The sequence below is a fragment of the Paramacrobiotus metropolitanus genome, unplaced genomic scaffold (genome assembly GCF_019649055.1).
Source record: "Paramacrobiotus metropolitanus isolate TYO unplaced genomic scaffold, Prichtersi_v1.0 Parri_scaffold0000001, whole genome shotgun sequence".
NCBI classification, from domain to species: domain Eukaryota; kingdom Metazoa; phylum Tardigrada; class Eutardigrada; order Parachela; family Macrobiotidae; genus Paramacrobiotus; species Paramacrobiotus metropolitanus.
The window spans coordinates 759,186-828,333 of NW_026570221.1; the positions used below are offsets into that span (position 1 = coordinate 759,186).

The following is a 69,148-nucleotide window of genomic DNA, read 5'->3' on the forward strand; positions in this document are numbered from 1 at the left end:
AACAATTGCTAATCAGATACTAAGTCGATACTTGCTAATCAGATAAACGATACTAAGTCTTAATACATTTTTGTAAATCCAGTGTTAAATTCTAATTAAAATTGAAAGTTAAGAATAATCTTCATTGGGATAAGTCCAATGTACCACAGACGACAGAATGCAGCTATAATACAAAGGACGCTCCAAAAGTAAGTTTCGCTATTTTGCCTCCCTGCCATCTGAAGTAATGTACAACAGATATATTTTTTGTTAAATAAGCAATTATGTGAACTAACCAGGAAAATAAGAATCAAATGGTCTGATGAAAAACGGGAGAAAGGAGAAATAAAATGGCTCGTGCCGCTTTTTCAGTTTGTCCACGGACTTTTTAAAACCCGATTCATTCTTGCATCACTTCCGCCCGAGTCAAGTTTTCGACAATGAATTAAAAGTGTTAATAGCAAATTGTATGCCTAATATTTCTCTAGTCGCAGATCATCTTGGAAAGTTCAAGAGCCTGAGTAAAAATTTTTTTACTTGGGACACCACATTTTGTCTTGTTCAGCCTTCTCGCTCCTATGAATTCAAGAGTCTTTGCTTCAATGAAAAGAACATTTTATGCGCATCTAAGATACCAATTGACTTTAAGTTACAGCGAGGACAATAATTTTTTCCCATTAAATTTAGATTTTTTCAGCGTCTGGAAGTAGGGCAGCTTTGTGGGTTTTGCTCCTAGTCATCGATAGTTTCTATTTTCCCAGAAAAACATTATGGGTAGGTTCTTTTGTTTATTAATTGAGATTAGAAGAGAGAAGAATACTCAACTTGTGGACGCTTAGTGCGTTACAAAAAGTTAAGAGGATGTTTGAGAAAAATTGCAAAAACTGTCTTGCCATCCAACAAGCCCAAGATCAAAGCAGAGATGCGGATGGTCGCGGGCAAGGTTGCTGACGGTGTAGTAAGACCATTAACCGGAAAATTGGTCACCGGTCTTACTACCCCGTCAATATCCTTTCCAGCATCTGGAAGCCATCAAACAGTATCATCAGTTTTGGAACTATCGGTAAATTATTATTATTACTTTTTTCATGATGCAAAAGTGTCCATTATTATACAATCTAAATACAGTGATTTAAGAAAATTAAATAGCAGTCTCTGAATGATAGATTGTTTCTTTGTAGCTGTGTATGCATTTAAAACAGGTATGAATCTAAAAAAGTAATGATGTTTCCGATCATGTCGGGTCAAACTGTATGCTGACAGCCGCCTGTATATCTTTCTGTAAGTACATATTATAGCTTCTCCCTGTAAGTACATACAAAGGACGCTCCAAAAGTAAGTTTCCCTATTTTGTATCTCCCAGCACAAAGGCCTTTAGCTGTTATTATCCATACAGATATAAATGCCCTTCACTAAGGAACCGAAGAAAAATATAACTTAGTTTAAGTACAATCAAATGGAAAGAATTGCCAAAAAAACCATCGACCACTTTTCGCACTTGTGCCACGGATTTTACGCACTCCCGGGCCAAATGTCCAAACTTCCCGCACTTATAACAACTGCGTTGACCTCTTGGGGTTTGGCTTCCCTGTAAGACCACTCCCTCCAGGTTTAGCCGTAGCCGGTCGACTCGCCGACTCTCCATCCTCACCGCTGAACGGATTCCGTCCAAACGTGCGGTCCAGCACAATCGTAGTGGCAGAGCTGCCCCACGCCTAACGACCGGTGCGGAGCGCTCCGCGGTCATTCCACTTTAGTTGTCAGCTGTCGACATTTCTTCGCCGAACGACCACTCCAACATCAATCTCTCCCTTAATCCGGGACGAGCAACAGCTGAAATACACCGTTACCGTCTAATACCGGTCCACGGTTTCGGCACCAATTATTGTAAGGTCACTAAACTTAGTCAACCCGTAAACCAGCGTGTTCTTCTGTCATCCCTTAATGTTCAACAGTCCGCAACACACTGGCCTTTATCGTAAAACATAAATCTCTTATATAGCTTTTTTACAACAGTTATCATCCACAGGATCTGTGGGAATATGTTAGCGCCCATCAGATGTCGGGCCAAGCACAGTGAACGCGCATGACACAACATGCCGATATAAATGTACTGTACTTTAATTTCAAGCATAGCTTGGACGTCAACTATCGGACATAGTATACACAAACATAAAGACTTAGTATCCATGCGTGACGTGACAACAAGTTTTTCAAGCCGGTCTAAAATCCTTTGACCCCACAATGTTATAAAACACAACAAAAAGGTTTTGGTAGTGCGTGAAAGCGAAAGTTCTCGTGTGTGTATACGAATTTGGTGCCTTGTACGGCTGTACCCACCATTCGCGTAATTAAGGACTTTGTTCTAGCGTACTATGTAATGCTAACAGCCTAACACCATTAATTTGGTTTTATTTCAATGTTTGCACTAACTTTTGGATTTCGATACGTATACGCTCTGCTAAAAGGTTCTTGGCATGGCATTTTGCCATAATCATTACTTAAAATACAATTATTCGTTTTTCAAGTCTAACGCTAATAAATTTTTATACAGCGGTGCAATTTTCTCTACAGTATACATAATTGCGTGCATTTTAAGGATGTTGTTCTGTAATTTGTTCGGTAAAATATCATGTGGACAGAAGGCTGTTACAGGATTTTATACATTAACCTTCACATTAGGGTGCAATGAACATACCCGACTGTCCAAACTCATAACGCTACTGGCATCACACGGAATTTTAAAATAAATCCAAGTTTAAAACACACAGCATCCAGTACGAGTACGAGTACGCGCATATATTTGTTTATTTCCAGTATCTTGTTGTTTTAGGTTTGTTGTAGTGATGTTTGTTTTTCTTTTTTACGAATTTTTCTGATTTGCTACGTGTACTAAATCCAACTGTCCACAAATATCAGCTATGGATCTAGTCGCCAGAGCTTGTTATAATGCTGCTAGGGACGCAGCAGTCAAGTCATGTCAGGAGGGAATTTCTGTTCTGGAATTTCTGTTCTGTGACTTAAAATTGTGAAGCACTATGATCTTTTAAAATGTGGTTGAAGATACGCTAGTTTTTTGTGGACCGTAATTTGTCGAAACAGACGTTGAAAATACTTGGATATAACATTTTTGTCAAAATAAAATTTTCTGTAAAGTTAGTTCCCAGGTGTTCATCGCACCCAAATGTCCTCGTAGTAAGGATTCGTTAGTAAACTGGGCCTGATAATTACGCGATAATTATATTAAATAACAGGTAATTGTATAATTAATAATAACATGTAACTGTATAATTAATACAATAATTGTCAAATTGACAGGTGTAATTGGTAATTATTACCAGTACATCGCCATTTACCAGTATCTTTTTAACTATCACCGGGGTTTGCGGTCGTCGTTAATGTCGTTTCCCAGACCGCCGTAAAGCAAAACAACTCTTTCCACCCTACACCCATCGCTAATTGAAAAACCGCTGACCTTTACCGCGCACTGTTAGGTCGTGCCAGGAACTGCACCGACCAGTGCTGATGCTCGGTTCGACCACAGGCGTACATAATGTCACCTCGGAGGTCCGCTATACCGTCCTCGGGGTCATCTCTGCAATGACGACGGGCGGGGCCTGTGTCTCGACCGGAGTCCGCTTCGTAAAGAATTCGCGCACAACGGACTGTGCCCAGGTTGACACTGCGAGGAGAAAATGAAGCGTTGACCTTTACAGTGAACGGTTTACTGGAGCTTCGCTGTGCACTCACCGTGGATGACGCCCAATTCGGCGTTAGGCTTGCAGTGCGTCCCCTCGGAGGTCGAACGGGGGCACCGCGGTGGTATAGCCGGCGGGCGGGGGCAGCCAGGTGTTCGTTCTCCTGAGGTTTTGGACAGGATGAAGAAGACAACACCAGTCTGTTTTCTGCACTGCGGCGGCTTGGAGATCCGCTGACCGTTGCAGCGCGACGGCAAATCACCGAAAGGCTACACAAGCCAGTGGTGGGGTTGTGTTGGCTGCTATCCGTGCAGCATATCGCCTTGGAGGCAGGGCCCCCTCCGGCGGGGACTGCAAACCGGTAAAATCATGTGAATGCGAAAAGTGTAAGTACTGGGGATCCGTCCGACGATGCCGTGTCGACGACGCCAGTACCGAACACCACTTGTCCTTCACCCGCCCTGCCCACGGAGCTGACCTCGACGAAAGTGTGGTGACATCCCTTTCGCCTCAATGTTTAAATTTTGACCGTAAAATCGTGTGCCCGGGCTTGCACTTTGTGTTATCAAATAAGAAATCCTAAAACAGTACGGTAACTGACGCTGTACATGTGCATTCTATTTTAGGGTTTTTCATAATGCTTTCCTCGGTATGTTATTTTTCAGTGTCTTGTCTTACGCATGTCCATGTCGATTTACAAATGATGAAAATTTAGACATCGAAAAAAGGCGATCAGATTCGTCAGTATCATTCGTAATCTTCATGGCGGTTCGTGTGCACAACATACAGTCCTGGCCACAAGATTAGAAGATAAATTCTGCGCTATGACACGCAATTCATTTCCGGCAAACCAGTTTCCCAATTCGGTTGGATATGTTGTACTGACCACAGATTCCGAACCTTCTCAGTTATTAATGTTTTTAATTTTTCGGTGTATAACTAAACGAAAGTTATGTATACGACATTTTCAACCCCTCTCGAACTGTCCCGCGTGGAAGTTTACAATCACAACAAGGCCGTCAAACTAGCGTGCCCCAGTTTATTTTCTCGGGTGAGGTGTGCTGACCGGCTGCGGGCCCGTCACGTCGTGGGATAGGGCGGAGTCATGGTAACAGCACCACTGTCCCGTTGTACATTGCGGCGACTTGGAAACCTGCTGACCTTTACAGCGGACCCGCAGGTCGCGCGTCGGAATGCACCGACCGTTAGTGATATCCGCTTTGCTGTCGGGCGTGCACTGCGGGTCCTCCGTTTCGGTGGTCACTGCGCCTGTGTGGTTGGACAGGGCCGATGTGTTGGTCATTTCTTTCTGCAGTTTCTCCACTAGGGCGTTGAAGATGCCGGAGATTTCGAACCCTTCGAAGAGGCAGCACCAGCTGCCCATGTCGCAGTCCATGGAGGGTGAAGCCTTCCGGTCAGTGCAATCGGAACGCAGCTCCCGGATGGTCATGCACCTGCCGTCCTTCACGTCCGGGTTGGAATCAGGCGAGCAGGTGCCCACTTCCCGAGGTTTGGAGGTGGTACTGCCGCCGCCTGTGGGGGTGGCGTTGTTGGAATCGTCCGCGTCGGAACCGGAGGCGTTAAAGCAGCACCACCTCCCGCTATCGCAGTCCTTGGAGGGTGACGCCCTCTGCTGGTCTTCCACGCAGTTGGAACGGGCCTCCACGGTGGTCAGGCACTTGCCGTTCTTGACGGCCGGGTTGGAAAAGGGCGAACAGGTCTTCACCGGCGTCTCCATGGATGCCTCGGTCACCGATACGGCGTCCTTGTTGGTCGAAGTCACGTTGACAAAGACGGCGTCCCTGGCGGGCGGGTCGACGCTAGCTAAGGCGGACGGTTGGGAGGGATTTGGGAGGTTGGTGTTCGGCTGCTGCTGGTTTGGAGAGTTCCCAGTGACCTGTTCTTGGTTCGGGAAGTTGCCCGGAGCCTGACTGGAGTTCTGCGCGCCCTGGGAAGCATTGACCAACCATTGTGCCGGGTTGGCAGCTGCATACTGCAGTTTTTCATTGCTCTGAAGGCTTCCGAAGATGCGGTTGCCGGACTCGACGGCGCCTCTTCCTTGTCCGACGCTCACGCCCATTTGACCACTTCCGGTCGGGTCTCGCACTTCCATCTTCTCAGAGACCTCCGCAACGTCGGTGATCTGGTTGGCGGTGTCGTTGACCTTACTGGCATCACCAGCTTCGCTCTCGGAGACGGTCACGTTAGCGTAGCAGCAGAAGGTGCCGTAGGTGCAGTCCTTGGACACGGACGCGTTCTTCTTGCTGCACTGGACACTGAGCTGACGCATCGTCAGGCACACGCCGTTGTGGACGGTCGGGTTATCTAAGGGCGTGCAGCTGACCAGCGCCGGGAGGCTGACGTTGGTGAATGCTAACTGTGCCACTTGTGCAGCTTGTACCAGGGTCACGGTCTCCGTGGTGACGTTCTCCCGGAAAATGCAACACCATTCGCGTGGATGACAGTCGCCGGATCTGGCGGCGGCGCGCCCTTTACACTCTGTGACCAAATCGGATGTGGAGATACACTGGCCCCGTTGGGTGTGGTTGCTGGTGGGATGGCACTGTTTGATGATCAAGGATTCCGCGGGCGGTTGCGTTGGTGGCTCAGGTTGCTGGGCCGTCGACTTATTGTCGGGCTCATCGGGTTCTTCGTCGTCGATACTGGACAGCACCGGGGTACTAAGATCCGACGCCCCGGTTGTTGGCACGGTGGTCTGCTGAACCGGAGAATCCGTCGGTTCCGGCACGGTGAAGCAGCAGATCTCCGCTGCGCTGCATCCCGTCGCCAACTTGGTTAGGCTGAGGGCACGACAAATTCTGGGACAACTGGGTCACGAGGGCACATTTGCCGGTCACCCCGGGGTGGTTGGTCGGGTGACAGATGGTGCGGTTGTCCATGGCGGAAGTGACACCCGATGATGAAATTGTCGTTGACGAACCCTCCGAAACTGGCGCCGAAGTCATTGTGGACTTCGGTGTTGCTGAGGACCCAGTTGTCGGTTTCGGCCCACCCACGAAACAGCAGAACTGGTGTGTTGCGCACTGGCTGGACTTGGACATCTGCGTACGGCGGCAGTTAGCCGTCAGCTTATCCAGGTTCCAGCAGACTCCGTCCGTAACCCAAGGGTGGCTCAGCGGCGAGCAGGCGCCACCGTTCTGAGGCGTCGTGGCGTTCGGTGCCTGCGTTGTCATCACCTCGTTGTCATCGTCTCCGCCGGCATCTCCGGATAGTGTCGAACCGGACCCCCCGGACGCGGTCGACCCTCCGGACACCCGTGTCGGACTTGCAGGCCTGGGCGTGCTAACTCCGGCACGGGAGGTGGTCGATGATCCCGGTTCATCGTCAAAGCAGCAGTGTTGCTTGGGTCCACAGTCAGAAGATAGAGATAGCTGCCGGCCCTTACATTTTCTCTTAATCTGATTATCCCAGACGCAGACGCCGCCCTTGACGGTCGGCTGGGTGCGGGGCGAGCACACTTTCCCGGCTGGGAAACGAAAGATAGGACGGCGAGCGCTAGCGCTGCTGTAGCCGCCTGCGGAGGCAGCGACGTTGCTGTAGATGGCATCCAAGTCGGAATTGGAGGCGTTGAAGCAGCACCAACTGCCCGTGACGCAATCCCGGGAGGGCGCCGCCTTCTCTTGGTCGCCGACGCAGCGGGAACGCACCTCGGAGACGGTCATACACGTGACACGTACCGTTCGTGGTGTTCGGGTGCGAGGTGGGGATGCAGCTGCGGGCAGTGCAAACGCCCAGGGCGCAAGTTAACAGGATGAGCGTTGCGCATACGCGCCCGCCCATACTGGCGACAGTGTAAATTGTGGAAGGAGAGCGCGGGCTACCAGTGTCCACTGTATAAAGGGATCAAGTATTTTGAAACTGTACTATGCAAGCGAGCGATGCCTCCTTCGGTGTCGCAGTATACTGATTAGTGAACCTAAACGACGTCTCCAGTGAAGAAGAAATTTTTCTTAGCTTTTTGAGTCTCTGAGTTAATACGCGTGATGAGTGAGTAATCCATCAGTTGAATGTGCAACCCGGAACTCAGCATTCAGTTTATCGCACGTATGTGGTGGTCTAACCGGTCCGTAGCCGGACGCGCTACGAATTAAGTACCGGTTCGTTGAACGGCGCACGGCCGGCAGCTTCTTATCAGGAAGCGCAGCATTGTTTGAGCCAAAGGAAAGAAAAATTTTTTTATAAAAACAAAATTTTGCCAAAATTGTCCTAAAACTTTTAAAATGAAAAATTCTTCTTCAGATGACTCACACAATTTTTCTGACAGCATATTCAGAATCAGCGACATCGATTCACCTAGAAAAAGTGTTCAAAATGCAAAAATAAGAGTTTTGTTAATGGCGCTATTGCAGCCGCCCAAGGTTATTGGGGGGCGTATGGGGGCCCGGCAGTCAGAAATTTTTCTTTCAAAAAAAATTTTGAAAAATGGTTTCTGTATCAGAAAAATGCGCTGAAAATTATCCCGAGGTCAGATTCGCTCTAAAAAAAAGTCCCGAGGTCGATGGGGGTCTCGTTTAGTCACTGTTATGGACCGATCTCCCTCAAATTTTGCACGTAAATGCACATAACCACGAAGAACGTTTTTACACCGATCCACTGTTCTAGCATGTTTTTCAAATTTTAAAATGAATTTCAAAAAATTTAAAATTCTTTTTAAAATTTGAAAAAAATCATGGAACTCTTGGTCGGTGTAAAAACGATCTTCATGGACATGCGCATTTACGTGCAAAATTTGAGGGAGATCGGTCCATAACAGTGACTAAACGAGACCCCCATCGACCTCGGGACTTTTTTTTAGAGCGAATCTGACCTCGGGATAATTTTCAGCGCATTTTTCTGATACAGAAACCATTTTTCAAAATTTTTTTTGAAAGAAAAATTTCTGACTGCCGGGCCCCCATACGCCCCCCAATAACCTTGGGCGGCTGCAATAGCGCCATTAACAAAACTCTTATTTTTGCATTTTGAACACTTTTTCTAGGTGAATCGATGTCGCTGATTCTGAATATGCTGTCAGAAAAATTGTGTGAGTCATCTGAAGAAGAATTTTTCATTTTAAAAGTTTTAGGACTTTTGGTTCACCTGAATGCATTTAAACTTTTTGATTTTCTAATAGCCATAACTCCCGAACCGGATGTTGCGCGCACAAACGGTTTTCTCGCGCCTGTGTATACAAATCATCTGGCTACAAAATGTCATAAAACAAAAGAAAAAAGGATTTGGGAGTGCGCGAAAGTGAAAGATTTCGTGCATGTACACGATTTTGGTACCATGTACCGGGCCACTTCCCTAAAGCCAAAATTGGGACAAAATAATTCCTCAATAATATGAAAAAGTGAAATTATTCAAGTTTGATAATCACTTAAAGTGACTTAATAGACGGTCGATAATACTCGATCGTGTATTTTTTTATAAAATCGAACGAAAATCGGTTTGTTGATGAGCTTCTTTGTACAGTGAATTTCATTTCATGTTGCGCGCATAAACGGTTCTCAATGTACAACTACACTAATCATATGTGGCTACGAATTGTCATACAAAACTATGCGCAAAGCGTTCAAAGTATGTGTGAAAGCGACCGCTTCCGGGTTTGCTACGGGAATTCGTTGCCCATCACCGGGCCACTTCCCGTACAACTAACAGCTCGCACGCATCTGTACAGTATTAGTATACGAATAACGAAGACAACACACATGATGCCGATGTCGATGTATTTTACAGCTTTAAGTTATACAGCTTTAAGTTTAAGTTATTTAAGTTGATTGTATACACGTAAGAGATCTAAGATATTTAAAGCCTTCAATTAACTATCTTAGATTTCTTATGTTTTCGTGGGTTTTCTTATTTTCTCAGGTTTCTTAGGGTTCTTAGTTTACTTAAAGGATTTCTAAGGTTATTCCTAGGTTATTTCTAGTTTTTCTTGGGTTATTCTTAAGTTTCTTAGGTTATTCTTAGGTTTCTTAGATTATTCTTAAAGTTTTTCTCAAGTCGCTGAAACAACAGCACCTGCCACTGCTGCAGACCCTGTAAACCGTGGCCTTCTGGCCGACACAGCGGTAATGAGGATCTAGGTATTCATACACCGCCCGTTGTTGACTGCGGGTTGGACGGAGAAATGGAGCCTGTCGATCCCCCGCAGGAGTAAATTGGTGTCGGACCCTGGCGGCACCGGCTGGTTCATGGGCATGCCGTGATTGTCCGGCAGCACAACTTTCTTGGCGTCGGGCGTAGCCGGCAATGGTGATTGGGGTCGTGTAGCGGACGTCATTGCCCCGTCCGTTTGGAAGATAAGATCACGCCTTGCCGTGGCATTGTTGCTGCCCGGGTCGGCGATGTTGTTATTTTAGGAGGCAACGTTTCCAGGTTCGAATGTTAGTATAAACCGGGGTTGGAGGCCGAGGTCTGTGTCTTGCATAATCAATTAATAAATATGCCAGTGCTAATTGCTCAGTGCTAATTGCTCGGTATTAGCCGTTTTAGTGGTTTTGATCTATTGCTGTGAGTTCTGTTTGATAGTCGGTCCAGAACAAGATTCACCGCATCGCAATGATGGCAGATCACTCAACGGTAGTGATGGAAAAACTAAGCTAAACTAAATTCGGTTAAACTAAAAACTTGGTTAAAAGAGTCAGCCGCCTAAATCGGCTTGGTTAAAACTTTTAGTCAACTAAATTTTCTTGGCTAAAACATTTAGTGACTAAAAGTGGTTTGGTTAAAATTCTTAGTCGGTTAACCAAAGTAAGCGGAAACTAATAATCATAATTCTTATAATTATAATTTTTTTTTCATATGATTTTATTTTCATACGGTTTTATGTACCCAGATCATGATACTGATGTTGCCTACTCTAGTATCGGCATTTATGAACCATCCGTAAAACCCAAGCTACAGCTAAAGTTTGAAGTCAAGTCAAGAAAGTCACAAAAATTAATTTCGCAGCATTTAACCCGTTAAATTACCCGTTAATGTTATGGTAATAAATTGGGACAGTAAAATAAAAAAACAGGCCGTAACGACGGTGGTTGATTGTAGCTGATAAAGGGCCCGGTTAGGCAGAATGTCACGCTGTCAACCGCCCGCATACGCATACTGTATGCCGCATGCAGCAGCAAGCGGCTGTATGCGGCATACAGCCGCTTGCTGCCTGCATGCAGTCGGCAGCTGCGAAAGACCCCTACGCCCGGGTGGAGATTATATACAGCTCCGTACTTGAGCGATATACGTAATTTTGCCAAACTTCATTGGGAAAAACTACCAATAAATAAAATTGGTTAACCGCGATTAACTTTCAAGTTTTAGTAGCTAAAATTGACTCGGTTAAAACTTTTAGTCAACTAAAAGTTCATGACTAATTTTTTTAGCTGCCTAAAATTGGTTTGCTAATTTTTTTAGTTTTAGCCAGGTTAACCGACGTTAACCGACTAATTAGTCGGCTAATTTTAGTTTTTCCATCACTACTCAACGGTCGTGTTCTCAACAAGGAAGGAGATGCCGGCAGCGGCTTAGATTTGTTATGCCACTAGCGGCAATTAAAAGGGAAACGACCACGAAAGTTTTCACTTCTCGCCCTCAAAAAGACGTTTTTGTAGTAACAGTAATTTTTATGACACTAGGAAGCCAAAACAATTTCTTTACACTGGAACCACTGGCGCAAAAGCCGTTTATGCATGCAACATTCGGTTGGGTAGTCATGGCTCATGGCTGTAAAAAAATTTCAAAAAGTCGTCTCATTATGGACCGATCGTCTTTAAATTTTGCAGTGCATTTAAGTGCGGAAGTCGTTTCTACAGCCGTCTGCAATCCAGCAAGAGCTTCAAAATTTGTTTACATTATAATTGATAATTTGTACAACATTTGATTCATCGTCGTCGATGGTGGACAGCACCGTCGTAATTTGATCGGACGCCCCGCTTGCTGGCGCCTGAGTTTGCTGAACCGGCCACTTCGTCCCTGCCGACGCGGAGAAGCAGCAGATCTCTGCTGTGCTACATCCCATCGCCCTCTGGGTCAGACTGAGGGCACGGCATTCCTGGAATAACCGGGTCCTGGGGACACATTTGCCGGTCACCCCGGGATGGTTGGTCGGATGGCAGATGGGGCGGTTGTCCGCGGCGCTGGACGATGAAATCGGCGTGGATGAGCCATTCGTAGAATCCTGCGTCAGACCCTCCGAAATGGATGCCAAGGTGGAAGTCACCGGCGTCACTGAGGACCCTGCTGTCGGTGTCGGCCCATCCACGAAACAACAGAACTGGCCGCGTGCGCACTGCTTGGACCTGGACATCTGTTTCCCGCGGCAGTTAGCTGTCAGTTTATCCAGGTGCCAGCAGCCTCCGTCCGTCACCCAGGGGTTACTCAACGGGGAGCAGGCGTCACCGTTTTGAGGCGTCTTGTTGTTCGGTGCCGGTGTCGTGCTCCCATCTCCGCCGCCGGCATCCCCGGACAGCGTCGAACCAGAACCCCCGGTCGCGGTTAACCCCCCGGGCGCCGACGTCGGTCTTCTGGAACTGGGCGCGGTAACATCGTCGCGGGATCTACCATTGTCAAAGCAGCAGTGATGGCTGGGTCTACAGTCGGCGGAAAGGGAGAGCTGCAGAATCCTGCATTTTTGGGCAATCTGCTGATCCAGGACGCAGACGCCATCCTTCACGGCCGGCTGGGTGCGGGGCGAACACGCTTTACCAGCTGGAAGATAACGGAAAGGACGGCGCGTACTAGCGCTGCTGTGACCACTCGGGAAGGCAGCGACGTTATTGGAGGTAAAATCTGAGCCGGAAGCGGAGTCATTGAAGCAGCACCAACTGTTCGTGACGCAATCCCGGGAGGGCGCCGCCTTCTCCAGGTCGCCGACGCAACGGGAACGTAGCTCGAGTACCGCCATACACGTGCCGTTCGTGACTGCTGGGAAGGAGGTGGGGATGCAGCTGCGGGCAGTGCAAACGCCCAGGGCGCAGGTCAGCAGAAGGAGCATAACGCGCACGCGACCGCCCATGATCATATGAAACGATCCGAATAAGAATGTCTAGTTGGAGAAAACACAGTGATGATGATAGTTAGCTCCAAAGCGCGATTAGGACAATAATATCAAGACACAGTTTCGGTCAAACAAAAAAAAACCTTCTCTATAGTCTACAGTACCGATAGAACTGAACCGCCTAAGAAATATTCTGTTAAAAATTCTTGTCTGCGTATAACTAACCTTGCCGGTTTATAGTGGAATCCTCTTTCCGCTGTCTACGAAGAATCTGAAACAGTCAACGTTAGTACTGGAGACGTCGTTCACAGAGAAAGATCATTAGTTGCGTTTCATCAAATGAGTCGTTTTCATATTTCTCTTAGTCGGTGCGCCTGCTGACAGGTGAATTTTCAGTCGGTCAGTTGAGCAGTGTCCAACCCGGAAGTGACGGCAGTAAATCGCACATACCTGCTATCTGTGTGGTGGTCAAACCGGTCAGTAGCAGAAGATGGTGCAAATCGCTTAGCCGGTTCACTGAACGGCGCACAACAATTTTAACGGATCAACAAGATTTTAAAAACTCTGAGAAATTGTTACGAAAATTGTTTTTTCTCGGGACGGTACGTTCTTCGCTTCCAAATACAGAAAAACCCTGTGTTTTGTAAAAAAAAGGTATTTAGAACACTATGTAGAGCCCTGCACGAGCCGAGCCGCATGCTAACGTAACCTAAGTTGCATGCTAACGTTTTCAAAAAATATTTTCATCCGAAAAGGTCAATATGCGATGCTGTTTCTCCGCATTCCGACTAACTCAGCCGGCATTGTTAAAGCTTACCAGCGCGTGCAGAAAACGTTTAAATGATGAACACGTTTACGAGGGCATATCGCAAGAAGTATTTTTTCCCCACGCAATAAAAGGCCGGTAAGTCAAGCAGTTGTTTCTGTGAGGAAATTCCACCCGCTTCATCAGCCGTTAGCGCATATAGCCCGGAAAGAAAGAAATTCCAGAAACTTTAAATGCCATTAGTTGTACAAAAAGCCTCATTATCGACGGATTTTCGTCAAATTCTTTGCACGTAAAAAAAACCTCCGTATCGAGATCACTAATGTCATACAGAGAACCTCGACTGAGTCGACTCTATCATTATCCATGATATTTTAGAATGAATTTCAATTTTTATGCATGTTGACGAATTTTTGCACCATGTTCAGTACCGGGTCACTTCCTTTAATGCTGTTTTCTTCATTTTCTTCATGGCGTTTATTTCTCTTTTTTTATCGTGAAATATTTTAGACATTGATCGTATTCCCGTGATGAGAAAATAATCACTGTTCAGAATGCAAAGTATAAAGTTGCTGTATCGAAAAACTAGCAAGAAATCAACTCATATCTATAGTGTTAACTTTTAATAAAATCCGCAAAGTTTTGATGGCAATTTTGCGTGTACACCCTGTAAATGAAAAATCCAACGATAAACCGAAAGGTAATTAGGCAGTGATGAAAAAGCAAACAGTGCGGGCACCTTGCCAATGCAAGAGGGCGGTACGAAAGATGTACTGCGTGACAGGCAAAGCGCTCGCGGGACATTTCGGCGTGGGACATTTCGTCCTCACGTTTTTCGTCGCAGCTGCTAATTTGTTCTGGGTCAACTCGTTTTGCAGCCGTTTCGTTCTACGAATTTGGTAGCGCGATTTTTGGGAGTAAAAAAAAAAATTATCGACAGGAAAAGGTAACGAACGAACAGTCATATTGCTATTTGCCAAAGAAACGCAGTTTTACATGCTCGAGAAAACATTTTAAAAAGTCTGCTATGTTTCAAGAAGTACAAAAAACGCACATAAAAAAGCTTGATTATTAAGGAAAAAATTCAAATTAACTCATTGCCTACAGCACCAGCCTACAGCACCAGTCGAAACATCGCCTGATGGCAAGTCCTCAAGCTTTAAGCCGCTACACTACGAAATTTCTCTAAATAACGGAGCGTTTATGTCGTGAAAATGTTATAACCAAGTACAGTTGTACTCGTAGCATGGCACTAAGTATTAGTTTAATTACGTAGATCATGAGTATAGTGGACAGCATCTCGAAAAAAGTATTAACAAACCAAATAAAAAAGTGACAAAGTATTATGTACCTATTATGGAGGTTGACTGCGTTGTACAATGATTATGCATTATATTAATTTTTACATTCACAATTTTTTTCCGTTGAACCGCAGACAGTGCTGGGCACTACAGAGTCAGTTCACTAGACAAGTTAAGCTTATTAAAGCGAATTTTGATTCTATATCTCAACGTTGTCTTCGGCATCAGATACAATAATGCCACATCGAAATGTCTGTACAGTTATACAAACGTTACGATATTTCGAGAAACATCCAAAATCACTTGCGTAATGCGTAATCTTCGTGCTGGTTTACTATTTGTACAACATTGACATCATTTAGCGGTGACGTAGGATGCAGAATTACAGATACGTAAATACTGCATAAGCACCCGGTTGGTTTACCGGGCATTAAAGCTTACTGCCCGGGGAAAATATACAGTACTACTACAACAAGGCTAGGGCGACAAACTAGCATGCCCCAGCTTATTTTTTCGGGCTAGGTGTGAGGACAGCCACTTATTCCGTCTCACTGGGGTGCGGAGACGGTACTTTGGACTGTGCTGCTGCCGCCCGGGAAACCGGCGACGTCGTTGGAGACGTCCGAGGCGGAATCGGAGGCATTAAAGCAGCACCAGTTACCGCTATCGCAGTCCCGGGAGGGTGACGCCCTCTGCGGATCTTCCACGCAGTTGGAGCGGACCTCCGCGACGGTCATGCACTTGCCGTCCTTGACGGCCGGGTTGGAGGTCGGCGAGCAGGTCGTTCCCGGCATTTGCACGGCCGCAACGATCACCGACACGCCGTCCCTGTTTGGCGGGTGCGCAGGGTTTCCGGCGGCCTGCTGTTTGTTCGGCAGGTTCACCGGAGGCTGGCTCTTCACCCCCTGTGAAACATTGACCGGCCATCGTGCCGGGTTTGCAGCTGCATGTTGCTGTTTCTCATTGCTCTCCACGCTTCCCGAGACCTGGTTGCCGGACTCGGCGGCGCCTGTCCCCTGTTTGACGCTGACGTCCAACTGACCACCTCCGGTCGGGTCCCACACTTCCACCTTCTTGGAGACCTCCACAGCACCGGCGCCCTTATCGGCTGCGGCCACGTCATCGTAGCAGCAGTAGCTGCCGGAGGTTCAGTCCTTGGACATGGACACGTTCTTCTTGTTGCACTGGGCGTCAAACTGCCACACCCTCAGACAGACGCCGTTGTGGACGCTCAGATTATCTAAGGGCGTGCAGCTGACCAGCGCCGGGAGACTGACGTTGTTGACTGCCGATTGCGTCGCTTGCGCCAGGGTCACGTTCTTTGCGATGACGTTCTCTGGGAAGATGCAGCACCATTCGCGTGGATGACAGTCATGGGATCTGGCGGCGGCGCGGGCTTTACATTCCTTGGCCAGACCGGATGTGGAGACGCACTGGCCCCGTTCGGTGTGGTTGCTGGTGGGATGGCACTGTTTGATGGCGAAGGACTTTGCAGGCGGTTGTGTTGTTGGCTGGGGTTGTGGAACCGTCGACTGATTGTCGGACTCATCGGATTCATCGTTGTCGATACTAGACGACGCCCCGGCCAATGGTGCTTTGGTCTGCTGCACCGGAGACTCCGTCGTTTTCGGCGCGCTGAAGCAGCAGATCTCTGCTGCGCTACATCCCGTCGCCCTCTTGGTCAGGCTGAGGGCACGGCATTCCCGGGATAACTGGGTCACGGGGGCACATTTGCCGGTCACCCCGGGGTGGTTGGTCGGGTGACAGATGGTGCGGTTGTCCGCGGTTGTAAGGCCGGATGACGAAATCGTCGTTAGCGCGCCATCCGAAAGCGGCGCCGAGATCGTAGTGGACGTCGGCGTCTGTGAGGACCCAGTTGTTGGTTGCGGCCGACCCACGAAACAGCAGAACTGATGTGGTGCGCACTGGTTGGACTTGGACATCTGCGTACCGCGGCAGTTGGCCGACAGCTTATCCAGGTTCCAGCAGACTCCGTCCGTCACCCAGGGGTTACTCAACGGTGAGCAGGCGCCACCGTTTTGAGGAGTGGCGGTGTTCGGTGCCGGCGTTGTCGTCACTTCGTTGTCATCATCACCGTCGGCACTTCCGGACAGTGTCGCACCGGATCCTCCGGACACCGTGGGCGTGCCGAGTGCCGGCATCGGACTTCCAGGACTGGGCGTGGTCATGCCGGCACGAGAGGTGTTCCATGTCCTTAAGTCAGTGTCAAAGCAGCAGTGTTGGTTGGGTCCACAATCAGCGGACAGGGAGAGCTGCAGGAGTCTGCATTTTCTCGCAATCTGGTTATCCAGAACGCAGACGCCGCCTTCCACGGTCGGCTGGGTGCGGGGCGAGCACACTCTACCAGCTGGAAGACGACTGATAGGACGGCGAGTACTAGCGCTGCTGTAGCCACCCGCGGCGATGGCGATGTTGTTATCAGCAGCGTCCGATTCGGAAGTGGAGTCACTGAAGCAGCACCAAGTGCCGGTGACGCAGTCTCGGGAGGGTGACGCCTTCTCCTGGTCGCCGACGCAGCGGGAACGCACTTCTTGGACGGTCATACACGTGCCGCTCGTGACAGCCGGGTGGGAGGTGGGGATACAGCTGCGTGCAGTGCAAACGCCCAGGGCGCAGATTAAGAAAAAGAAGGTAGCGCACACGCGCCCGCCCATAATGGCGACGCGGTAAAGGTCTGCAGTAAAGCGCGGGCTCCCAGTGTCCACTCACTTAAATATAACGGAATCAAGTATTATGAAATATTACCAGGCAAACGATTCGTTCGTTCTTCAGCGCCGCAAATATACTGATTAGTGATTCTGATCGACGTCTCCAGTTAAGAAGAAACTTTCATAGCATTTGAATTTCCGAGTTAATGCGCGTGATGAGTGAGTAATCCTTCAGTTGCTTGTCTAACCCGGAACTCGGCAGTCAGTTTATCGCGCGTATGTGGTGGCTTAACCGGTCCGCAGCCGGATGCGCTACGAATTGACTACCGGTTCGTTGAACGGCGCACGACCGGCAACGGCAGCTGCTTCTGATCAGGAACGCAACATCAATCTACAGCACATTACATACAAACAAGCGTCATTATTTCAAAAACCGGCATATACAACTGTGCAGGAGAATTTCAACCTGTCGTGTCGCCGAATGATGCCAACAACATCTTCTCATACTTTTGAATGACGACGGCGCCTTCATTTAGCATACAATTTTCGGGTGAATCGTAACGGGGACAAAGATAAGTTCTAAAAAAATATGCAAACAAGAAATTATTATATACGATTATTACATAATACACCGTCGAGGAAGCTCGATGCGCATCTTTGATAATACTCGGTTGTGCAGTTTCCGAATAAAATCTGAAGATAATCAATTTGATGACGAGATTCTTTTTATTTCATGCTGCGCGCAGAATGGGTTTCCACGTCAACGCACGCTAAATATACATGGCTATGCACGCTAAATATGGTAAAACAATGCAAAAAGTTTGTAAGAGTGAGTGTAAAAGCGACAGTTTCCGTGTTTGTTACGGGAATTTGTTGCCCATTACCGGGTCACTTCCCTTAAAATTACTGGTGGGGTTATACTAACTTTTACTGGCTGGTCGTGCGTGGAACTATATCGACAAATGCGGATGCTGGATTCGACCCATGCCGGGCAGTTTGTCCCGGTGTCCCGCTATTTTGTCAACCGTCCCTTCGTCGAACAGACATGTTGTCCAACCGTCACGACTTCTAGCAAGTGTTTAGCTAAACCATCTTTAGCTATTAACACGTTGCTCATAAGCATCGCAGCTGGAATTGCTTATACAGCGCTTCCAAGGAGCAAACGGCTGTTCAGGTTGGAAAAGGTCACGAAGCAGTTATTATCATCATTGCCAGAATCGAAATCGAAATACCAGTCTACTGTGCGGCCAGATCGCAGGCCTAACTTATTAGAACGTCGTCCCGTAAGAACGGAAGAGGAAATGAAACCGAGATCAGGTTTAGAAATTAAATGGTCAGCTTTCGATAATGTGTCTAGTCATTATATGCTCTTGGGGAACTGGTCAAAACATGTACTCACACATAGACAACCGCATGGACAACATTCATCCGCCTTAGTATAACTGATCAGTCTATCGAGCGTACGTGCAAACCGGAACTCCAGGGTCACCTTAACACCTTAGAGCCGGCCATACTGACGTCGTATGACCACTGACAACCGATCCAGAACAGGAATCGTTACATGGCAAATGGCTGAACGGCCGTGTTCGTAACAGGGAAGGGGATGTCGGCAGCAGCCTACAATACAGTCTGAATATTTTTTATGGCCACTAGCGGCAATTGAGGAAATTGACCCGGCAAATTGTATCTACAACTTCGTGATACTTGCACGAAAGGTTTCACTTTCTCGACTCCCAAAGACTTTTTTATATTGGCAGTATTTTTTATGACTTCATGTAGTCATACGATTTCGATACTCTGGTGTAACAGCCGTTTATGCGTGTAGCATTCGGTTGGGACGTTATGAGTGTGAGGAAATTCCAGAAAGTTTACCGCATTCACATGTATGAACACCTGGCCTCACCATCCGCACCAAAAAGTTTCCTTATGGACCGTTCTTCTTCAAATTTTGTCTGAAAAGGCACGTAAGTAGTTTTTACAGCGGACCAAGGCTCTAGCATAGGCTAGAAATCTTGTTCACATTACAGTTGATTATATGTACAACATCCGCAATACAGCCACCGACACCGGCATCATAATGAAAGTACCACGCGCTGCAATTACACACCGTTCATTTTCCGTGCACAAAACATCCCGCTAGTCAACAATCATTACAATGGCACAGAATACTCGATATAAGCCAACAGCTTTTGTACACTGTTGGAAAAAGAGTGCCGGCCGCTGCTCGCTGCTCCAGGACGCCGTGGGACGCGGTGGCGTCGGCGCAACAGCACCAGTCTTCGCTTGTACAGTGCGGCGAGCTTTTGACCGACTGTTTCTTACAGCGGACCCGGAAGTACCGCGTCGGCATGCTCTAACCGTCGCTGCTGTCCGGTCTTTTGTCGGGGCTGCACCGCCTCCGGGGTACTTTCGGCGGCTGAGAAGGACGGGATGGCCCTTTTCAGGTGATCCAAGAATTCCATGACGCCGGCGAGATGACTGAAGCAGCACCAACTGTCCTTGTCACAGTCCATGGAAGGAGACACCTTCTGCTGGTCTCCGAAGCACCGCAAACGCATCTCGGGTATGGTCATACACTTGCCGTCGAGGGCGGCGGGGTTTGATTCGGGAATGCAGTGGCCTACCGGATGTATGGAGTCGTTGCTGAATCGTGACTTCTTGGACGCACTGGAACCGACGGTGTAGTTGCCGTGCAGCACCACGTTCCTTACAGTGGACGCTTCGATCGATGGCTATTGGGGCTGGGGAAGTGGCGACTGGGAAGTAGACACCGGCGTCGTGCCCGATCCAGTATTCGGTGTCGGCCTAATCACAAAGCAGCAGAACTGGTTGCGCTCGCACTGTTTGGACCTGGACATCAGTTTACCGAGGCAGTTAGCCTTCAGCATGCGCAGTTGCAAACAGACTCCGTCCGTCACCAAGGGGGTACTCAACGGGGAGCAGGCGCCACCGTTTTGAGGCGCCGGCGTCGTAGTTCCTTCGTGTACGTCGTCGGCACCTCCGGGCAGCGTCAAACCGGACCCTCCGGACGCAGCCGACCCTCCGAGCTCCGGCTTCGGACGTCCAGGTTTGAGCGTAGTAACACCGGCACGGAAGGTGGTCGATGCTCTAGGGACATTATCGAAGCAGTAGTATTGGTTGGGCCCACAGTCGGAGGACCGGGATATTTGAATGGTCCTGCATTTGCTGGAGATGTGGATGCCATCGACGCAGACGCCGTCCTTAAATGTCGATTGGGTGCGGGGCGAGCACGCTCTGTCGGAGAGATCTTCATCGACACGGTCAGCACTAGCGCTGCTGTAGCTGCCCGCGGGGCGGCGGTCTGGTTGTTGGTGGCGTCCGAATCAAAACTGGAGTCATTGAAGCAGCACCAACTGCCCGTGACGCAGTCCCGGGAGGGCGACGCCTTCTCGTGGTCGCCGACGCAGCGGGAACGCACTTAGGAGACGGTCATACACGTTCCGTTCGTGACAGCCGGGAGGGAGGAAGGGATGCAGCTGCGCGCTGTGCAGATGCCCAGGGCGCAGGTTAACAGAAAAGAAAGTAGCGCACGTCCGCCCGCCCATGCTGGCGACGGAGTAAAGATCTGTGGTAGAGCGCGGGCTGTACACCATGCTCAAGCGGTCATAAAAAAGGATCCGAATAAGAAACGTCTTGCTGGACGAAACAAAGAGATGTCTCACGTAGTAAGTTCCAAAGCGCAATGAGAACAAGAATATCTACTCTAGGCAATCAATCACAATTCACAAACACCTTCTCGACACTGCCGATACAGCTGAATCGCCTAAGAAAAATTAAATATTCGGTGGAAAATTCTCCTGCCATGGAATAAGTGATCTCGCCGGTTTATAGCGAAATCCTCTTTCCGCTTGCGGTCTATGAAGGAACTGTTGTAATTTGCCTCAGCACTGGAGACATCGTTCACAGATTAAATCAATCACTTGCATCGTCTTCACATTTCTATGAGTCGGTGCGCCCGCTGACAGATGACTTTTCAATCTGTCAGTTGAATTATGTCCAACCCGGAAGTTGGAAAGCAGTATATGGCACATATGTAGTGGTCAAACCGGTCAGCAGCAGAATGTGCTTCGAATTGGCTGCCGGGTTCGTTCAACAGCGCACAAAGATTTCAACGGATCAACAACAATTTTACAAATTCTGAGGGATTGTTACGAAAATTGTTTTTTGCTCAGCAAGGCACTTTTTTCGATTCCTAATCCCGAAAAATCTCATCTTTTGTAAAGTACTCGCAGATAGAATACTAACCCAATATGCCTAAAGATATTTTTATCTGGAAAGGTGAATAGGCAGAGCTATTTGTCCGTATTCTGACCGACTCAGCCGGAATTTGTCCCGTAATTTCCGCCGCAATTACGGGGCAATTCCGGGACAATTACAGGACAAATTACGGGGCAATTTCTACCGCAATTACGGTAATCCGTAATACTACTTTGTCCCGTAATTTCTAGCGCATCAACACATCGAAAACTGCAGAAGTCAAGGGTTACGCCAAACTCCATACCACGGCGCACTACGCCCCACTAAACATGCTCTACACGCATCTGGCATGCCTAATGTATGCCAAATATCCATCTAAACTATAAACGATACTATAGACCTTTAATGGGTATCACATGTAAGTACAGAATGAGTACTAAAACAAACGAGATTTAAAGCAGAAACACTTCCTCAATGCTATCCTGCTCGGGGATTGTACCCATAACACATATCGCGTTTCCCCGTTGCATTTGGATAGATAACCGCTGTCTAAAAAACTCTTTCGCCTGTTTCTGGCCTGTAGCAGAGGCGATACCGTTTCCGACCTTTCGCACTAAAAGTTTAGTCCCGTTACTCCATGGGCCATAAATTTCGAGCGCTGCGGTGGTGAAATTGTATCTCGATTGCATCCAGGCATGTTTTGCCAGTTTTCTTCTTTCTGCTTGTTCGGCTACAGCCCCAACGTTTAGCGAAGGTGCGCTCAGTGTACGAAGCTACAAGTGTATCGACGCACGTCACGTCCACTGCTAGCGGTTTTCCCGTTCTCACGGTACTAGTGTGATCACATCCGGCCTCTTGTTACCTTTCGCGGATAGACCTTTCGGTTCCATTCTTGCGGGGAAACCGGCCGTCTTTAACCCGCGAGTGAACTGCCCACTAACTATAAAATATCACTAGAAATTATATAATATTAACTTTTCTTCTTTATAATTAGATATGCTGGGAGTAGTGAATTTATTATTGTGGTGGACGCAGTGCAGTGTGGACTTTAAGATTGACCTTTAAGAAGTATCATGATGCGAGTACAAAATAAGTACCAAACAAAACAGCATTATAAAACAAACACTTCCTCCATGCTATCCTGATCGGCGATCGTACCCATCACACAAATAACACAAATCACGTTTTCCCGTTGTATTTGGATAGATACTCACAATCGTTCATAGCGCAACTTCGCGCTAAATACCTAAATACTTGTACGCGCTAAACACCTTCGCGATTGAAATTACGGGCAAGCTTGGACATCACAGCATCCACAGTAAACTGTATACAGGACAACACCTCCTTTCGGCGCACGGCTGATATGCAACTGATATTTATTTGAAAACTACTTCCCCGTTATTATTCTGTTACTGTCAGAGATTCCATTCTACAATTTCGTCCTACCAGTTCAGCAAATCATCTACAGTTTGTTTTGTTTTTTGGTTTGATGGACGCAGCGCGAACGCACCTCCTGGTCGGTCATACACGTGCCGTTCGTGACGGTCGGGTGGGACGTGGGGATACAGCTGCGGGCAGTGCAAACGCCCAGGGCGCTGGTTAGCAGGAGGAATATAGCGCACACGCAGCCGCCCATGTTGGCGACGGTGTGAATGTTTGGGGAAAAGCGCGGGCTGTGCGTGCACACAAAACTCAGCCGATTTTATGCAAGGAGATTCGAATGTACGTGTATTATCTAGAAGAAAGGAAACGATGCCGGCGAATCTCTTCATTCAGCGCCGCAACATCATTTATTTTTCATGCATTATACTGCGAAAAGCTACACCAGTACCGCGACTTAGTTTTTCAATAAACAGAGCATCAGTCTTTACGTTACCGATAACTAAAGCAGCATTGCCTCGTTGATATTCGGCCTGAAATGCCTACTTTCAAATCTCGCCAGTTGGTAAGGAAATTCTCTTCTTGACCTCTTTGACAAAACTTATTGAAAAGAAGTATTTTTCTGAGCATTTAAGCCAACTGTATGTTTAAGCCAATTTTGCTACAAACCGGCGACATCCGTAGCCTCGAGTATTTAAAACAGAATATTTCTTTGGCTATTCAACGGGGTAACGCTGCTTCTGTAATTGGTACTGTTGAAAGTGTTGTTTTGTTTAATCGTAAATAGACCTTGATATTGTTATCGAGCCATGGAAATAAAGTGCATCAACAGTATGTGCCTTTGAGTCGGCGCAAATGCTGATAGACTATTACAAAACCCGTCAGGCGAGTGTCCAACCCGGAAGTCGGCAGCCGCTACATGGTAGATGGCCGCGGTGGTCAAACCGGTCGTCCGCGGCAGGATGTCGGTGTGTTGAACGGCCCACGGTCAGCTGCTTCTTCTCATCAGCGGAGTATACACTGTACAGCATCCCAGAATCAGTACTACTGATTCAGTAGTGCGACGAACGGCAAGCACGAGTAATTCCTCTGCTGCGTTTTAAGAATTTTACGACATTGGCGTATCGGGGCGGTGCCGCTTGTTATATGTACGGGTGCAGTTATCTGAGACGTGCGAGTAATGGAGATTGACCAGATAAGGTTGTTTGAGCGTACCGGCGACTAACGTGATGAGGTCATCCTCTGGTTTTCTGAGATTTCGGTCTTGAATTAAGGAAAATGGCAGGGTACATGCTTTCAAAAATGGTACACATGCACTCTAAAAATTTTGCTTTCGCGCACTCCGAATCACTTTGTCGTAATACTTTATGTCATTCTAAAGCTATAATTATGATTTGTAATTTTGTACACATGGTTCTGAAAACCGTTTACGCGAGGAACATCTGGTTGCAGAGATATGGCGAACTAAATAACTAAATGTAAGAATCTGGCCCGTAGTCAATTACTGACCTTTGTGGCCATTAATTGACAAAAAAAGGTCATTAACTGACTATGAACGTAGACGTACGAGTGGAGATTGTAATGTAATTTGCCAATGCATTACAGGCGCGACTGGTAGAACACAGCATGGCAACAATAAATAACCACCATAATAAATACGACCACAAAAGGTCACTGCAGGAGGGATTGTTTTCAGCACAATGCTGTTTATTAAGGTGTAGGAGGAGACTAGAAGTTAAGTGACCCGGTACGTTCATTTTTCACGCACATTTTTGCATTGTTTTATGACATTTTGTATGCCTTAGCGTGAACACCCAATGTGTGCGAACGATGATTAGGCAGTTTTGGCTCATACAAAATTCCAACAAGTCCAAATGCAATCTGTTGTACCAAGTCTCGGCGGACAATTTCTTTAAATTTTCGCATGTAAATCCACAAAAGACTTTGTACAAAAATCGTTCATACACCGAACCGCGGAATTTTTCTAAAAATTTAAAGGGAATTATAAGATATCAGGCACGAATTTTAACATCATGTGTCGGGTCACTTGCCTTAACACGTGAAGTGAAATAACATATGAACATGTGAATCATTGATTTTGTTGTAAAATATGTCAGCCTTTCATAATTTTTCCCCAGTCTGAAATCGTGAAGGTGATATGTCTGAAGTGAAATCGTTGTTCAAGTACACAATTACTGTTCGGAAAAAAACCAGCTGACAACACGCATAAACAGACCCATCGACGATCTGTCGGTTATACCAAAAAGTGCAGATATCTCGGCAATAAAGGAGCGATACGAAAGATTTATTGAGACAAAAAAAAGGAAACCTGTAACCAAAAAAATGCAGCGTACAACGACCAACAATCACCGACTTCACTCCACCGGATCAACACACCGTTGCACCACTAGAATAAAATTTCTACAAGAATAAAAACCAGCGAGGCGTCGCGAGACAAATGAGCGAGAGCAGAAGATTCAATGGGCAAAACCCAGATCCGAAGAAACCATGTAAAATGAATCAAAAAACTGATACGACCGCGATCCGCACATAGACCCACGCCCATCACCGACCACGAGATAAAATTAACGTTCTAAGGCAGAACCCGCCCATCCCCACCATCCCGGTCCATCCACGCCATGACGTCACACAGACACCGGTCGGTGAGGGATCCCGCAGGCGTACACACAAGAAAATAAAAGTGGAGCGATGGAATTTGAATTCTATTCCCGTATCACATCAGTGGTCGTCGGGGGTACAGCCCACAAATAGACGGATTTTGTTTTCTACACGACGCAGATTTCGAATGGATGGGAGATTCATCGGTCTCCGTGGGGTGAGAGAGATGCGAGGAGGCTGTTCTACACCAGATTGTACTCTCTGAGATTCAGCTGCAGAATGGTGTCTTTCACCGCCGCGAATACAAACCGGATGTTCTCCGTGTCTGCAGTAATAATCATAACATAGCCAATGTTAATTTATTCGAGAACAACAAAGTGCTCGAAAACTCGTGCGCACAAAATTTTGCAGGGCAAAAAGATTTTTTAAATGCTTCCTTAATAGCTGTCAAACTGTCATGTTTCATTTAACAACCGGAAAGCGGCAACGCATACTTCTACGTGACGAGACTAACTGTGAATGGACCACTGTACTACGAAATTTCTGTGCAACCTCTGGTCACTTACGCAAGTTACGCACCACTTTCGGTTGATCACAAGCGAACACATTTATACAGGTTTATAGCGAATTTATAATAACAATTTTGAGAACATGAAACGGCACGCTTAGGCACCATTAATATCTTACTCTTCATCATAAGAAAATCACCCACCACATTTCTACAGATTCAGAGCGAATTTAATTTTAAGCGTCTTGAGCACCTACAACCAAACCGATTTACAAAAATTAACAAAAACATTTGCGGATAGCCTGTTAAAGTCTCGGTTAATGGACTGTGGCTACTGTACCTAGTCGCAATAACAGTAATTAATAATATTAACGATGCCGTCGTGTTCCCTTGCCAAAGGGCAAAGAAAACCTTAAACGCTGATTTTCTCTTTGCCAATTCTTTTTTGATGCACCTTCTTTTTTTTACAGCCGGAGTGCGGCATTTATTCCTCAACAACAAAGTGCTCGAACAATTCCCGTGCGTAAAAAACGTTTTCCAAGGCAAAAAGATTTTTTAAATGGTTCGGCTGAGTGAAAGGTTTTCAAGCTGTCATGTTTGTCTGAAAGTAGCAGCAACGTATACACAATGAGGATAACTGTTAATGAACCACTGTACTACGAGATTTCCTATGCAAACCCGGGTCACTAAGGCACCATTAGTATGCCTTACTCTTGATCATAAGAAAACCACTATATTTGTACAGGTTTACAGCCAATTTATAATAAAAATTCTGAGCACATAATACGGCTGACATCCGGAGAAGCAGACTGCAATATTAACATATGACAGCAAGACTAAAAATTGCACTCTGCGAAATTGTTAGCTGGCGACATACCTGTGGCGCAGGTGAAATGCGAATAGATAATCTTATCCGGATCGGGATTCAGATCGACGAACATCTTCAGGATGAACTCTCGCGCCGATTGAGCATCCCGCGCTGGACCTGCCAACAAGAGTATTCTCGGCCTCACTTCAATAAAATACTATTATTGATGATAACGGTGAATCGGTAATGCAGTATCAATAATAAAATTATTAACGGTAATAGTATTGAATTTATTTTGATCCTGGATTTCTCATTCGGAATACAGCCATCTGTTGAACGTACTACCTAAAGTCGCACCAAATTAACAAGGAAACAAAAACAATAACACATCACAATATGGTATAACTATTAATATGAATAAATTTATGATTCTCAAACAATAAAATACTGTGATTGAGTATTAAATAGAATGGAAAATCAGTTGTCGTGATGTCGCCCGCGCACTGACCGTCAAATTCGGGGAAATAGTCGGCCAGATGGCTGACCATGATCTTCTCCTCCAGCAGATCCTTCTTGTTGAGAAAGAGGATCACGGAGGAGTTCTGGAACCACGGGTACGTGATGATGGTCTTGAACAGCGCCTTCGACTCATCCATGCGATTCTGCCGAAAACACACACGTGACAACGAAAATCCTTCGACCTTGTGTTTCATTTGATAGCCGTATTTATTACATATAAATACATTTTCCGCGTCATCACCGGCATTATTGCCTCGCCATTTCCCGTGAATAAAATACAAAGAAATCCTGAATTTGCAAAGTGAAATAAAATCTCCGAATTCATCAAGCGGCTAAACAATTAACCGGCGATTTCCTAGCAGACAAACGAGCGGATTAAGGCGCAGCACTCGCGGATTACCGCGAGTGACCTTCAGGATAGCAAACAAATGAACAGCGGCTTCGGCGCAACACGCGGGTAGGGAGAAGCACTCAGTGCGCTCTCTTTTTCATCGGCTATTCAGTCGCGCGTCGATAATTACAGCGCTACCTGTGTCTTACACGGAAACCGCCGGCTCGCTTGTCCTACTCAGGGGAATCGGTTTTCAAGCACCGGTGCGCGTCATACACGCGTTTTTCCGTGATCTGCCTCGGTTAGCCGTCGGAGCTCAAGGTAGGGTTGCAATTCAAACTGTTCCAAGAGATTTTCAAACAATTTGAAATTTAAAACTCTGTTATTTCTTCGGTTCTTTTCTCTGGAATTTTCGTCGGATTGCGCACCATTTTTAGCTGCAAAAATTTATTTACAGATGATCCTTAGCCGATTCAAGAATTTTTTTCGACTTTAAATAACAACTGTATTCGGGTATTCAGTGAGTTTCTCGACTCTGAGTAATAATACAATTTTTCCAAATATTCAGTGATATTTTCGACCTAAAATAACAATTATAATTATGTTTTACTTAAATATTCAGAAATTTCCTCGACTTCGAATAAGCTAGTTGATTTACTGAATTATTCACTGATTTTTGTCGACATCAAAGAACAATTATATTTTGCTTAAATATTCAGTAAATTCCCCAACTTTGAGTACAGGAACTATTTGATTTATTGAAACGGTCACTGATTGTCTCGACCTGAATGAACAAATGTATCTTATTTATTTATTTAGTTTTTCCATCGGCAACGGCTGCCACCACACAAAACCAAGACTCTGATTTGGGAATAATTTGAAAAGAATAATAAAAAAAATGGAAAAAGTCTGAAATGTGGATGTGAAGCGCCAGCGAAGGGTTGCTGTTGATCGGTTACTGGCCTACCTCGTTGTCGGACTCGACGAGGACCTGGTCGTACTCGCTGAGTGCCACGAGGAACATGATGGAGGTGACGTTCTCGAAGCAGTGGATCCACTTGCGGCGCTCGGAGCGCTGGCCACCCACGTCCACCATGCGGAAGACGATGGACTCCAGGTCGAAGGGGTACTCGATGATGCCGGTGGTGGGGACGCGGACGCGCAGCACGTCCTGCTGCGTGGGGATGTAGGCGGGGTCGGACACGCGGTCCAAATCACACAGATAACTACACAAGCACACCATTAACTACAACTTTAGTACCATAGAAAAACCTTATTCACACGAAATCACAGATATTACAATCTAGACAAAATTAACCATCCAGTGGCTTCCAGTGGACAGCAGCATACAGAGGTACAGTTGCTCACAAGCCCACATTTTCACACCACAGAAACATACCAAAAAATTTAATATTAACAGACGATTTATTACCGTTTACCGAATACAGTTAGGTGTGCGCTTCATTGCGCACTGTGTACGACTAACGCATAATGCATGATTACTGGCTGACAGCTTTTGGAATTTATTAAACGTAGTGAAGTCATTGTTGTTGTACATGAAAAAAAATTCAAACAAAAAATTGAAATAAACCAAATAATGCAGTGAAATAAATAAAATAATGTTCATTAAGAACGTATTCATTCGCGGTAAGAAGTAAGTAAACTATATATAGTCCAACGTAACTGAAAGTAAAAAGATATGCATGGAAGCAGTATGTGAGGTATTTGCGGATTTTAATTACAGGAATTAATCGACTGACAAATTAGCATCAGTGAGGATCACTTATGCCATCGTACTACGAAATTCATCAGAATATCAGATGCTCCATTCTTGAGAAGTGACAATATCTGAATAAGCTCTTGCGTGCTATTTAGAATTAAAATTCAGTACAGTACTTCATAATTTCACACTGTTCCGAGAAGCATCACCATTGCAACAGTATCTCGCCGTTTTCTTACAGAAAAAAATCGTATTCGCAAAAATACCAGCCTGTTAATTTTAATTCTAAATATCACGTACAGACATTACGTACATCACGTATTAGTCTTTTATTCAAACTGGATAAAAATGATAAAAAATGTCAAAAAAATTAACAAAACTTAATATCCCTCTCCACTGCCGTTCACCACTTCGCCACCATGACCTTTGCAGTTAAAATTAACAATATCCGATAATTCACTAGATATTCACGGCGTTACCGCAACGCCAAACGGCATCTATTCAAATCGCACGATAACTACATCCGCCACTGTTTGTAAAACACACTTGAGCACGTTTCTGGCTGACTGAGAGCAAGAGGATGCCAGCGGGTACTTACTACTTGGCGGAATCTGTCAACTGGTACTCCCGCCGGCGATCGTACACCTCCTGCACCCCGGCATCCGCCCACAGACTGCGGATGGCTTCGACGAAGGGCGCCGTGAAGCTGCTGACCGACTCAAAGTCCACCGAGCGCACGAGGCGCGCGTTCTCCTGCAATTATTCCCCTTTTTACTCCACAGTTACAGCAAACTGTGATGCAATTAACGGCGTACAATGTTGGCGGGGTCGCGGAATTTAATGTGCAGCGTCTCCATGGCGCGGATCATGGACTGCATGGCCATGAAGATGTTCTGGTACACCAGCTTGATGAAGTGCCGCCGGTCGTCCTCCGTGTAGCCCGTCCCGTGGATGATGCGCATCTGCTTGATGAACGTCGATTTGCCCGACTCCCCCGTCCCTGCAGCACCGTAAGACATTTAACTATTTTCATTTCACAACATCCATTTAATTTCATTTTATTATCGAAACACCCGCGAATTATACGAAAACCTTTTCTCAAAAAATAAAAATTTAACGGTAAGATACGGTATACCTATTACCTAGTATAAAAGATAAAAGAACTGGTATGCAATCGGGCAGCAAGTTAAATATGTACATAAATGAAAATCAATAATGTATTACAAAGTAATATAATTGTCCGTTAAACGAAGGGTGTTGTCATAAACTGATTATTTCTATACGTCTGTAATTTATAATTGCAATAACTACATATATTATTTTGTATGGAGACGAGCATCGCTCACAGAGATACATTCAAATGTAATTTATTATTTTAATTTACTTCAATTATTTCAATCCAGCTTATTTATAAAGTCACATATACATCGCGATATAATCATGTTACTAAAACAACAAAAATCAATCCAAAATTTACGGTATAAGTAACGAGAAGTTTCGTAATAAAATAATGACTGCCGATGCAGGAATATGATTTTCATTAATTTCTTCCAGTAATTTTTCACAGCGTCCAGCGCGCTGTACTTTATATTGCTCAGCCGACCGGAAATTATAGGAGCGACGGTATGTACGCGCAATACGAAATTTCCTTCTGGGAAAAAATCTTTAGTAAAAACTGGCGGCACTGCAATTTGATCAGCGTGCCATACTCACAGACTCACAGAGAACGGCAAGCTGCGGAAGCGCTGCCGGTGATCATGCATGATCCGATAATAACCGGACTTCCGGTATGCATGTGTATAGAAAAAAGTCAACTTAGTATCAAAAAAAGAACAGAACTTAATTACTTGCACACCTGACCATGGGCAGGACTGCGTGTACAGTTTCAAAAATTAGCGGCATTTGTTATCAGCGACAACCGACGTTTTGACGTTTCTGGTTTCTTTACCGTAGAACAAAAAATTTTCTGTAATGATAACTGTTTTAAGTAATTTTTTAGTCATCTTTAGTAATCTTCTGTAATTATTTTTTTTTATTACAGTTGCTACTGTTACTGGGATAAAGCGCATTTTTGAATAATTATGAACTGCCAACATGCCACTTCACTACAGTTTTCTCCAGAAAACCTACCGTAAGCCATGTAACGACACTATCGTACCGTACTAGCTGGAGTAAAACTGTAAAAACGGGATCGATTTTTGATTTGATAATTTTAATTTGCTGATATTGTTTTTATGACGCTGTGCACGTTACTCCAGGTCAATAAAATATATAAACATATAAAAAACACTGTAACAACTAAATAAAGTTCCCAGTATGTAAAGCACTTATCCGGTAAAATGATGTAAAAGAATTATTAAGACCGGCAAATCCATTTCATTTTAATGCGATGCCAACCTGAGATTTACTGCTAAAGCTTCATGCGCTTGTCCACGCATTTGAACAATTCCAATTTGAACCGAGTAATGTCACTATGTACCCATATCGATACAAAGAACGCTCCCCGTATTTTCCTTCCATATTTATTTTTTGTGAAAACCTCCTTAACACGGGACACTATACCGCACTGCAGGAAGGCAGATAGCGAAATTCCCTCGTTAACACACTTGAAAAGCCGGGAACAAAAGGGGACGCAGCGTCCCGTGTGTTTGGCGAGACACTGGCGCGATTGGCCGTGGTTATTTTTTGCTCGTATTGAAGCGTGATTATCCCGCACATATTCCCACATCAGGTGGGAGAGGGAGCGGGATGAGCGGCAATCAGTGAGTGGCAGTGAGCGGCACTTGCAGCCGGCGCCGCTGCTGACGATCAGCGCGGGCTATTCGCGGCACGTGTAACGAGAGGGAGAGGAGGGAGCGCATTATTAATTGCTCTCCGCGGTAAACAAGATAATCGTCATCCCCGCGGGACCGACCACCGGGATGACTCCACAGGGACCACCTCACCTAGCTTCCTCCCTTCCCCGTTCCCGCCGCCGGCCGCGGTCCATCAGCGGGATAATTATGCTGATGCAGCCACGGTCACAACGCGTGTCTCTAATTATCCGTCATTTTCTCATTTTTCTTCTACCTCATCCGCTCTTAATTTAGCAGGATTATTACGTCGTATTACCGGCAATTTTTCCCATTCGGCATCGGATGATAACTAGCCAGTATTGGATTTTGACATTTTGTTCGACAATTATTTTTATCATATTTCGTTTCAAATGCAGATTTATATATTTATATTTATATCAAATTTAAAAATTCCACAATTTCCGTTTATTTGAAATATTTGAATTTATTTATAAATGCTAAAATTTCTGTTTATATTAATTTACGAAATTGTATTTCATTGAAAAGTGGTTCAGTGTGTAAATTATGATTAATTATACCCAGCAAATCTCTACTCGTACATCAACAGAAGTGTACGTAATTATTCGGTAGATTAATAATCTACTAATCTACCAATGCATAATTCAGAAATCATTTAATACGATTATTTCAAACGGTTAACAAAACATTGCAGTCTCACGTCCACAATCACACCTTTTTATTATTCAGTATTGTCATTAAATTAAACTTCAAATTTTTCGAAAATATTGCTATCTCACCACTGCCTACAGGCAATAATGAATGAGCTTTTTTTTACGATTTCAAAGTCTTACAATTAAAGTAGTAAACTAGTAACCACCTAAATGAACCGATTTATTAGTAATTACGAGTACTACTATGTACAGATATCAACCTCTCACACCCGCATTCCGACACAATGATTCACCAAAACGATGATGTGGAGATATCACAAAATGTATGCCCAAAAATAAATGAAAGCAATATTATTATACTACAATTTTATTCATTAACAACTGCCAGAACATTTTGATATTTTGATCAGTCGCAAACCTCGTACAAATGCTAAATAAAAAGGAAAAAATAGACATTTAAACATTAAAAAAAGAATAAAAAATCAGCAATATCGTAGCGTTGACGTTTTCATTTTTCCTTTATTTATACTAAACATTTCATCCTAGAAACTTGTATGTATTCCTTTATTTACAGTAGATATTCCTTCCTTTATTTGTACTAAATTTTCCTAGTTTTATTTTTACTAAATATTTTCCTTGATTTATTTTTCCTTTTTTTCGTGTACTTATACGTTTGTCGTAGTATTAATATCACTATGACGTAGCAAGAAGTAGGCATGCGATGTTCGTACTTATTTCAGGAAAATAAAATGCCTGTCAGAGAGCGATCGCTCTCATTACAACAACGATGACCACCAAAAGCCGGTTTCGATCGCGCAGACAAATAGTGGAAAAACACACATACATGTTCACCATAAAACTGCCACGAATCACTGCGCTGCGCATGCACCGAGCAGGAGCACGGCAAACCTCTAACCGGCTGTAAAACGGTGTTTTTAGCATTTACGCTATTTTACAGCGGATTACTCGCCAGTAATTTCAGCCATTTCACCCATTCCGCGCACATTGTACCGCGCGTTCTTTTCTGCATAAAATCAGCTTTTATTCACTTTATTCACTCGTCATAAACTGTTCCTTGCAAAACGATTCACTCAGTTGTGCGACTGCGCACAAATTACCATTCAATGCGAATTTTACGAAAAATCCTCCGCGTGGAAGAACTGCACCGCCGTCAATCAATTACGCCATTCAGAAATTTCAGGTTGAACTTTCTAACGGGCGCTAACAAGACCAATTTTATCCTGACTTTCCCTAATTTCCAATGCGGCATTTTTCTAGGATATTTCCGAGCAATTTCACTTCGGTCCACGGAGAGAAAAATCAATTTAATCATTCAAATACCGCTCACATCCCCTTTCAAGTAAATCCAATAAAAAAGCTCCCGAATAAAATAAAATTCTTGAAAATTTATCGTAATATCAATGCCCTCGGTTTCTAAGTGCGCAGTAAATAAAAATTAAACAAAATTTGAAACAAGACTGAAGATCCCAATAAAAAATTGCTCATTAATAAAACTCCCAAGAAAATACACATCTAAATAAAAATAAAGCATAAAAAAATTTTCTATAATCAATTTGCCCAGAAAATAAAGATCTAAAAAATTTTCAAATACAATTTTCAAAAAAAATCACGATCTTACTAAAAATGCTCCGAAAAAATTGTCCATAAAAATGAAAACAATCCATTAAAAATTTTCGACGTAATACTTATATAACAAAACAAATGTTAAAAAATTCTCCTGACTGCCTGTTAGCTGTTCATAATCGCTGATTACGGAAAAGGATAAAAACCGAAGAATGAACATATAAATCAAGATTTTTCCGGAATAATTGCAGACTCACCCAAGAGCAACAATTTGAGCTCGCGGCGTGCATCGCGTTTATCCTTCTTCAGCTGGCGCTCGATCTCGGCGTTAATGCGCTTCTGCTCCAGCTCCTCCTCGCTCAGACAACAGGCCAACATCTTGTCCACCCGAAGCTCCAAACGAAAATTCAAACGGCCATCCACAAAAATCAGGAAAATTCCCAAACAAAAATTCAGAACTATTCGTCACCACCGTTTCCCCTCTCAACGGACCATCCTACAAACACCACCACGTCAAACCACAACCGCAAAAAAACACCGTATCAAAATACACAGGAAGAAGCGGGACAATTTCGGGATAACGTAAGCAGTCGGGAATTCAGATAACCTAGGTGCTCAAGAAAATTTCAAACGTCGAATACGACGCGATGAAGATACTGCGGTGGTGTTAAATAATGGAGAGGCTGGTGAACACACACATACACCGACACACGACAGGGAAAAGACGGCGCGAGAGGAGCGGGTGAAGTACACTTGAGCTAATTGATGCGTAACTGATTCAATCAACAATTACCGCGCGAGTACCATACCTCGTAGTCGTAGACAACACGTGTGGTGCGTACTGGCACAGCACACACTGCAAATTCGCCAATCAGCGTCACCGTGCTTTTGTCCGCGGGAGAGTCTCACCGCGCTCCAGCGTCAGCACGGGATAAAATAACACCGCGGCGTCAGGGAGAAAATCATTCCAGTGAAATTTAACGAAAGCGTTATCTTATCAACAACAACAAGTTAACAACATACGCGTTTCTTGTGAAGGCTGCGAAGCAGAAATAAATCTGCGCACAGGTGATTTACGCCGTACACGCTGCATTTACACCTCCATACGACGGATAACGCGGCGCAGCGGGTAGATACTCCGCTGAGTGTATGTGCTGGCGGGCAGCGGTACAGGGAACGTGGTGGCTAGCCCGTGCCTGCTTGTCAAACTTGTCGTAACATGAATGCACGGCTAGCCTCGCTACACCACACCGCTTCCGGTGTAATTTCTGGTTTTTTTTCGCATCAGTGTTTTTCTCGATTACCGTATGAAAGGAATTAATCTTCGGGGTATGGAACGTTGTGACGTGGTCGTCATTTATTACGCATTATGTTTGTGATGTCGTAGCAGCGATCAACTGGATTAACATGAGCCGGAATGTTTTGCACTGGATTATTAATGCCGAGCGAAATTCCTTCACCGGAAGTTGCATATTCTAACGCTGACCAGCAACAAGTTGTCGACCACTTTTTTTGGAAATAATTTATTTTTTGATTGCCAGTTATATTTTATTTCTTATCTTTGTTATTGTGGAAATATAAATAATTATAGTCACTTCTTTTTCAGCTGCCAGTTTTGTGTTTGTGTTGTGAACGTATCAACAAACTCCCATTATTCATTCGCCAATTAATTTTTATTATTTGTATTGTGGAAATATCCTTAACCATATTTTCTATCTTTCTTTTATTTTTTCGTTTCTTATATATTGTGGAAATATCATTCGACCCATCATGATCATTCCATCAAAAACGCACAAAAACAGCGAGGGAGTGAAATAGTCGTAATTCCTTCAAAACAACGGAAAGAAGTGGTAAACTGGAATTAATTCGATGTTTTATTTGGGCAGGACGGCGATGGCTTCGATCTCGACGCGGGCGTTCTTAGGCAACGCGGCCACCTGGTAGGCGGCGCGGGCCGGCGGATCGCGCGGGAAGAAGCGCGCGTAGACTGCGTTGACGGCCTGGAAGTCCTGGATGTCGGCCAGCAGCACCGTCGTCTTCACCACGTGCTGGTAGTCCGCCTGGCCGGCGCGCAGGATGGCGCCCAGATTGGTCAGCGCCTGCTCGGCCTCCTTCTCCACGCCGCTGCAATGACACGCACCACGACACTCAGTAACAGCCGGTACGAGCACTGAAGTACTGTACGCAGGAAGGCAGCGACCAATGTTATTTTACATCAAACATTATATTTATTAGTATTATTTTCCATCTAATAATAATAATACAGTACATTAAACCATCAGCTAATGATACAGAGCAAGAGCGGATACATAATTAAAGCAAAATGTACAATAATATTAATGTGGCACGTCCAGCATAACACCCATTAATAATAGAATAAATACAGAAATGATATCGATATAAAATACATATGAAACGGAAAAAAATTGCGGAAAATTCAAAATACTCATACTGGTTGCACTATCATTAAATTAATTAATCACCACCACAGGTCTGATAAACTCGTTCCTAAAGAAATGAAATAGACCTATCCGCCATGTCGGCTGTTTTTAGTTTTAACATTTTTAACCGATCTAAATTATTTAGGATTTTCGATGAATTGAATTATTTATCAAATCGCAATATCTGACTAACCAAAATATGTTTGCTGGAAATATTTACTCAATATAATATTTAGCAAATAATTTGCGGTGTGTACGGCTGATTTCTCTTACCCGCTAACCAGGTTGCCCGACGCGGGATCCATGCCCAGTTGGCCGGAAATGTACATCATCCCGCCGGCTTGCACGGCATGACTGCAAACAACATTCAAGAACCATCACATTTTGAAGTATTTTCCATGTTTCGGTCAGCGACCACAAGGCTCGCACAATTCTTAATGCTTATCCACCTAGCGTTCCAGATACGTTCTTCTTCGGTGCAGTAGATGGTGCGGGGAGTTTATTTCACGGGGGGTGCGCCCCTGCGTAGCACAGATGCGCCATCGCATGGCCATTCTTCGGGAAAGAAACTCCCGCACACACAATCTGCATCGACTTCATGTACATGTATTGTACCTAGTTTGCCTATCATGATCACATTCGTCCTCACCTGTACGGACCGATGGCGGCCGGCGCGCTCGGCGATGTAACGCAGACTTTAGGGGAATCCTGGGCCATTTTACTGCGGTAGTTGAAGGTAAGGTACGGTGTGGTGGAGAGGGAATGCGAGCAAGGGAAACAGCTGTTGCTGGGTTGACAAACAGCTGATCGGCGCAGCACACGGGCAATGGACTGGTACAAACGCATGCGCTCGGCTAGGCGAATAATCCTACTGAAATTTATCAGGTAATTGCGGCAGGTTCTGGTTTCTGAGTGTGGAATGATAACGCCTATCACCAACCGAATCAATTTTGATTTACGATCAATCTGATTATCTTCAAAGATGAAATCATCGACGACGACGAGATAAACTGAAATTCACATCAAAAGATGCAGGATAAAAATACATTTTTTTGGCCGTAGAAAATGTTGTGTTTAGTGTCAGAGCGTAACGTGGCGAAGCAGTCAGGGAATCTGTCAGCCTCGCATTTCCCTTTTTCGCTGTTATCTTCAAATTTTTTTTCGTCTAAAATTCTGAATGCATAAATGTCTTGTTAAACTGCAATGGTTGTGTAATTTTTTATGCTATAATCTTTCTCTGTTTTCCTCTTGAATGGATGGATAAAGTGAACAAAATGCTCCTTCGTGGCAGAGATTTGAGAATCTCGAGCAACCCTTTCCGGGTCGGCTCAGCTCGCCACTTTCTCTCCACCATCTCAGATCGCTGCCCGCACTGTGGTTGGACGAGCGACCGATCACACTGAATTTTTCGTTTTCGCTGTTCAGTTTTCTTCTTTCTGTTTTGTCACTTTTGTGTGTTTTTCGTCTCGAAACTTGTGTTTTTCTGTACGTATTCGCTCTTGATTATGGCGCAGCACACGTATCCTCCCGACGAGCAGTTCCGCTTCAGCCTGCTCAAGTCCATGTACGACCCGGCCATCCAGATGTACCGCGACGATCAGATCGTCATCGTCCGCGAGCGCAAACCCAAAGCCAGCATCCACTACCTCATGCTGCCCCACGAAGCCATCGACACGGCGCGCGATCTGCGCCCCCACCACATCCCGCTGCTGCGCCACATGCTGCAGAAGGGCAACGAGTTCGCCGATGAGTTTGTGCGACCGCACACCCATTATCCGGTGATTCTGGGATTCCACACCATCGCCACGTTCATTCGCCTGCACATGCACATCATCTCCACGGATTTCAACGGACCAGGTACGGTGGGATTTTCCCAGCTTATTTTCCACAAATTTTGTTTGCTAATTGCGGTTTTATTAGTAAAAAATCTTCGGAAAACATTGCGAAGAATAAAGGAATTATCTGTCTTGCGCAAAGAAGTAATAATAAATTTATATGATTTTTTTAAAATAATAATTAAATAATAGTTAAGAATAATAATTATGTAAAAGTAAAACATTCAAAAAATGCGATCATTAAAGGAATCAGCCGTCTGGCCCGTCTTGGACGTTAGTTGACTGTATTAATAAGAGTATCATTTTCTTATTTATCAGTAATAAATTTCAGAAAATCTGTAACATTTTGGAAAATATAGACTTACTCATTCTACGCTAAAGCTGTGTATAGCATGATTTGCATCGAATCGAGTCGACAATGAATGCATGTCGTAAGAATATTGCTTTATTTGACTGGACAACTACTTTTGAACGTATTCCCTGATTTGTTTCATTTTTTATCTTTGTTATTTCCTCTATTCCCTGAATTATGTATTTGTGTTTGTATTGCTTACTCTCTGAATTACATATTTTTTTTTTTGATTTTTTTGAATTCCTGGATTTATTTTTTATCTTATGACTATTTTAATCTTCTACCGAGGAATTATTTTCTAATTTAATGTTTACTTATTTCCCCGCAGGCGGTGAAACGTCCGGTGATTATCGGGAATTCGTCCACCGCGAGCTGTGGGTGGAGCCGGACCGGGCGATCTACCTGCTAGAACGGGAAGGCCGCATCCCGGTGAACGAGGAGCTGTGCCGCTCCATCAAACTGAGCCCCACGGAGCCCATGCCCTGCTACTTCTGTAAGGAACGCTTCATCTACATCCCTAAACTGCAGAAGCATCTCATGACGCACGAGGAGGAACTGCACCGGAAAGACCAAGCGTTCAAGACAGATTGCCGCTACTGTCGACCGGTGCCCATGTTCTTCAAGCGGAATAAGAGACTTTTCTTGTCGGCTGCGGTGGCGGGAATGGTCGTCAGTGGCGCCTCGATTGTCAGCAAGATGTTTTGAAATTTATTTGCATTTATATGACGAAATTTTAATTGTACAGTGTACTGAAGACTGTGATAATGTGCGTTGCTTCTGGCTGCTGAAAAGTAGAAATGAAAAACTGGCAGAATCTCTTGTAAACGGTGCGATTAACGTATTGCTGATGCTGTGTACAGAATGATAACTTGTGTATTGTGGAGCAAAAAATATGTCACGATGTGGCCTGTGGTGTGTCGCACAAGGAACTTCCGATTGCATTTTATTAAAAATAGAATTATTTAATACAGTAAGGGAATTAATCAACTTTGGCGCAATAATTGCCTAATTTCCTCGTACAATTAGTATTTATTACAAATTTGTGTATCAAATTCTTGTAATACGAGATCATACTGACTCATATAGTCTTGGCGTTATTCAAATACGTAGTTTAATGATAAATTTACCAAATTCGTCATTCTTTCAGTAAAGTTGCCTTTCAATATTTCAATATAGTTCTGGGTTTTTTTAAATAGTTTAGTTGCTTTGTAATAATTACAAAATAGCTAGAGTCCGAATTAATCCGTCATTAAAATCCAGCTTCCGGTTGCATATAAAAAGAAATAAAATTTTTATTTCCTTAATTAGGCAATGCATTTTAATTAGAAGTTCATAATAATTTCCTAAGGAAATTATTCATTTAAATCATCAATTTCTTCCGGGAGGATTTGTATTTTTTATTCCCGTTTTTTTCAAACGACTTAATTAAAATCAATCACGGAAGGCCGTGTATACAGTACAACACAGCATACGACGCATCTTAATGGAGAAACATTTCACAACACAACCGAGTCAAAATGAATTCGGCATCCGGCTACACGTAGGTAGAATTATTTCTAGCATGAATCAAAAAGCACACCGTCTGGCTGAAGAGGGAACACGGGCTAACCGCTGATATCAGCGGGATCCGTCGCGGTCCAGTGCGGCCTGCTTGCGGGCGTCCTGCTCGGCCTTCTTGGCGGCCTCCTTGTGGCGCTCGATGGCGTCCTTGTGGGCGCGGATCTGCTCCTCGTGGAACTTGATCTCCGTGTTCAGGTGGCCCTTGTAGTCGTCCAGCTGCTGCTTTTGCTACATACATACAGTACATCAACAATAATTCCTTTTTTTACATGTATAAATGGCTTTATCGGCGAAAAATAACTAGCAAAACTACAAAAAATTATAGCACGGATTATTTGCAAAATGCTTAATTTATAAGTAATTCTTTATCTATAATAATAATGATTTATATACGATAATTAGTTTATACTGTAAAAAATCATAAATAATAACACGTAAACCATAAAAATAGACCTGTAAATAATTTCAGTCAAAAAATATGTCTTCAATAAATATTCGATTAATAATGACATTATTTTCTAAGTCAGAAAGAACGGAGGGAAACCGAGATAAGCTGCTATTACTGCAATAAAAAAATTCCGCGTAATAATCGCTGGTTGAGAGGTAAAACCGACACTTCGACAGCCAACAGCGCATTAGAAAAACGGGTATCCATACCAGTTTGCGGAAGAACTCCTCCTCGCGCGCCGCTTCAATCTTGCCCATGGCGCCGCCCGCCTCGCGGATACTGCCGCCGCCACCACCACCCTGCAGTCCGGAATATAATGAAATAAATGCGCATGAAGAATTCAAGTAAAACTCCACCTATTTTAATAAACAATAATAATACCGAAAAAATAAGATCGCCATTATTAATAAAAAATTATTTTTTAAAAATAATTAGTATTGATTTACCAAGTAATTTTTTTAAAATTTTCCAATCTGCAAGCAGTCAGCTGCATCATCGCTGAGCAATAACAGAAGAAAAACAGTGAGAAAAAAAATTAGTTTGAATATGTCGAAGCAGCAGAACAGTGAAAAACCATCAGGAAAGGTAAATTTGTGATTATCCTTAGGTCCTTGGACGTACCTTGCCCGCTCCGCTGCCCCATTCACCCGACGCCATCCCGCGCGCCAACTGCAGTCTGCAAATTAAGTAAATTCAACGTCTATAAAAAATGACTGATCCTGGGCACGAGGGCACTTAAATTCTATCAGCTCTTTGCTTTCGTCATGCGCTGAAAACCTGTCACAGCTGATCAACACTAAATCACACCATGGACCAACTACATGTGCCAGATTACTGAGCACAGTGCCTAAGAAAACCCCTGCAGCAGCCAAACCCAATTCTCTTGCGAGAAACACAGGAGATGTTTGTGCCTGTGACTAGAATATCCTACCCGAGTCGGGCCCGAAGAACCGATGACGAATTCATACAGCGCAGTGCCATTACGATGCAATAATGACGATTGATCCTCTCCAATCCGCCAGACAAAATATACGCAGCTCTCCGCTCTTCTGCACCCAACTACTGATCAAAGACAATTTTAAATATAATTTGCACACTTTGTCTCGCAGTTTAAATTTTTCTAATCAGAGCAATTCAACAAGAAAAAACAGAAAATAATCCAAAACAAACATTATTATCCGGTGCAGGAGATCGGTTCACCCATTTTGCACAGCACAGTTGGCCATTCCATCGCCATTTGTGCTGTTGGCACTGGAATGCTAGATACAGTGATTACGTGTACAGTACGAATATCCCCGTGTACAGAGTATGTGCAATTAATTTTTAAGTCTGTATATGCTTGTAATTATTGTCCTGAAAAGCGAAAACTGTTGTATTGTACAATATTGAACATTAAAGTATTCTGTTCATTATCATTGCTGTTTCCGAACTTTACATAATTATTATCATAATATGGAAGTGTTTTTCATGCAAAAAAATCAGAAGTATTTATGATAAATAAATAATAAATAAGTAAATTAAACAGCCTAAACTGTAGAGCGCAAACGTATTATAATAACTAAAAAATGTATATGCCGAAAACATGCACGTCTTTCCAAATTTTACTGCAGTCTGTAGGTAACGATTAACGAACGTCGTCGGATATACCATTGATGCCACTGCACTACGAAAACACTCATTATGATGTGACGTTGAAAATGCACATCTGGCCTTAGTTGCTGACCATACCACCCATTAAACACTGGTAGCAACTACCGCATGAAGTCAATTAATACTTTTACCGTTGAGGAAAATGGCTCGCTACAACTTTACCTTGCCATTAATTTTCTCTAATCTGCGCCAGAGCTTCAGCATCGAAATTCAACGTGGAAACGCGGCATCCATCTTGGGAACGGCACCAGTCTCGGCTAATTTAAATCAAATGTTCTATGTGATTCGGCCATCTGTTTCCACTGTCTGTTGATGCTGTGTGATGTTTCATTTTGAAACGTTGGCTTGATAACTTTGTACTTGTTTGTGAAAAACTTCTACCAATAATACTGTTATCACTGTACAATATACAATACTTTTATGGATACGAATGTACAATACGTACTTGAAAGTAAGAGTAATCTGAAATTAAGCTGGCTCCTCAGTTACGTTGAAGTCGAACTAAGCGCTTGTGCGTATGTCAGCTTAACGCCGGTAATAAAATGTCTAATAATAACAAGTTATAGAAAACTATAAAATTGTAACTACTGCCAAACTACTAAAATATCGTACGACACTTGTATCATGGCAGTTAATTTAGTTCACCATGCATACTTGTATAACGATAAGCTGTACAAGTATGTAGTACTCCGTATGTACACACTTGCACCAAAATTAATATTTTCATAATTATTATGACTAGAAACAAAATACTTACATTCCAAAAATGTAGATAGAAACAAAATACTTACATTTCGACGCTGTATATAGGTACATAAAACCGAGCCCCAACAAAATTATATTCTTTGTTGTATCTTATACCACCAGTTAATTTACGTCAACATATGTATATTACTTATGCAGTAACACAATTAAGCTGTTGACTGAAAAGCATTTCTTCACACGTAAAACTTGGAAGCACATCCATCCAGGCACCATCGTCCACTGGTTACATGCAAGTACCGTTTTAGGCGATAACTAATATAAATTACTCTATTTTAATTGTGCTGTTGGTATAAAAAAATTGAAGTATAAAAGTTGATGGGATACGGCATTCGTGATTTATACATAGTTATTTTTCGTCCCTTTAATTAAGTACCATATAATATACTAATGTATAGAGTAATGTATTCGAACTTTTGTACGACATCATTCGGAGGGTGGTCAACAAGTTTCTTCACGGGAACAGTGCCGGTACAATGCATGGTAGGTTATGAATCGATCCTCTCCAAATCTCAAACGAAAATTAACGCGCAACAACAAGAATTACATACATCGAATCAGGACCTTTCCACCATGTTTTCAAAATTTAAAAGAATTTCGACAAATTTTCGAAAAAATAATAGAATCCTATGATACATGGATGTAAAAACGATCTTTATGCTGGTGCATGGGCGTCGTTATGCAAAATCTGAAAACAGATCGGTTGATTGTAAGACTTTTAGTCTGGTATGCACTTCCAGCTGATCTGTGTGTGCAGACTTTGGAATTTCATTTCACCCTTGTAACGGTTCCCGACCGGATGTTGCGCGCATAAACGGTTTTCGCGCCAAGGTATTATGCAAACTGATTTGGTTACACTCGTACAAAGTAGAATGTCATAAAGCGACACAAAAAAAGTGTTGGAGAGTGCGCGAATGTGAAAGTTTTCGCACATGTGCTCACATCGAAACACTTCCGGTACATAACTTTCCGACCGGATGTTACGCGCGAAAACGTTCTTCACGCCTACGTATACAAATCGTTTGGCTACAAAATATCATAAAGCAATACAAAAACGTATTTGGGAGTGCCCGAAAGGGAAAGTTCCCGTGGATGTGCACGAATTTGGTGCTATGTACCGGGCATTGGCAATTAAAATCCCTTAAAGAAACTATTCACAAGGTAAAACACGGTGGTCAGCTGAAATGGCTGGCGTAACGTTAACAACCATCTTTATTAATTACCACATTAATAATTAGTTTTATTCAATCAGCTGTGAATACGCTAATTTTACGCTAAGTGCTAATTAGCCTTCGCACACCTTTAACACGTACGTAAAAGTTAATTAAAATGGGTTCGACGCGCCTGGCTGACCTGTCACATTAGCGCTGGCTCGTTTTTTTGTCAGAATCTGCATCGTGTAAAATGAGAGAAAATGTTTTCCGGCCGTCGGCTTTGTGGTCGACGTGAAAGTGAACGCAACTGCACCGCGGTGAAAACTGGAGCGCGCGTTGACGACCGGCAAGCTGTGTTCGCTTAATTGGCCGCGGCTCCTACGTGCCATTTTGCGCTCTGTTTGTAACACCGCACAAAACAAGACCTTCGAACAGCACACTCGCTAACTGACCACAGACAAATCCGCATTAGTTACCGGCACTAATTTCACGCTAGCGTTTTGTTTGTTCAAGTAATTTATTCACTGATTAATAATCTGGTGGGAAGTGTGCATTAAAGTCAACGCGTTTACACAGTCAAAAAGCAGATCTACGATCTTTAAGGCAAAAATTAACAAACAGTCGCACTTAAGCACACAATGGAGTCAGTTTTTATTCAACTAACACCGCGCGGAATTCTAATACCGGATTGACACAGAAAACATAATTGCCGTATAAAATGCTGCGAACAATTACGTAACCGGCATTTGGACGTTTTTTTTCAGCGGGTTTACAATTTACAAAATGTTTCACACGATGGATATTATCAGTGTGATAGTATTGGGATTAGCTGCGATCATCCTACCCGGCGAATCCGGCCCAGCCAACCGTCAAATGCCGATCCCCACATCCACGGGAAAACCGCACGTGGTCAACGTGACCGAGTGCCATCCGGCGGTCCTGCCGCCCATCACCAACCCCGGCTTTTGCTCCAATCTCCTGGATCTGGATGCGTTCTGCATGTTTTTGGAGGTCGCCGAGGCGCCCGAGTGCAGTGTGTTTATTGGGAATTACTGCTGCTACCGTACGTATCGATCCTCTCCAATTTTTAAACGAAAACGCGCATTAACAAGAAGATCGTCGTTACACCGAAATCCGCATCACTGGGCTGTAGCACAGTTAAACTCTCTTAAAATACGATTCTTTATTAACACTTTTCTGTAGCGGTCAACCTTTAAGGAACCGAATTAACTCGGATATGTGCTGTAACATAGACTCTTTATAACACTCGCCTCTTTATGAACCGTATATATATATATATATATATATAGTTACATATATACTTTCCGAGGAAACCGAATATAGCTTAACCAGTGTACATAGAGAGGGTTTTGAATAGCCAGCTACGGTTAAATACAGTTGCATTTAAATAACGGGATGCAATATGATAAAATAGGAATCTCAACAGAATATTCCTGTTTTATCAGACTTAACTCTTAATCATACTTTGAAACGATCGCTAAGCGAAGTTAGTAAATTTGTAATTTTAAACGTATTACAGAAGCATGTTGCTACTGCCTTAATGCTGCATTTATAAAAATATCGGTATGCTCCCCCATCAATAATAAACATATGAGTCATAGTAATATCGGTACATTCATTTAGACGTTTACTTAGACGGGAAACGTATGGATCACAATCACCCTTAAATCAGTGTTTTTTTTGTCTTGAAAAAGACAAAATTTGTCCTGAAGTATTTTGTCGCAAGCCGACATAACAGAACAATTTTGTCGGTACAAATTGTGCCCTCCGCCCCCATCGTTGCGGCTGTTTTCTAAATATTTTATTATGCGTACTATTGATTGTATTCTGTAGTACGATACTATTACAGTAACTTTAATGAGCTTGTGCGGATTCTTTTGTATGGGCGCTTTTCTTTATTAATCAGCAGGGCGATTTAGATTTAGTAGTTGTACATGTGGTGTATGTATAAATGTTGGAAGAACAGTTTTGACTGATACAGAAATGGCACCCGCAACGACCATTTAATTATTCCGGCAACGAACATTTAGTTAATTTTGGGTAAAATTATATTCATCCTTTCCTGGAAACAAAATTTTGCTGACTGCGTTCTCCGGACAGCTACAGGTTTCTGTGTGGATGATTTGTACAAACCATCCACTCCAGTTACCCTTGATTAGAATAAAACTCGTGGTTCGATTGGGAAGCAGTTAGAGATTCATAACGGTGCAATTCGCACAATAACTGTGCAACAATTCGCTGCTTTCCAAAGCAAAGAAATAAGCATCAATTCGTAATAAAATGCGGCTGCACTGTTCAAACGATTTCAAAACCTTTGCCTAAAAGACGCAGTGACACAGCCTGATGCTCCCGGTTGTTATCCCAATAAATTAAATAGATCCATATGAGCTGCGGCTGATAATTATTTATTCGGAAATGTAAGACCAGTGAAATCAAAGATTCAGTGGTGCAGTGCGGTATGAAGCTTGCGATCGACTGAAATATCAAGTTTGAGTTTGCATCGCGCTGACAACTTTTGCCGCGCAATGGAACTTTACATATGGCGCATTGAGCCGTTGCGACGCGACTCCGTGTGAAATCCTGATAACTTGTGATAAGAGATTTTTTGATACCAGTAATATTATCACGGACGCGTCCGTGCGCGTCTGCTATGGGAGTTATTAACTGTTTAATGTCTTCTGTTAATTAATCATATGGTTAATGAACGGAAACAGGAAAAATGAAATGAAAAACGTTTTACAGTACTTTCGTGGTGTTCGTTATATACCGTAAGCACGGTACAAAATAATCTGGGTACAAAATAATCTGTGTATTAATACAGTAATCTGTGTATGCACGTACACAGATTATATTGTACCGTGCCGTAAGTATACATATACAGTAATATAAGTAAGCATATAGCGATAACATGGGTACATATGTTGTGTGTAAGTATGTGTATCGAGCTAAATTTAGCTAGATTAGTTGCTTTACCGCCGGTATACCAGGTATTTTGGCTTTTGACGTAATTTATTGCCATATATCACAAGATCATAAGAGCCGTTATTTTAAAATTTAGCAGTAAGTGCTATGGAAAAAAGCGGACCGTTTCGGTTTTGTGCTTACCGATTAGGAATCGGTTTAATTTACAGTCACAAGGCGATTATGTTTTTAATGTATTTAAGTAATCACCGTTATCGGTTAGTATTTCATGGCGCATGTGAAAAATTACATATGCGGATATGCCGACTTTCATTCACAGTGTCTAATTATTTTTAGCTGCTCCCAAAATTCAGAAGTCCATAGGTCATACTATCTCTGTTATTGTGCGTATCAGTCTGCGTAGATCTCTCTCCAGATTTGTGAAGTGATATTTATAAAGTGATATTATATGAAGTATTTTAGATGTTTATACGAAGTGCTGTTCTACACCTCATTATATAAGTACGTATATGCAGATGCATAATGATGCATACTGCGCCTTATACATAATTACTGATCAGAGGCAGATTTTATAACCAACTATCAAGAACAAAATATGAAGAAAAAACCTAATATTTTAAGGTACTTGTACACCAAGATTCATAGAGGTTTTTCCGTGTATACTACTCGTATTTTATGGAGGTTTATCAATATTATAATAGCGTTTTTTTAATAATGCGGTCGAAAGTCCCGTTACGCATTATAATTATTATACCACGTAGGTGCGCGACAAAAAACGCAAAATGGGTGACTGGAAAGTGCGGCTGATCACCCTATTTTCCCAGTTTTTCACAATGACGATGCATGAGAGCGTATCCCTTTTTAAAAATTAAAAAAAGGAAAAAATTTTAATGTAAAACATAACAAAAAATCAAGTATATAAAAATACACAAAGTGTATGCAACTGAGCTTTTGTCGATAAAATACAGGATTACTAGTAGGTATGTGTATAAGATAGCTGCCGATAGGTGCTTGGCATCTGAAGTCAGTCTTTGTATTTTCGTACAAAATCTGCCAAGCCACGACAATACTCGTGCGAAACGAGATAAAATTATAACTGCTAAGGCGTTATCAGTCAGCGCTGAAAGCGATTTGCATGAACCGACATGCAGACCTGTGTACCATATGCGTTTTTTTGTGAATCACTCATCCGAAACATATAAAACTGTCTTTCCATATAGATGTTATTAATAGGGCTCCTGGGCACAATTTCCCTTCATAAAATACACCCAGGTATAAAATAAAAACTGATGGAACCGTGTCTGTATTTTATAAAGCGATTTTACTGTATAATTAAGGGTAGTGACCAATTTGGTGCATGGTTTCAACTGTGGGTACGAGTACATCTCCGGGAAGTTTCACTTTGCTTCGCTTTGAAAACCTCCAACAGGTTTCTGCATTGTTTTAGAACATTATTCAAAAATATTCTACAGGGCGACGGTGTTAAAATTGATAGTATTGTGTTTCCACAGAATCTCTGCCTCAAGGTAACAATCTGACCAGCTCGGCCAGCAAAGAGTTTGCACGCTCCATACGGGTACAACGACTACGGCAACTGCAACAGCGTTCGGCGCCCATCCAAGCCGCATCGCCACTGCATCGATAACGGCGAAGAACGTCGCACACACGTAACGGGACCGTGGGTGGCTGACCGGGCACAGGCGACAGTATCAACCCTTTCACCTCATATCAGTCTGCATAACGTTCCCGCCAACGACACCAGCGAAGTACTGTAATGGTGGTTACAGTATTACAGCAGCAGTATTCCACCTGCAAATTTGCAATCAAGGCTCAAAGACTGCCATTGACGAGTGGATATTACACTCGACTGTTCCTGTACTACAGACTAGACCCTATGTGGTGTGGTTGTGGATAAATGGTGAGAGTTAATCTGTTAATTTACCTTACGACTTTAGTGCGTGGACTGTGATGTCGCGTTATCCATCCAAGTTGGTCAACCAAGGTGGATCCTTCTCTGTTGTGGAGAGTCATCGCATAATCGAGTCACTGCGTTTTATTAATATACTTATATATAATCGCACTACAGCAGCCAGAGTTTTTTATAGTATGAATACCTTTAACGGTGATCGATACGTACTGAACAAAGTAATGCATGAGTATCAGTGAACAAAAATTCTTAAACTTCATTTCCGTTCGGCTAACTGAAAGGCAAAGTACACATCTTCCTTCGCTACCATGTCGCAAAATGTACCGAGAACAGAAACAAAGAAGCAGAATTTCCTCGCTGAATCTCGGTTCCAATTTTTTGGCGTAAATACTCTTCTGAGCGAGGGTTGCCTGTGCTGTCAGTAATCTTATTGTTAGCCAGACTTATATTGAATGAATGAACACAATGTCACAATGATCCACGATGTCAGATTAAATCAACACATTTTCCGATTCCGTCGCATCTTAGTGAAATGCACTGAGCAATATCTGTACATACGGAAACCACATTCAAATTCTAACACCTGGCGAAGAAATTAGGCCGTTTTAACATCTGGTGAGCAAACCATGAAAACCTAAACTTAAAGTGAGCAAAATCTGAGAAACACCGAATTATTACCGAAACATATCCTTTTCTTAATTTTTCGACTCGAAAAAGCAACGCAGAAATCATGAACAATGACGTTGATAAAGATGCAATCGGATGGTCAGTGCGATTCTGCGCAACGCAACTATTAAATGTAATTTTCCCCATTCCTCGAGTGCCGACTGTCTCCGTCACTTCAGCATCCTCTCATTCGCAGAACGAAATTGATGGTCACCCCGGTGCGGACGCCGCAGTCCACCAGAGCAACGTTGTCGTTCAGCTCGCGGCCGGCAAATACCAGTCGCTGCTGATCCATGGAAATTTGTTTGACCTCCTGAATCCGGCATTTCAGCTGGTTCACCCAATAGGCCAAATTCACCTGCACACTATGATGGTTTTCCCCGTCAAGCTCATCACAAACACGCTGCTGTCGCGCACCAAGCGCGTCGCTGGATTACGCTCTTCCATAATGCCGGCTTCCCTGCAGTTAGATTACAATCATGCCATCCAGAACTGTTACATTTGTTCATTACTTCAAAAATTATTCCAGTACCATATTAATGAATAATCACATTATCACAAACTACTACAGTAATTTATTACGTGATCCTTGCGTTTGGAACGAGCGGTTTGAGAAGAAAACAAATAACGTTAAAGGAAGTTAATTTACATTAAACTTATGGCATGCAAGGAAGAATTACAATTATAAAACCATTGCTCAAGTTCAAAGGAGAAGATTAGCAAATAAACGAAATGTTCGAGAACGTAACAGCAAATAATGCAAATTATAATTCGTAATTTCTCTTATAAAAACCCAGAACAAAGTTCACAAAAGTAAGAACTTTTATAAATTTCTTTCAAGTTCAAAATCATTTTAAAAACAGCCCAATTCAGTTAGAATTTCCACCTCACCGGCAATCCACTCCATGAGTTCATCCAGCGTCCAGCACAGCGTCGGTGAATGCAGGATGCGCAGCAGACCGACCAGTCCGCACACGGTCATCCGGCTACCCGCCGGCTGCGATTCGGCATGGACTCGGATCATCCGCACAGCCTCCGGGAAAGGGATCTGCGCCAGATGGGCCACCGGATGACACAAGCGCTCCACAAACGCCACTTGCGTCCACAGCTGCAGTTGCGGAATCTCCCAACTCAGCGACAACTTCATGAGCTCGTACACGAGCATGGGAGCCGCTCGGCGGGGATCGATGGGCAGCGATTCCCGTTGCGTCATGGCCGCGCCTACCACCGCCACCACGGCGGCCTTGCTGTAGTCCACCTGGAAGACGCTGACGCGTCCCAGCTCTCCCGCTGCGAAGACGGAACGCGTTTTCGACGATATATGAACCTAGAGCGGAAATCCAACTTCAAAACTGTGAATTCCAAATCAACATTGCAGCATGAGTAAGTCAAAGTAACCGGATCGTCGAGAGTTCGAAATACTTTGCGGCCAAACAATTTTATACAATGGCCATGACAAACGATGACCCAAATATTTTTAAAAAGATAGCAAAAAAAGTAAATCAAAAAAGAAATTTTGAAATGAAATTAGAAAAAGTCAGAAAATCAACAACTTAAAAAATCACCCAGATCTGGTTTATTTCAGCCATTGTAACGCCCGAAACCAAAACGCTCATTCATTAATACAAAAATAGTTATTCTTAAAAATAGTTATTCTTTCTTAAATTTGAAAGCGCATCAAAAACAACAAAAAAGTTGATTTTAACGGTTAACTCTACACGAACCAGGACTTGGCGATCCACTTCGATCCCACCCTGTCGCGTCTGAAACTCCACATTATCCGTTCCTTTCAACTGATCCCCGTTCGGGAGCGCCGGACAGTCGGGTATGATCCGGCGGAAGGCGGTGAGTAGGTCCAGCCGGTGATGTTCTGCAGGGCGCTGTTAATGCAGTCCATATTTTTGGTACCGGTCGGTGGCGGGTCCATGTAGACGGTGGGGCTGCCGTGGTGGTCGGGATTAATGAAAGCCAGCTGCACCGCGTGCAGAAAGCAGTTGTCCGGCAGCCGCTCCACTTGTATCCTGGCCCGCCACGGAACCTCGAAACCGCGAGAAAAGAACGCGTGCCTCGACTTGCTCTTTCCCTCGACTGCAAAGCATGGGTGAAATTACACGAACCCTTACGCAAAAAAAACTGCGCTATAAATCTGCATTTTTGTCCGACTAAAAATAGTATCGGAGCGATACTATTTTTAGTCGGACAAAAGTGCAGATTTTTAGCGCGGCGTTCGATGATTATGCCAGCCATAAGGAGTTAGTAGCGTAATGCAAGCGCAAAACCGTTCTTCGCAGTACGGTTGAATTTTGAACAGGACACATCAGAAGTAAGAACTTACAGAACACTTGCAGTCCAACGCCGTTCTCCAGCCACCTAGGCAGGGGAGAAATCTCGTGGCCATTGTCGGCCACACGAACGCGCATCAGTTTCCACTGTCCGTAATCATTCCACGCCTGGAATGCAGATCCTGTAGGTCCATCCGGAAAGTATACAAAGCGCGACACGTCACGAAACCGTCCTCCGTCGCGCCCGTTTCCAGTGTGGCCATTTGGTAGTGGTTCAGCAGGTTCAAGACACCGGTTTCGAGTTGCTCCTGTTCCATCAGACGCTGCGAATGAGAGGGGGCGCTGGATGTTGGTATGGTCGGGGCTGCGTTCAATCGCCAGCAACCAGGGCAGTATCCCCGGGCCGTATCCCACTCTGACGAATGCTGGATCGTGAAGCCATTCGCTCCAGCATCGGATGGCGCCTTCGCCCCGTTTACATTGCCGTTGCCTTCTTCCATTTCTGCAGCACGCACCCACTTGACAAGCAACCGAAGAAAGAACCGGGCATACTCACAGTTTATACTAAAACAGCTGCTGCAGGGATATAAACTGTATGTACATTTGACAAACACTCGCGATGGTTCTCCACTCACGCGACACGCTCTCGTGGTCTGTCGATACTCAGCAATGGCTTGTCCGAAACAATATGCTAACCAGGGAGGAACATAGGGAGGGTCCAGATTCAGAAAAACTGCTTCTTTTGTATAGGTAGTACAACTGTACAAGCAATCATCCAGCTGCAGGATGATTACTGTAATTTTCTCTTTCTGTCTGATGTCAAGCACTCTTTCACTTCGCAAGGCAGTTACGTGCGCACTGCGCAGCATGCATAAACCCGTACGCCTCAAAATAATGGCTGACGCCGTAAAATCGAATCGTGTGTGGTAGTTACTCGTATTAAACCTAGGGTAGAGTTCGTAGTCACACATTGTACTTCGTAGTCTGCCACTTTTGTAACTCCTTTTTATTGCTGGTTTTCAATATTATTTATTTTTCAGCATAAAGCGTACTGAAATTTTATCATTATTTCGTTATTGGCTCCAGTTAGCTGTGGGTGTTCCACGTTGCTGGCAGTTTTACGGAATACGTACGTCTTTGCTGTCATAAATTACACCTTTTTTAACTTTACTCTACAGTGTCAAGCAAGCAATAGAATGTTTTTGTTCGAGACTGATGGACGAAAGATCAACGCCAGAAACGCCGTAGATGTTAAAATTGACGGCCTGCTCCAACATGGCTTTCTTCTTGGGAGGGAGGAAAAGCCAGGGGACGACAGCACTCCGCCGCGTTTGATCGTCGATTTCGGATGCACGTCTCAGCGGTCGGTGTTGGTGGAATCCGGGACGGTGTCGGCGGGCTACATGGATAGATACTGCCATTCGGACGTGGGAACCGTTGTGCAGGTGCTCCTGCGCGAAGGCCCCGATCGCCCATGGAGATGGTACCCCGGGAAACTGCTGCTGCGCCGCTTTAAACGGCTTAAACATGTGGCGCTTGTTGAGGTGATGGTGGGCGGGCAGTGTCGTCGGGAATTGATCCCCAACCGCCAGATCTGGGATCGTGCAGCAACTTTGAGCACAACCCACAAGCCCGTCATGGGCATTCCAAGGTCCGTATTATATTACTGTATACTCTAATCCTTTTCGTTCACGCTGAATAATCTAATTAAATTCTTATGGTACTAGTACGTTTTCTGATAATTTTGAAATCAGGGGACATAAATACGTGACGTGAGGCGTACCAAAATACTAAATAGCCACTTACCTTTTGAGCCTATAACAGCGAAAAAGATACTTTTCCACAAAAAGCGGTATTTTGTCACGGTTACTCGAATAAAATTGATGGCAGTAACTGTAGGAACTGGAAATTACTGTTGTACAGATTCCTGAAAGGCGAATTGCAGTAACCAAAGGCTATCTTTATTTGTAAAAATAACGTTGTGAATAAAAGGCAGCATGCCAAGAACTATGTCTAAGACAAGTCATGTTCAGGAACTATAAAATCATGTTCACTGAGAACAGTTTTTGCAGTAAATCTACCGCAAACAAGGTGAGTACGAATGTGACGGGATGTCCACAAAGGAAAGTGGCAAAGCGCAAACCTGCCAAGGCGATTGATGAGCCGAAGCGAAAAAGGCCGCTGCGTGTCGACCAGTGCCGTTTGGCGTTGCCGTTTGAAGTTCTGAAGGAGATCTTCCACTCACTGGACACCGTAGACCGTCTCCGATGTCGCCGCACCTGTCAACTATGGGAGACCCTGCTGACTTCGGCCGAGCTGTGCCAGGTTATGCGTGTATCACGGCGAGGGGAGAGTTCTTCCCTACCCGTGGTGTGGGACTGCAATTACGCCATGTATGGCTGCATCCTCAAACACATCACCGCCGCCACGCGCATCATCTGTATTCGCGACACCCAGAGGTTTTGCGCTGCCAGCCCGAGCGATGCCGATGAGGTCGTGGATCTTATCAAAGAGGTCTTGGACGACGCTGGCCTCCGCATCGACAGCGTGATTGTGCACCAGCGATCGATTCGGCTGAGCTTATCAACATATGCTCGATGGAAAATGGGCGTGTTTTCCATGGAGATGGCCGCGCAGAAGGCCAGGCTGGGGTCGTGTTGTGGGCGTTTGATCTTCAAAAATTACGGCGTGACCATGGAGAGTGAGTACGGCACCGGCTGCGTTCACTTTCGGATTCCTGCTGCCATCTCCAACGCAGGACTCGTCGATGAGGCGCAGACTGTAGAGCTGTTTGAGCGACATCTGGTTTCGGAAGGGCTGCCGCTGGATGTGGAGCGCATTAGTATTTGCATGTCAGATCTCATCGGCATCAAGGAAAACGCCAAGGAAGTCATTAAGGTAAGTTGTTAAAACATTAGAGAACTGCTTCGCTGATGCGGGGCATGATGGCATCGTTTTGACGAACCAACTCGCGCTTTGTGAACGCAGTTTCATCTCACTGGATTGTGCGTTCAACAGGAATTTCATCATTTTCAGTTCTAATACATTTCAGAATTGAGTTCCATATTTAAAAGCCGATAACAGTGACGATTTTAGTGAAACCGCTGTTAGTCCTTCCGCAAAAAAAGACGCAAAAATTTGACGAAAATGGTTTTCTTTATTTTCCGATATGTTCTTATTCTTTCTCAACTTTTCTGAAGTTTTCCTAGATTTCTTATGTTTTCTCCGTTAGCAAATTAGCTTACCAGCAAACTTGCCGCTCGCACTGCGGCAGCGTAGTCTGTGGCTAATAAGCCGCATTGTGCGGGAAAATGCAGTAGTTAACCAGCCATAGCGCCGCATATTGGTTTTATACCGCAAAATAGTCGCGGCCAAATCAGGCCTTATCTTTAAGTGATTTGGCCCGATACATAGTACCAAATTCGGGTACATACACGGGACCTTTCGCTGTCAGGCAACATCCGGTTCGGGAGTTATTAAGGACAAAAAATCCCAAAAGTTTAAACGCGCGGAGGTGCATAAAAAGTCTCATTATGAACCGATCCTTATGATTTTGCACGAAAGCACCCATTATTATGAAGATTGTTTTGGTACCGAACCAGCTTTCTACCATTTTTTTCAAATTTTAAAATGAATTTCAAAGTAGTGTGTGCTTTCGTGCAAAATTCGAAGAGCATCGGTTCATAATGAGACTTTTGGTACACCTCCGCGCGTTTAAACCTTTGGAATTATATTTCACTAATAACTCCTGAACCGGATGTTGCACGGACAAACGGTGTTTGCCCCTATGTATACGAATCCTTTGGTTACAAAATATCATAAAGCAATGCAAAAAAGTGTTTGGGAGAGCGGTGATGGCGAAAGTTGCCGTGGAAGTATCCGTATTTGGTGCTATGTACCGGGCCAAATCCCTTAAAAGCTTTCCCTGTTGTTTTAAATGCCATTTGCAATAACAGGTAAATCACTTAAAGATAATGCCTGTTTTACCTGTTGTTGTAAGTGCCATTTACAACCAAATGTAAAGGGTGTTTACAACAACAACAGGTAAAGAAAGCACTTAAAGATAACGCCTGTTTTACCTGTTGTTGTAAATTGCAGTGTGTGTTACCTGTTGGTTAATTCTGTAGATTCTTCATGACTACCAGTCCTGCGATCCGCGTCCGTCGGCTCATTATCGGGGACGCCAGTGGAGAATGGACGATGTAGCCGATGTCGAGTTGGCCAAATTGAATCGCTTCTCCTTGTACGCCTTGTCGCGCTTCTTGGAATACCCGAGTGAAGCGTCCGAGGAAGACACTTCACAGTCCGGTGTCTCCAACAGTGAATCCAGCAGTGACTACGATACCCAAGAATGAGATGGTTTAGGAAGGCCGATACGTTCTGATTTGGAATGGTACTACTCTTAACTCTGCTTGCGGAACTTTATCACTCTTGTTGCGATGGAATAATAATCTTTAACCTCTTTGTTTTGTAGTTTCTGTTCATGTTACTGCAGTATGTTGCTTATTGAAACACGGAAAAGTCGCTTGATTTGCGCTTTGCTCATGCGCTTGATCCGAGAAAATATGGGCCGGATGCGTGTTGAGCATTTTTGCTTACGCATTTTTTCACTTATCGTCTACAATGATTCTTCGTTTACAGTCTGTTGGCACAACGACTGCTGCTATCTGGGAATCGTGTTGAAGTGCCTTCTGATTGCAGGTTATGAAAACCTTCTTAATCAGTAATTTGCGACAGAAACAAACTCATTACCAGCCGTTTATGTGAAACTGATTACATACGAATATTTTTGTTCAAGTGTAACTGAATCTTGATATTGTTATTGCTGTATTGGAAATTAAAGAATAACGATATACGAGTGTACATTATTAGACACTTCGTAAATAAAACAATAGTACACGAGAAATGAAATAAACCGCAATTGGCCAATTGGTATTCCCCATTTTTTTCAGTTCAACTTCTCTACTTATTGCTACGAGAAACAGTCTCGGCTTTGTCAATGTCGCGTTGCTTGTGGTCGATGGCCGGTCTGTTCCACGGTCGGCCGGCCAGTTTGTTATTCTAAACTAAACATTCGCAGAACGTTTGCACTGGACAGGAAAGGAATTTTGGTCCCTCACTTCCACTCTTTGGTTACAGGACAGTCGTCGTCGTCGGTAACTCGCGGACCTAACAGGTTCCGTTAACAGGGACGTAGTGGTAGTTCGGCACTCCCTGACCTAGTGGGCTTTAATAACTGGGCAGCAAATCTCTAATCGACCTAGCGGGGCCCATACGAATTTTTCGCCTCCGCTACGATACCGTTATGACAATTATGAATATGTATTATGTGCCAGTTTAGTTCGGGTAAAGCGTAGGAAAATCATTATGTACAAGTATTTGTCACTGGCAGCGAAACCAAACTACAGATGCACTGACACAGTAAGGACGACTGTTCTTGCCGCAGACTTCGCTTATTAGTTATTATTACTTTTTATTGTTGTAATCGGGCGTGAGTTTTTGATTATTGAATTTTACAAACCATCATAAATTTATTCAAGCAGTTTGCGCGCGCTTGATTGACTGGTTCCTTTATATTCGTAACAGTGGCCCGGTGTTTATGGCGCCTTGCAGTTTGTCTGCTAGGTTTGACGAGGCAGAAAACGCTGAAAGAAACTGCAACAGGAGCATTTGCAGAAACACTTCAATGTGGAAATTCGTAAAGTTTGCCACTTGAAAATTCTTCCTGAGAAACAGATCCGTTCTAAACATAGCTGTCATGATTTACTGTATTCGATCAGACTAAAGTCTTCTATTCCAGTAATATTGCGATCACTGCAGCCACGTCTGGCCACTTGAAAATGCTTTTTCCAAAAAACTGTTCGGTTGCAATGCATGAGTTCGGCAGAAGTCGATGTCAGCATTACCGGTACGGCGGTACCAACAGTTATCGAACGAAGAAAGGAGAAAAGCGCATGCTGGCAAATTCCAAGGGAACACCTCAAATATAAGCGAGATAATTTTTCATTTGAGCTCGTTATTCCGATCAGTTTATTGTTTCACATGTGGTGTAGTTCGGTTTAATAAAACGAGCGCTCTGAGTCGATTGTTAACTGTTGTACTGTTTGTCCCAGTTAAAATGGCTGTGCGTTTATCCGTTTTGGGCACCTTTGGACTGCTGGTGCTGGTGACCTTTACAGCGGCTTCGCCCTTCGGTTCTTTCTTATCTAAAATATCGAAAAAGGGGAAGCTGGCGTCTCCGTATGAATATTTGTTCGTTATTGCTTCGGGTAAGTGGTACATCCGCATTTCAATCTAAAAAAATTAGGTACGAGTATTACAAACTCGACGGTGAAAATAAACTTTTATGAGATAATTGCTGGTTTAAGAACGGACGTAGCGAAGGCTAACTTTGTGTAGTAAAGACAGTGATGATAGACTAAGACTGCTGATATTTTGGTCGCTTTAACTACGTACTGGTAGACGTTATACCGTGCTCGTGGTCTGAGCGGCTAAATCAGTCACCGGCACCATCAGCCACAGGGCGCGCTGCATTTTATTACTACTGCAAGTGCTGCTATATGCTGCAGCCTGCAACTGCTGTACGCACAACCGGCTTTTTGAATTATGTGGTTTATCGTTTTAATGATAAAAACTTTGTTATGAAAAACTGACACCTTTTGATAGCAGAGGGGAAACGTACACGAGTCTTTGAATTTATCAAAATCTGAGACAATCGAGAAATCACTCTATCATGCAAAGGCGGCTCCAGTTAGGTGATAATAATTAAAATGATTATATAACCTCGATGAATTCTCTTTAAATTTATACGAAAATGCGTTCCAAAGCAACAGTAAAGAAAAAATTAAATGGCAAAAGGCCAGGATAGATTGTAGCTGCTGCGCATGTGGACATCTACATCTGATAGTTTACGCTTACTGATTTTTTATAATACGGAGTTTATGCAGTATGTCGTACTCGGTAAATGCAAAATTCTCCTGAAGAAATTTTCTATTACAGCTAATGGACCTTCGATGAACGAGCGGTTCAGAGACAAGGATGGATTTCGGTTCGCCCATGTTTACCAGATGGAGTTTGGCACGGACATTCGGTTTTATTACAATGGTTTCGTGTTCAGGTCACCCAAAGATAAGCTTGATAAGCTTGTCAAAACCGCAAAGACAGATTTACCCGCCCGGTCAGTGAGATGAATTAATTATGCCTTCCTTAGATATTGTATCCGCATGGTCCAGCTGTACCAAATTTATTAAACCAACGACACTATTGAGAAAATATTTTTTTCCAGCTATCGTCATTTGGAGAACAGTCCGCTCGCCAACTATTATATTCACACAAAATTGTTGGATGTGCGTGAGGATTTGGTTCCAGATCTGCATTACATGATCGATCATGCGGAGGAGTTGTGGGACCGTGGTAATCAGCACATCAATTATACGGTTTTTTCCAAAACACTGCCCAAAAGCAAACAACATGGCCCTCTCACATGGGATCAGCTCCCCAAACAAGTGTTCGATGGGCTGTTGGAGCCGGATTCCTTTCCAAAGACATCCCTGTCGAAAGGAGCAAAGGAAGCTCCATGGTGAACCGGAAGCACGACGACGAAATTGCCCCGAAACTGTGCTTGTGCAATCGGTTCCATACATCATATAATTAACCCATCCTGCAGCTTTGCATAATCGTCTATTATTCCTTCATGTCTCTGATTGTCAAGTAACGTAAGAATATGTATATCTACCTACTAATTTGGTTTGTGCGCGGCTTTCATTAGCATGGTTTCGGTTTCCATGTTTCGGTGTACCGTTCTAAAATAAATTGAATTGTGAAATAACTGATATATTGCATGAAATTTGATTCAATAACGGCCCGGATCCGGGTGACGAACACTAAACACAACACTTTTCCCAAGGCTGTATGGATGGTATGGTTATCGTCCACTTACTACTCATTAACATGTCCAAGAAACTGAATGTTATTTCGCGCACGGTTTGCTTCATCAATAAGCAAATACATAATGTTTTCTGATGAAGGTATAGTGTAATTCTAGAGTAGTCAATGTTACTGTTAGTGGTACGGTGGTACCAACTTTAATAGGCGATTGAATCACATGTAAATAATGTTCATACAATATTTTCTTGATTTCTTTGATTCTACTTAGTTTCTTAAGAGAACTGATTCGGTCGCACCCGGACAACTGGGAGTGTGACATTTCGCCGCACTGAAACTCGACGCGCGACTTTTCGTCGCGAAGACATTTCGCCGCCGGACATTCGGACGCTTGGACACTTCGGCTTGGTGAAACAGTGAAACTTGACACTTCAACTGATCGTAAGCAGCCATCAATAGCACGGCTGGGCTGTAGCAACAGATGCAGCTGCCTATGTACACTTTATCGACAACAGCTTAATTAATGTCAGCTTAATTGTTGCCAGTTAGGTGGGTTTGCTATTTTTGAATGCAGCAGCGGACAACCGGCATCAATCATGATCATTGCAAGACGTAATCAGTTACTTGAATGTCGTTACAAGTTAATATTGTTCGCAATTTCATTTTCTGTTTAACTCACAGACTATGTATGCTTTTGGCTATCTTTTAAAATTTTTGTTTAAAATTCTGGTATGATATAAAAATTAATATTGGGTTTTTGCAAGGCCGAAATTAAACCCTCAAGACTTCAAAGTGTTTTCGGAAACAACTTTGCCAACAATAGATCGGCCGAACTGCGCAGTAGTCCTGAGACCCGACAATACACATTGTCTTTGGGAACTCCAGTGGATCTGCCAAAGGAGAACACCAATCAAACTTGATAATTATTACAGTCGTGCGCAAGCCGGTATACCAGTCACTGCTGAACGATCCTATTCGTTTTTGTCAGATAGTGCAATAAACTTATTGTAGGATTTAAGCATGGGCACTTGTCCAAGACTGCGTATTAATTAATATCTATAGATTGCATCAATCAAGGGCGTATGCAGCACATAGGCATTATAAAAAGTCGCCGCAAATGACTTGATTAAGTATATTTATACTATATTGGTAGCTCATGATCACGTTTTTATCCTGATACGTTCAACAAAAGTATAGTAAACCGGGCTCGCCAACAGTCCTGTTGACCTGTTGGCGAGCTTGGCGGAAAAGTGGTTATCCTCCCATAGATCTGCCGAACTGCACCCACACTTCTGCCGACCCGACCCTATGCATTGCTTATGGGAACTCCAATAGATCAGCCGAAGAGGCACAACAGTGAAACTTGATATCTCTGTTGAGCGCAAGCCGGCAGTAGCACGGCCGGGCTGCAGCAGAGATGCAGCTACAATCTGACTAAATGAGGAGGCTACGGTCTATGTTAAAATGCCAGCGAACAGCCTTTTTTGCCCGCTGAGGCTGGTTGATCAATGCAGCCTCTCTGCTGTGACTATAAATAGACTGAAGACAGCGCATTCCGGTGCTGCCAAAAAGCGCAAGCGGAGTGCTGCCTTGCTGTATCGATCGATCGCGCACATGTGTGTGTGAGTGGGTAAATCCGCTCGCATTCACTTACACACGTATGAGTGTGGCTGTCTGTGCGCGTACTAGCTGTACAAACCGGTTTTCGCTGTCTTCGCTACAACGCATACCCTAAACCCGTAGCTTCCTTTCTTGCTCGCATTGTACCTATAGCTAACCATATTACACTGGTACTAAACAGAGAGAAGCACGCGCTGTTCATTGCGCTATGTCTCAACCTTGCAGACGAGCGTTTCTGTGGAGTGTACGGTAGACTGAGGCCCCCTGCATCATTGCAAGACGTAATTAATTATTTTAAATATGGTCACATGTTATTACTATTTGCAATTATTAATTTATGTTCCATTATTTTATTCTACTATACTGTATACTTCTGCGATCTTATAAGAATTTTTTTAATTTTAATTAATATGACAGGGCTCCATTTATTGCTAAAATTAGAGTTTTGAAAATTAATAAGCGTTTTCGAAAACAATATTACGAGTCATAGATTTGCCGAACTGCGCCAATAGTCCTGACGACCCGGCCCTTTGTATTGTCTATGGGAACTCCAATAGATCTGCCGAACCAGAGCAACAATGAAACTTACCGATCGCTAGCCGGCGTGCTAATATCTGCTGAGTGAGTTCTGCGTTTTTTTTTCTCGGAAACGACAGCAGTTAATACGAGCGCGTGAACTTGCACGAGAATGCATATTCTCTTAAACTGCACCTCTCAGCTGCATATGCAGCACATTCACAATTACAAAAATCACCGCAGTTGGCTTTATTTATTACAAATAAGTATTTTGGTAGTGGTAATCACTGCTAAACTTTGCACACGTGAAAGACACCCAGTTCTTCTGCAGTACACCCGGTCCATTTCCAGTTGTTCTCTTTGTTTTCTATGAAAATTTATTGCTGTTTATTCTCCGAAGGCTATAAGTACAATGTACAATCTGACTAAATGAGGAGGCTACGGTCTATGTTAAAAAGCCAGCGAACAGCCTTTTTTGCCCGCTGAGGCTGGTTGATCAATGCAGCCTCTCTGCTGTGACTATAAATAGACTGAAGACAGCGCATTCCGGTGCTGCCAAAAAGCGCAAGCGGAGTGCTGCCTTGCTGTATCGATCGATCGCGCACATGTGTGTGTGAGTGGGTAAATCCGCTCGCATTCACTTACACACGTATGAGTGTGGCTGTCTGTGCGCGTACTAGCTGTACAAACCGGTTTTCGCTGTCTTCGCTACAACGCATACCCTAAACCCGTAGCTTCCTTTCTTGCTCGCATTGTAGGACTAAATGGTCGCATAGCCCCATACCCAGCATTCTGTACGCAAGCGGTGCAGTGCACTTGTACGAAACGGATATTTTCAACTCAATCGTACAGACGGTACAGTGCATTGCGCTGCATTCGTACTGAATGTGGAGATGTTGGGTATGCGACCATTTTGTCCTAAGCTGTAAGTTTTACTATGAAAAGTTATCAATCTGAAACCTTATTTTCTTAGAAAATCTTAAGAGTAAATACAAACTATACGAACTATTAACTATACGAGCTATATACAAAACTAACTATACGAACTATTAACTATACGAACTATACGTATTTATTGCAATTGGAACGGGAACGGGTCAATGCTGTATGTAAATATTTATTGCAACGCAAACAAAGTTCATTGTCAACCATCATTACTACCATTAATATACTTATTCATGCTTATTCAAGGTATTTGCAGCGATCTTCCTAACTGTCAATTGCTGCACATGCTATTAATACAGTAGATGCAATTACATATAGATGACGCAGCAGGGTGAGCAGACGCGCTAGTAAAATCTATTGTCATGTTCGACAAGAACGCACACGCTCGTTCAGCTGCCACAAGTATACGGCGGCTAGCGCACGACGGTGATATCAAGTTTCACTGTATTTCTCGTTCGGCAGATCTACTGGAGTTCCCATATTGTCGGGTCGGCAGGGCTATTGACGCAGTTCGTCAGACCTATTACTGATAAAGTTGTTTTCAAAAGTACTTTAAAGTCTTAAGGGCTAAATTTTAGCCTGACAAAGCCCGGTGTTAACTTTAATATCATATAAAATTTTAAGCGAAGTTCTCAAAGAGAAAGGGTACACAAGTAACATATGTACATAGTCCATGAGACTCAATAGAAAATAAAATTGCGGATATTAATAACTTGTAGCTAGGATTGTCATCACGTCATCACACGCTATCACAATCACGCCGTTTACCTGTTCACAATCCCATCATGCCGAAGAATTTTGGCCGTGATAACGTGATGGGATGAGTGATGGGATTGGGAAGCGATGGGATGATTTCCCAGGGCCCAGAAGTTTGTGTTTTAGCGGCACATTTTACTGTGCGTCAGTTATGCCGCATACAGCTTAGGACAAAAAAGACGCATAACCCCACACCCAAATATCCGTACGCATGTGGCAAGTGCACTTGTACGACAACCGGATATTTTAGCTGAGCCGTTCAGCGCACTGCGCTGCATGCGTTCGGAATGCTGTGGGTGGGATAATGGGATTATGCGTCTTTTTTGTCCTAAGCTGTAAGTTTTGCGCGCTCCAAAATCTTTTTCGTATTTATATCAGGCGAACCCCGTACGGGAAAAAGTTATAAGCAAGGCCATGAGCATTCTGGCCATTACGGTACGCTTCGCCGCTTCCACAACAGTGCATTTGGCTGGATGACAATGCATTTCTCACTTGTGATAGCTGTTTTTATAACGCTCATATTTTATGAAAACATTAAAAAAAGTTTTGTAAAAATGTTTGTTTTAAAAAAAATCCATTAAAATTCATTTTATTTTCGTCCCACCGATCCCGCCAATCCCATCACATCCCACTTCAAAAATCAGGGTAGGATGACAACCCTACTTGTAGCTACATTCAAATATTTGATTACGTCTTGCAGTGGTCATGAATGATGTCGGTTGTCCGGTGCCTGCATTACCATTTAGGATACTCAGCTACATGGCAAGAATTAAGACAAAAACGTACATAATCTTTGAGATAAACTGAAAATGAAATTGCGAATAATATTAACTTGTAACGACATTCAAGTAACTGATTCGTCTTGCAATGATCATGATCGATGCCGGTTGTCCGCTGCTGCATTCAAAAATAGCATACCCACCTAATTGGCAAGAATTAAGCTGACATTAATTAATCTGTTGTCGATAAAGTGTACATAGGCAGCTGCATCTGTTACTACAGCCCAGCCGTGCTATTGATGGCTGCTTAGTGCTTACGATCAGTTGAAGTGTCAAGTTTCACTGTTGAGCCGCTTCGGCTGATCTATTGGAGTTCCCATAGACAATGCATAGGGCCGGGTCGGCAGAGGTGTGGGTGCAGTTCGGCAGATCTATGGGAGAAAAACCACTTTCCTGCCGGGCTCGCCAACAGTCAACAGGCCAACAAGTTTGCCGGCTACACGTATACAATCTGGGCTTAACTCAATCCGGGGCAGCAGACACGTCATAAAGAACGAAAAAGAACAAGCGTACAACAGCAGCAAGCTAACAATTTTCACAAGTATTCACATTTTCAACAGGGACACATGTTCAGGGTGGTAAAACTTTTTTAAACACACAACGGTTTTCCAGTCAACGCGATTTAAGGCTTCAGTAAATCTACAATGCTAATATTAATAAATACTTCTATATAATTACGATGCAGAACATGTACTTCATTATTATCCGGAAATTCATTTTGGTTTTTGGGGCATTATTTATTGCCACTGGCCCACTACCGTGCAGTTTATGAAAATATAACACTGAATTCACTATAATCAGTTCTACGAACGCTGTAAACTGCACAGCACTGAGGATCAATATCCGCGCCGATGCACATTCTCCATAAAGTTAGCGATATCAGGATAGACAGCAGATGATGGTGAATTATCGATCCAACCTCCAGGAGCCCTTGAAGGCTGGATCAACATCGCACCCTGTCTCCCGCTCATACTTACGATGGAATTAAAAGCGATTGACGAACGGCAGCACTATCCGCAGAGAACATGTTAATAGTTTTTCTTTTAAATCTTCATTGAATCATGCGATTAAACACGGTGAAGATTGCGCTGGATCATTTATACTACTCGCAACCGTACGGCAAGTCGTTCGCAGTGGATGTGGTGCGAGGTAACGTGATTCAGCGGGGATATGTTACGGATACAACTCAGACTGGGCTTATCATCGACTTCCATCACGATGGCTTGTCAGCAACGGAACTGATCGACTTCTCCTGTATCCGCGCTTTACCAGCCAAAAAACACTCCGCTCTCCGTTACCTTAAGCCACCGGAAAAGAACTCCGAGGTTGAAGTACTGATTCGGAGCGCAGTGTAAGTGCCTGAAAGTTATTATGGTCTGTGATTAACAGCGAGTCTAAGAAGTCTGTCTAATTGGGCAGTCGGAGAAATTCGTAAGAGGGAGGAACAGCCGAACTATTCAATTTTTTTTAAAGTTCATCATATCTGGTTACTTCCTAACTGGTCCAAGCGGTTATGACATATCAAGGAAATAACTATTGACGGAATTTATTAAGTGTTAGAGAGTGCGCAGCGTAAAAGTTTTCGTACACGTACACGTACACAAACTTGGTACCATATAGCGGGTACCAATAACAGCCATTTTGTGCTGACTATTAGGACTGTCAAATATCAGCAGCCCGCGTGTATCGGCGGCACGACTGCTGCGCACGTATCGGTTACTCATTTTTCCGCTATGACTAAGAGAAAAAAAGTGAAACATGTTCCCACCACTGATAACGGATACACTCGTATAAATAAACACCAAATCTGACAACACCGTGAATTCTGCAATAATTCTACCTTCAGTGCCATTCCCTACCATGGATAACGCAACACAACAAGCGCAAACTTGTTAAGAAAAATAATCCCACATAGCTTAATGACATGTAATCAATTTTTTTTCATGTGTAATAAATTTGCTAATTAGGTGCTAAAAAAACCAGGTGCGAAATTACTAATTCGGGGCAGATTCGCTAACTAATTAGCTGCTAATTGTGCTAGTTAGGCGTGAATGACTCTAGTTAGTTCATCAAATTTTCGCCAAGTTACTAATTTTAAGGTTAATTAATTAAACCTTATTATCTTAAAACTTAATGACGAACTACAGTAAGTAAAGCGTAATTACATGCAGTTTAATGCAGTCTGGATCACTACGAACGTTTATCAGCAGCGCAAGATAATTTTAAAGAGTTGACAAGCGGTCATGAATGTGAGCGCGAATTATAAAACCGAGCTCAACAGCTCGGTCTTCTAATTCAGCAATTGATTCTCCATCTGACCAATGCGCGCGGCGTTATCAGTGAATCTGTCTGACTCACAAATCAGTGCGTGAGTTGTTGCGCACTCGAGAGTTTTGACCTAGATACAATTCGCATCAGAGTCCCAATACGTAGCATATTTGACAGCAACTATAAGTTGCTGCATATTTGACAGCAACTTATGACTGTATGAAGAATCGCAGTTCCAAATGCTAGGGACCAACCGCTGACCTGGGAAAAGGCCGTTTTTATAGCAACAGTACCTGATTATGGCTTTGGCAACAAGTCGGCCTCCATTGAAGGTGAACAGTTTGCCTTGGTCCGACTCCGTTCCCGAAATCCGTTTTCCTTGGCCGCCGTAATCAATCTGTATTACCCACAAGCCGCCAGCGACATACGTATCCGTCAGAAGCGACTCTGGCAAACCGTCACGCCGGAGACCTTTTACAAAGTGATAGTGCCGCACGCGTCCTGCCAGAAGGCCGATTGTCCGTTCCCACGGTCTCAACTGCTTTATTATATGAAACAGCCAGACACGGGATTCAAGTTGATCTGGCTCGTAATGACCGGAACGCTTATTGTGGCTGCGGACGATATGAATGTCACTGTGGTGTGCCGCCAGAAGGCTAAACGACTGTCCAATAAAATCCATCGATTGGTGTTTCATCTATACGACAGCTTTGTCGAGCGATATTGTGGAAGCTACGCTATGGCTTTGCGTACGCAAAAACTGTACCAGCGAAGAAGTATTGCTTTAGGCCAAAACAGTTCAACAGGTAACCTTCAAACTAATTAACCAACGACTTCCAATAACTTTCTATTTTTTCGTCGACCGACGCGAAGCGAAGGTCCTCTACGTTCAAGAAAACAGGAATTCTGTCGGTCACGTCGGTCACATCAGTCATGTCGGTCACGCTTAAATAATTTTGCCGTATACTGCCGCAACATCATATGATAATAACAAATACAGAAGAGATTGTTCAGCTCTGCCTTTGTTAGCCTCTATCTATATATATGCAATTCCTTCCATTTTATTTATGTACTGTAATAGGAGACTCCACACGTCTGGAGACATGGTTTACAAAGACCAATCAAAAACTGTGGCACTACGACGACTGGCTGAATACGAAACCCAAGGACATTGGTATGTACAGTATAATGTAAAATTAATCCGTGACATGCCCTACGCCCTTAAATACGACCAACCTGACCGCATTCAGCAGTCAAAGATACTCGGGAGATCCCTTCTCTGCTAACTACTTAACTACAATGCGAGCAAGAAAGGAAGCTACGGGTTTAGGGTATGCGTTTAGCGAAGACAGCGAAAACCGGTTTGTACAGATAGTACGCGCACAGACAGCCACACTCATACGTGTGATAAGTGTATGCGAGCGGATTTACCCACTCACACACACATCTGCCGATCGGTTGCGGGTTGTTTTACGTCCGTTCGCGACGTTAGCAGCTGTAACCTAGCGTCGTGCGGTGACGCGTAAAAACTATCTGCCTTACGCGGATGCTTGCAACGGCTCAGACACATGAATGAATGGCAGGCCAGCGTATGCTACCCGTGGATCTTTTTTGAGCACCCAGACCGCCGACCGTTAGCAGGGTGGTCACGTCCTCGCGCGCACTCGACTCAATTAATTTTTTCGTTGCTGTACGTGACCAAAGTGTAACCGCACAAAGATCTGAAGCAGTTCTCATCCTGCCAACGTACTGCTTATCCGACGCCGTGCGATTCTATGTACGGAGCCTCTACCGTATGCAAT

At 43.9% G+C, this 69,148-nt stretch overlaps 9 protein-coding genes across 11 annotated transcripts in view; 5 read left to right on the forward strand and 4 right to left on the reverse strand.

Moving 5' to 3' along the window:
- Positions 1–25,293: 25,293 nt before the first annotated feature.
- Positions 25,294–35,609, reverse strand: LOC129580924 (guanine nucleotide-binding protein G(q) subunit alpha-like). Its single transcript, XM_055471692.1, has 8 exons — positions 35,368–35,609; positions 34,816–35,054; positions 30,324–30,508; positions 30,107–30,261; positions 28,756–29,014; positions 27,447–27,600; positions 27,008–27,115; positions 25,294–25,947 (listed from the first exon to the last, which is right to left on the reverse strand). Exons 2-8 carry the CDS (start codon positions 34,934–34,936, stop codon positions 25,865–25,867), a joined length of 1,065 nt encoding a protein of 354 aa, XP_055327667.1. The 5' UTR covers positions 34,937–35,054; positions 35,368–35,609; the 3' UTR covers positions 25,294–25,864.
- Positions 35,610–36,266: 657 nt separating this feature from the next.
- On the reverse strand, positions 36,267–37,991 carry LOC129594329 (2-iminobutanoate/2-iminopropanoate deaminase-like). The gene is made up of 3 exons (XM_055491016.1): positions 37,649–37,991; positions 37,273–37,353; positions 36,267–36,682 (listed from the first exon to the last, which is right to left on the reverse strand). The coding sequence occupies exons 1-3, from the start codon at positions 37,843–37,845 to the stop codon at positions 36,433–36,435; spliced, it is 528 nt and encodes a 175-aa protein (XP_055346991.1). The 5' UTR covers positions 37,846–37,991; the 3' UTR covers positions 36,267–36,432.
- Positions 37,992–38,421: 430 nt separating this feature from the next.
- LOC129602840 (aprataxin-like) lies at positions 38,422–40,062 on the forward strand. Its single transcript, XM_055502006.1, has 2 exons — positions 38,422–38,856; positions 39,515–40,062. Exons 1-2 carry the CDS (start codon positions 38,505–38,507, stop codon positions 39,889–39,891), a joined length of 729 nt encoding a protein of 242 aa, XP_055357981.1. The 5' UTR covers positions 38,422–38,504; the 3' UTR covers positions 39,892–40,062.
- Positions 40,063–40,569: 507 nt separating this feature from the next.
- LOC129598781 (ATPase inhibitor mai-1, mitochondrial-like) lies at positions 40,570–42,377 on the reverse strand. The gene is made up of 4 exons (XM_055496870.1): positions 42,126–42,377; positions 41,816–41,870; positions 41,404–41,493; positions 40,570–40,974 (listed from the first exon to the last, which is right to left on the reverse strand). The coding sequence occupies exons 1-4, from the start codon at positions 42,173–42,175 to the stop codon at positions 40,804–40,806; spliced, it is 366 nt and encodes a 121-aa protein (XP_055352845.1). The 5' UTR covers positions 42,176–42,377; the 3' UTR covers positions 40,570–40,803.
- Positions 42,378–45,482: 3,105 nt separating this feature from the next.
- On the forward strand, positions 45,483–49,584 carry LOC129581090 (uncharacterized). Its single transcript, XM_055471979.1, has 2 exons — positions 45,483–45,823; positions 49,215–49,584. The coding sequence occupies exons 1-2, from the start codon at positions 45,544–45,546 to the stop codon at positions 49,346–49,348; spliced, it is 414 nt and encodes a 137-aa protein (XP_055327954.1). The 5' UTR covers positions 45,483–45,543; the 3' UTR covers positions 49,349–49,584.
- A 639-nt stretch (positions 49,585–50,223) lies between these two features.
- Positions 50,224–52,223, reverse strand: LOC129590347 (uncharacterized). The gene is made up of 4 exons (XM_055485564.1): positions 52,205–52,223; positions 52,021–52,166; positions 51,188–51,623; positions 50,224–50,756 (listed from the first exon to the last, which is right to left on the reverse strand). Exons 1-4 carry the CDS (start codon positions 52,221–52,223, stop codon positions 50,689–50,691), a joined length of 669 nt encoding a protein of 222 aa, XP_055341539.1. The 3' UTR covers positions 50,224–50,688.
- Positions 52,224–53,532: 1,309 nt separating this feature from the next.
- LOC129601573 (uncharacterized) lies at positions 53,533–57,351 on the forward strand. 2 transcript variants are annotated; one of them, XM_055500517.1, is made up of 4 exons: positions 53,533–54,229; positions 54,651–55,476; positions 56,706–56,971; positions 57,053–57,351. In XM_055500517.1, the coding sequence occupies exons 1-3, from the start codon at positions 53,775–53,777 to the stop codon at positions 56,931–56,933; spliced, it is 1,509 nt and encodes a 502-aa protein (XP_055356492.1). In that variant the 5' UTR covers positions 53,533–53,774; the 3' UTR covers positions 56,934–56,971; positions 57,053–57,351. The 2 variants fall into 2 exon arrangements, with proteins under 2 accessions (XP_055356492.1, XP_055356417.1); XM_055500442.1 differs by having other exon boundaries at positions 56,706–57,350.
- A 1,265-nt stretch (positions 57,352–58,616) lies between these two features.
- LOC129581308 (uncharacterized) lies at positions 58,617–60,394 on the forward strand. Of its 2 annotated transcripts, none has more exons than XM_055472308.1 (3): positions 58,617–58,847; positions 59,562–59,755; positions 59,864–60,394. In XM_055472308.1, exons 1-3 carry the CDS (start codon positions 58,821–58,823, stop codon positions 60,159–60,161), a joined length of 519 nt encoding a protein of 172 aa, XP_055328283.1. In that variant the 5' UTR covers positions 58,617–58,820; the 3' UTR covers positions 60,162–60,394. The 2 variants fall into 2 exon arrangements, with proteins under 2 accessions (XP_055328283.1, XP_055328274.1); XM_055472299.1 differs by having other exon boundaries at positions 59,578–59,755.
- A 5,685-nt stretch (positions 60,395–66,079) lies between these two features.
- LOC129602638 (uncharacterized) overlaps positions 66,080–69,148 on the forward strand; it is a 5,233-nt gene continuing 2,164 nt past the window's right edge. Inside the window, exons 1-3 of the mRNA XM_055501718.1 lie at positions 66,080–66,429; positions 67,593–68,152; positions 68,428–68,520. Coding sequence (XP_055357693.1) covers positions 66,140–66,429; positions 67,593–68,152; positions 68,428–68,520 — 943 coding nt within the window. The 5' untranslated portion in view covers positions 66,080–66,139. The remainder of the gene's footprint in view (positions 66,430–67,592; positions 68,153–68,427; positions 68,521–69,148) is intronic.

Excerpts from the sequence above, each read along its gene's own strand:
- LOC129580924 (XM_055471692.1), bottom strand. The coding sequence starts at position 34,936 with ATGTTGGCCTGTTGTCTGAGCGAGGAGGAGCTGGAGCAGAAGCGCATT. Across the intron at positions 30,262-30,323 it reads TCCGCGACCCCGCCAACATT|GAGAACGCGCGCCTCGTGCG; the intron begins GTACGCCGTTAA and ends GAATAATTGCAG. Across the intron at positions 27,601-28,755 it reads TCGTCGAGTCCGACAACGAG|AATCGCATGGATGAGTCGAA; the intron begins GTAGGCCAGTAA and ends TGTTTTCGGCAG.
- LOC129594329 (XM_055491016.1), bottom strand. The coding sequence starts at position 37,845 with ATGCGTTTGTACCAGTCCATTGCCCGTGTGCTGCGCCGATCAGCTGTT. Across the intron at positions 37,354-37,648 it reads GCCGCCATCGGTCCGTACAG|TCATGCCGTGCAAGCCGGCG; the intron begins GTGAGGACGAAT and ends TGTTGTTTGCAG. Across the intron at positions 36,683-37,272 it reads TCGGGCAACCTGGTTAGCGG|CGGCGTGGAGAAGGAGGCCG; the intron begins GTAAGAGAAATC and ends GTGTCATTGCAG.
- LOC129602840 (XM_055502006.1), top strand. The coding sequence starts at position 38,505 with ATGGCGCAGCACACGTATCCTCCCGACGAGCAGTTCCGCTTCAGCCTG. Across the intron at positions 38,857-39,514 it reads CACGGATTTCAACGGACCAG|GCGGTGAAACGTCCGGTGAT; the intron begins GTACGGTGGGAT and ends ATTTCCCCGCAG.
- LOC129598781 (XM_055496870.1), bottom strand. The coding sequence starts at position 42,175 with ATGGCACTGCGCTGTATGAATTCGTCATCGGTTCTTCGGGCCCGACTC. Across the intron at positions 41,871-42,125 it reads GTTCTTCGGGCCCGACTCGG|ACTGCAGTTGGCGCGCGGGA; the intron begins GTAGGATATTCT and ends CTTAATTTGCAG. Across the intron at positions 41,494-41,815 it reads GGGGCAGCGGAGCGGGCAAG|GGTGGTGGTGGCGGCGGCAG; the intron begins GTACGTCCAAGG and ends TCCGGACTGCAG.
- LOC129581090 (XM_055471979.1), top strand. The coding sequence starts at position 45,544 with ATGTTTCACACGATGGATATTATCAGTGTGATAGTATTGGGATTAGCT. Across the intron at positions 45,824-49,214 it reads TGGGAATTACTGCTGCTACC|AATCTCTGCCTCAAGGTAAC; the intron begins GTACGTATCGAT and ends GTGTTTCCACAG.
- LOC129590347 (XM_055485564.1), bottom strand. Across the intron at positions 51,624-52,020 it reads AAGTGGATCGCCAAGTCCTG|GTTCATATATCGTCGAAAAC; the intron begins GTTCGTGTAGAG and ends TTTCCGCTCTAG. Across the intron at positions 50,757-51,187 it reads ACTCATGGAGTGGATTGCCG|GGAAGCCGGCATTATGGAAG; the intron begins GTGAGGTGGAAA and ends ATCTAACTGCAG.
- LOC129601573 (XM_055500517.1), top strand. The coding sequence starts at position 53,775 with ATGTTTTTGTTCGAGACTGATGGACGAAAGATCAACGCCAGAAACGCC. Across the intron at positions 54,230-54,650 it reads CCCGTCATGGGCATTCCAAG|TAAATCTACCGCAAACAAGG; the intron begins GTCCGTATTATA and ends CAGTTTTTGCAG. Across the intron at positions 55,477-56,705 it reads ACGCCAAGGAAGTCATTAAG|ATTCTTCATGACTACCAGTC; the intron begins GTAAGTTGTTAA and ends TTAATTCTGTAG.
- LOC129581308 (XM_055472299.1), top strand. The coding sequence starts at position 58,697 with ATGGCTGTGCGTTTATCCGTTTTGGGCACCTTTGGACTGCTGGTGCTG. Across the intron at positions 58,848-59,577 it reads TTTGTTCGTTATTGCTTCGG|CTAATGGACCTTCGATGAAC; the intron begins GTAAGTGGTACA and ends TTTCTATTACAG. Across the intron at positions 59,756-59,863 it reads AAGACAGATTTACCCGCCCG|CTATCGTCATTTGGAGAACA; the intron begins GTCAGTGAGATG and ends ATTTTTTTCCAG.